This window comes from Podarcis pityusensis, assembly GCF_964106645.2.
Source record: "Podarcis pityusensis genome assembly, chromosome: 11".
NCBI classification, from domain to species: domain Eukaryota; kingdom Metazoa; phylum Chordata; class Lepidosauria; order Squamata; family Lacertidae; genus Podarcis; species Podarcis pityusensis.
The window spans coordinates 52,066,925-52,139,013 of record NC_138036.1 but is presented as its reverse complement, the minus strand read 5'-3'; the positions used below and the strand labels follow the sequence as shown (position 1 = coordinate 52,139,013).

The 72,089-nt window shown below is 43.5% G+C and overlaps 2 long non-coding RNA genes across 2 annotated transcripts; both read left to right on the top strand.

Moving 5' to 3' along the window:
* Nucleotides 1-35,026: 35,026 nt before the first annotated feature.
* LOC308458889 lies at nt 35,027-37,049 on the top strand. The gene is made up of 3 exons (XR_013977759.1): nt 35,027-35,118; nt 36,590-36,674; nt 36,760-37,049. It is a non-coding gene; the product is annotated as an uncharacterized lncRNA (long non-coding RNA).
* Nucleotides 37,050-53,620: 16,571 nt separating this feature from the next.
* Nucleotides 53,621-60,644, top strand: LOC308458403. The gene is made up of 3 exons (XR_013977366.1): nt 53,621-53,775; nt 59,110-59,221; nt 60,362-60,644. It is a non-coding gene; the product is annotated as an uncharacterized lncRNA (long non-coding RNA).
* Nucleotides 60,645-72,089: the final 11,445 nt, after the last annotated feature.

Here is a 72,089-nt window from a genome sequence, read left to right as displayed (position 1 = left end):
TGTGATCTAATGGAAATTTATCTCATAACCTTTCGAGCCTGAAAACTGCATTGTGTACATGGTGAGGGCTTGCATGTATGGGAGAGAGAAGAAAAGAACTGCATACAAAAGACAACCTTGGTTGGAATTATGTGCAGAAAACTTTCCGGATTATTATGGGAGTGCCAAGTTTCCCCACGTTAGGAAAACAATTTATTACACAAGCGCAAAGACAAAGCATGGATTATGTGCTCTAAAATATAAAATATGTGGCTCTGTGGCTTGATGAAATAATTGCTCCCATCAGAATTATATGAAGAGCTCCAGCATTTGTGATACTTTCCTCTCAGGCTTCTCTTTGAGCTGTTTTTAAAATGGGTTGTAATCGTTCATTGCTATAAAGCAAACCCCCGCCGCCCAGTCTAGGAGTCTGACCCTGCTTGTCTTTGCTGCAAGCAAAATTTTATTCTCCTGACCCGAGCCTCACTGTTTTAGGCAAGGAGCAATTGTGTGGGCTTGTACATGCAGCACTGGCATAAGAGAGATTTTAAACTCTCCCCTCAGCCCCTCACCCTGATGATGAGGCAAATTGTCCCTCTCCCAGTCATTGTTTGATGAACAGGAAAGAGGCACTCATCTCCCACCCTTGAGGGATGAGAGAGTTGTGTGTCCATATTTGCGAGGGTGTACATGTGAGACTCTGAGTTGGCTGCAACCACTTTCCAAGTACGTTTCCAAGCACAATTCAAAGTGATGGTGCTGACCTTTAAAGCCCTAAATGGCCTCGGCCCAGTAGATCTGAAAGAGCATCTGCACCCCCATCGTTCAGCCCGGAAATGAGATCCAGTGCCGAGAGTCTTCTGGTGGTTCCCTCACTGCGAGAAGTGAGGTTACAGGGAACCAGGCAGAGGGCCTTCTCGGTAGTGGCGCCCGGCCTGTGGAACACCCTCCCACCAGATGTCAAGGAAAGAAACAACTATCTGACTTTTAGAAGGCATCTGAAGGCAGCCCTGTTTAGGGAAGTCTTTAAAGACTGATGTTTTAATGTATTTTTAATATTTTGTTGGAAGCCGCCGAGAGTGGCTGGGGAAACCCAGCTGGACGGGCAGGGTATAAGTAATAAATTATTATTATTATTATTATTATTATTATTATTATTATTATTATTACAGTGGTACCTCTGGTTGCGAACAGGATTCGTTCTGAAGGCCTGCTCGCAACCTGAAAAGAACACAACCAGCATCTGCACGTCTGAGCATGCGCGGGTCACAATTCGCCACTTCTGCGCATGCGCATGACGTCTTTTTGTGCATCTGCACATGCATGAGTGGCGAAACCCAGAAGTAACCCTTTCCAGTACTTCTGGGTCGCTGCGGGACACAATTTGAAAATGCGCAACCTGAAGCAAACATAACATGAGGTATGACTGTAATTCAGTCACACCTAATGCTAGGATGTGGCCCCAGGGGGTTTGTGACTACAGAGTGAAGGCAGCCCTCAGGCCAAGCATAGTCTCTCCTGTGTCAAGAGTTCCACTAGCAAGATGGGGTTTTTGTGTGTTTATTTTTGTTTTCCACAGAGCTGAGAACAAAGCCTGAAAACCATCCCGGAATCTGTGTTCATTATCTGAGGCTCTTCTTTGTGTGCCTCCTCCACGTGAGGTCTAGAGAGTGGCCACATGAGAACAAGCATTCTCTGCAGTGGCTCCCTGTTTGCGGAATGCTCTTCCCAGGGAGGTTGTATGGGCAATCTATCCTGAAAATAAATTGTATTTCAAGGAGTTAGTGATCTGACATGGTTACCCTTCCTGCATCTATTCCTTACGTTCTTTGATGGCATGAAGAAGAGCCTTCTATGCCCTAATCAGTTGGAAGGAAGTGATAGCGCTGGGTACCTTCTTTGATGTTGCACATTGTTTTGAGAAAGTGAGGCACTGGAAGGGGGTGGCTAATGAATAATCTGCATGAAGCCAGTAATGAATGATCTGTACATAGCCCCACAGGCTAGCTAGCTATAAATCAGATGGTTTTGAAGGAGTTTTTGAGAAGCTTGTGCACTGACTGATCAGCTGCGTGGCCTTGCAAACTGAGGTTACCTGAGGAAGTCACTTCGCCGCTTCTTGAGGGCTTCCAAGTGGCAGACTGAAGTGCTTGCTTGGTATGTATATATTGCTTGCTGTTTAGAATAAAATCTCTAATCTTCTCACTCACTTGTATTTTGTATTACTTCTGAATCTCATTTTAAAAGATCGACCTTGCATTTGGCAAGACAGAGGTTCACCTGGCACCTTCATTATACAGTGGTACCTTGGGTTACATATGCTTCAGGTTACATACGCTTCAGGTTACAGACTTCGCTAACCCAGAAATAGTACCTCAGGTTAAGAACTTTGCTTCAGGATGAGAACAGAAATCGTGCTCCAGCAGCGCAGCAGCAGTAGGCCCCATTAGCTAAAGTGGTGCTTCAGGTTAAGAACAGTTTCAGGTTAAGAACGGACCTCTGGAACGAATTAAGTACTTAACCCGAGGTACCACTGTATATTTTTATATATTAGATATATTTTATATCTTTTTAACTGCAAGGCAAAAACATTCGTCTTCAACCTTTGGCTGATTAATATTCTAAAGGAAATGGGAAAGGGACCCCTGAATGTTCGGTCCAGTTGCGGACGACTCTGGGGTTGCAGCGCTCATCTCACTTTACTGGCTGAGGGAGCTGGCGTACAGTTTCCGGGTCATGTGGCCAGCATGACTAAGCCACTTCTGGCGAAGCAGAGCAGCACACAGAAACACTGTTTACCTTCCCGCCGGAGCGGTACCTATTTATCTACTTGCACTTTAAGATGCTTTCAAACTGCTAGGTTGGCAGGAGCAGGGACCGAGCAACGGGAGCTCACCCCATCACGGGGATTTGAACTGCGGACCTTCTGATCAGCAAGCCTTAGGCTCTGTGGTTTATTCTACAGCTTTATGAATGTGTCTGAGGAAGGAGGGTTATTGCTTTGTTGTTTTTGTTTCAATTATTTACTTGTGCTTTTATCTTGTATTTTATTCTGTGAACCTGAGATCTTGTGATGAAAGGCGGCATGTAAATTCAATCGATTAATAAATAAAATTTGGTTAAGGTGTGTTTATGGTAAGAAGGGCCAGGGTAGAGAAGCATCTCTGTGCTGCGCTCTCCAGATAGAATATGCTACTTTAGCTTCTGTGGTGCAAATTGCCATTTATCCTGCAGTAAAGGCTTCCTGTACTCTGCAATGAGCACAGTTAACTCCACACTTTAAAAAACAACACGTTTCTTGGCAAAGGATTTTTAAAGCATCAAAAAGACGCCTGCAAGGATTTTTTTTCTTAATATCTGAGATTCAGACTCTGCACAGCTAGTTTGTCTCTCCTTGTTGTTGTTTGCTTCGTCTCCCTCTTTTTGAAAGGGAAGTTCTGTTCTGAGCTGCCTGTTTTCTCCTCTCTCTCTTTTTTTGCAAAATACTTTGTGAATGAGGCCGTATCATGTTACAGGCCTGTTTTTAGTGCTTTGCTCGTGTGCCATGCAAATGGCTGGCACTGACCGTGGCAGCTATAATGTCTGCCCCCAGTTAATTAAGAGACCAGCAACTACACCCTGGCTTGGCCTGCCTAACAAGAAGAACTGCTGAGACAAAAAAGAAATAAGCCTGTTTCCTGGAACAGAACGGGTGGGATGGGTCCCTGCAAGTTACTGAACAAAGAAAGGTGGTGCCAATAATTCAGCAACATGCCAGGTTTTTTTCTTTGGCAATTCCCTTTCTGCAAATCTTACTGGTTTTGTATTAGTAATAGCAAACAGCCTCGGACAATTGAGATGCAAGTCTCAGACCAGTGGCCTAGCTGCACGCTTAGGTGCACCTATAAAGTAATGCAGTGAACAGACTGATCACTTGAGGGACGCGGGTGGCACTGTGGGTTAAACCACAGAGCCTAGGACTTGCCAATCAGAAGGTCAGCGGTTCAAATCCTGTGACAGGGTGAGCTCCCGTTGCTCGGTCCCTCCTCCTGCCAATCTAGCAGTTCGAAAGCATGTCAAAGTGCAAGTAGATAAATCGGTACCGCTCCGGCGGGAAGGTAAACGGTGTTTCCGTGTGCTGCTCTGGTTCACCAGAAGTGGCTTAGTCATGCTGGCCACATGACCCGGAAGCTGTACACCGGCTCCCTCGGCCAATAAAGCGAGATGAGCGCCGCAACCCCAGAGTCAGTCACGACTGGACCTAATGGTCAGGGGTCCCTTTACCTAAAGGTCCCTTTACCTTTAGACTGATCACGTTGACACTGAGATTCAATCCCACGGATGCAAATTAAATTCACTCTCGGATACACCTCTGCATGCATCTTCCAGTGCAGCATTGCCAGTTTGCGATGGTTTGCCTTTCAGATAGAGGTGCATTTGGGTGCCTTTCTAAATGTGGCACCTGCCTCCAAATTAGGTCAGAAATGGATTATCTAAAGTGTGAATATAAAGACTTAAAAATAAAAAACCAGTTATCGGGATGGAGGGAAATCATGAGCACGGTAGAGCAAAGAGTACTGTATATTTGTTTATCAATGTAAGGTTTGAAATTTTGTGTTCATAAAAAAATCAATAAAAATTATATATATATATATATATATATATATATATATATATTAGTGCAGGTAGTCATGAATGACATTTGAGGTCTAGGTACAGCCTTTCCCAGTTGATCTTCCTTCTCTTTTGAATTTGGAGTGGTTGCACAGCCCTAGTCTAGCATTTTTCTCAATATGTAAGTGATGCATACTTTGTGTATATTCTTCTTTAGCTATATGTTCTGCAAGTAAAAGCTTTTCAATATTTTAACGAATATTTGGACATTGCTTGAATTTCAAGAAAAGAATCTGTATTACACATGATTTGGCTTCCTAGCTGCAATTTAGCTACTCTGCCAACAAGCCCAAAGTTGGCTAGTGAGTGGTCCCACAATCTACTTTCTGACTGCTTCAATCAAATTCACTTAGGAACAAGAAATGTGCTTTTCGGGGGGGGGGGGGGGAATAGATACAGTGGTACCTCGGGTTACATACTCTTCAGGTTACATACGCTTCAGGTTACAGACTCTGCTAACCCAGAAATAGTGCTTCAGGTTAAGAACTTTGCTTCAGGGTGAGAATAGAAATCGTGCTCCAGCGGCGTGGCAGCAGCAGGAGGCCCCATTAGCTAAAGTGGTACCTCAGGTTAAGAACAGTTTCAGGTTAAGAATGGACCTCTGGAACGAATTAAGTACTTAACCCGAGGTACCACTGTATTTAAATTTATAAGGAACAATCAAGAAGATAATTGCCAGATAAAAGGCTTCATTTGGGTGGTCTGGTAATGCCATTCGCTGCTATCAGCATGGTTTTCATCTAGAGCATGCAGCTAACATTAAACAAGACAAGCCCATTTCTGCTCTTTGAGTTTACAACGCAGCTGGCTTTCTGGTTCGCATAGTTTTGCTACAATTAAGGATAGTTTCACTAAGGGTTAACTTGAAAGAACCTCTGCACATATGGCTTCAAAACAGCTGTCTTGGGGCACCTGGTCTACTGAATCTTTTGGAGAAATAGCCATCTGTTCATAATATATCCATGCTGGACAGTTATACACTTAACTAGATAATTCTGAAGTTGAGTGACATGGTTAAATGCCCTCTCCATGCCAGCCTTGGCTGAAACACACTTATGCAGTACATAACTCACCTATCCATGAGTCAGTACTACAAAAAAGCAGTATAAACACCAACAACTGGGAAACACGGGCCTGTGAGCGCTCCAGTACGATTGCCTTCCCTGAACATGGTTTTAGCAATGAGTCTATAAGTAACTGTGGAGGCCAATTCTGGATCCACACATCCTTCCACAGTGGGGACATAGGTTTCCGGGCGGGAGTTGATCACAGTGAGGGTTTGTCAAGCGTGCCCTCCTCTTAGCACGTTTCTCCCTTTTGTCCTGAGTTTGAGCGTCTGCAAAGTTCATGACACCTTTGGTCAAGGCTGTTCTCCAACTGGAATGCTCGCAAGCCAGTTGTCAGTGCTTATACTACATTTTTTAAGATTTGCCTTGAGAGTCTTTAAACTTGTTTTGTTGACCACCAGGATCATGCTTTCCATTTTTGAGTTTGGAATAGAGTAGTTGCTCTGGAAGACGATAATCAGGCATCCACACAACATGACCAGTCCAACGAAGCTGATATTGAAGAATCATTGATCTTCGACACTGGTGATCTTTGCTTCTTCCAGTACGCTGGCATTAGTTTGCCTGTCTTCCCAAGTGATGTGTAAAAAATTTCCGTAGACACCGTTGATGGAATCTTTCGAGGAGTTGGAGATGGCGTTTATAAATGGTCCACTTATAAGTTTATGGTAGAATCGTGATCAGCATTCTATAATTACTACCAAGTATTATAGAGTTAACTAAAGCACCCAGAAACCTGCTCACTGAAGTTGGAATGAATCCAGAGCAACCAAGGTAACACCCACATTTCTTCTGACAAATGCACAAGAACTCCAATTACCGTTTCATCTGAAAGTTTCATGGTTGTAACCCATCTGAAAGTCTGCCTAGCAAGAAGGTCTCTGGCTGACCCGCTGTAACCCTGTCTGTATTATGCAACAGAACAAGGCTGTAGCTTTAGGTGTTCTCACTGAAACATGTGCACAATGCAATATCTGCTAAAAGAGACTACCAGCATCTAATGAAATGTTCTGCTTCTACGTGCAGGACAAATGCATTACCGGTTCTGCGGGGACGTCCAAGAACATTTCCTTAAAATAGCACACCTAAATCTATACATGTTTGCTTGCCTTTCCTACTGGGGAGTTACACATATGTTTGCATGTGTAGTAGGATTATGGCCAAACTTGGGTGTGATTTTTATTTATCTGTTGGAGGGGAAGGTGGTTTCTCCTTTTCATTGAATTCCAGTAATGTGGCTGATTATCCGAACAGGTGTCTCTGAAGTCAGTAATGGGCTGAATGAGGACTAAAAAACCAGAGCTTAAGTCAGATAAAGGAGAATGGGTGGGAGAGAGCGTAAACGGGAATGTGGTTTCTTCTGCCGTAGACTGATAATCAGGTCTGCAGCTTGAAGATACTATTAGATCTGCCTCTGTAGGTCGATGAAAAGAAGCATCATTAATTAGCTGAGGCTGGATCATCAGTGTCAACACTTCCTAGAAAAAACCTGATGTGGTCACAGTTATCTGTGCTCTGCTAAGAAGCATGTTATATTATCTAGGCTGCTTATGAAGACTGCTTGGAAACTTCAGCTGCTCTGAATGCAGTCAGAAGGCTAATGACTAGAAAGGGGCATATCTCGCCAGTGCCTGGAGAACTTTACCTTTACTGGGCACAATTCAAAATACCATTTTGACCTTTAAATCCCTAAACTAGGATATCTGAAGGGACCATCTACTCCCATATGAAGCTTCCCAGATGCTAAAGAGCATTGACGTTACCAAGCAAGCAAGCATTGCAGAGGCAAGGGTGCCAACTGAGGAGCAGGGAATAGCCAGGGAGGGCTCAGTTACAATGGCTAGAGGGGTGGTGTGGGAGCTCTCCCACTGCCACCCCAACCACTGCCACCTGAGGCAGCTGGTCCACTCTGCCTAATGGTAGGGTTGATCCTGGTTGCAAGTCTTTCCCAGTCTTGCAGTGCTACTTGGATTCTTTTCTAACTGGAGATACTGGGGATTGAATCATACACCAGGCTTCCTCAACCTTGGCCCTCCTGATGTTTTTGGCCTACAACTCCCATGATCCATAGCTAGCAGGACCAGTGGTCAGGGATGATGGGAATTGTGGTCTCAAAACATCTGGAGGGCCAAGGTTGAGGAAGCCTGTCCTAGACCTTTTAAATGCAATGCACATAATGTTCTACCTCTGGGTTATACTTCCCAAAAGTCTCACAGAACGAGAATCAATCTATGCCTGCTACATACATATGATCTCTGTCATGATCCAGGCTTGCAGTGACTCATGAATCATTTGCCAACCTGTTTCCCAAGTTAGGCTGAACTGTGTCAGCACATTAGCAAATGATGTGTGTTTGTATCTGAAAGTACGGAGAAATAGTACAGCTTTCTTATTTTTAGTTGTCAAACTATGATTAAAATGAAAATAGAGATAAAGTCAGACAATCTGCCGTTTGAGATTCTGCATTTTTTACGGCCCTCGGGATCGTTTCGGTTTTGGATTATTTAAAGTGATAGGCTTGTTTGGAGTTACTTCACCGTTTCATCCATGCAAATACATAATTAGCTGTAATTAAACGTTACTTGAGTCACAGCTGTTCAAGGATGTCATGATGACATTCAAGTCTGATGGTCAGATCAGAGTAACAAAAGTGACTCTGCCCCTCTCTTTCCTTTGGCATTTATGTTCTGACACTGCTCCAGTCCCTTGCTTTTGTGCTACGTACCAACATTTATAATGACAGAAGAGCTTTTTAATTTAAACAAAGTTTTGCTCGCTGCAATTTTCTGATGCCATGATTGCAAAATGTGGGACAGTTGCACTGCCTTGTCAATGAGACAAAACCTAAAATAAACCTTTGGAATAATATCTTCTGGCATAGAAAACAAGAATGCAGTTTCATGATGTTCTTTCCGTGAATAAAATAAGGCAGGTATAGGGAACTTTGACTGCCCAGATATTGTTAAACTACAACTCCCACCCGTTCCAGAGAGCATGGCTAATGGCCAGGAATAATGGGCGTTGTAGTTTAGCAACAGCTGGAGAACCAAAGGTTCCTCACAGTTGGAATAGAGGGTTATACAAAATGGGTGTCCCTCTGCTGATGGAATATTCTTTTAATTCAGCAAAGGTCTTTATCAGTGGAACATGGAAGAGGTGGTTTTCAGCTGCTTCCCCTGCAACTGCAACATCTTAAACCCCTCAAAATCTGCTCTGGAGAACTGGGGAACCAGAGATGGTTTGGTGGCTGCAGGTGGAGCAGCTGGAAATGGGCAGCCTCTGTTGCATCAAATATCTTTCAACCAGCAGAGGGGCACCAGTTGGATATAACCCACTATCTATGATGCAAGTGTCCTCAGTACCCACATAGAACAACAGTCCCTGTGGTTCTTTGAAAAGCACTATGACAAGTCAACTTCAAACTTGCCCAATTTGAAATGGATTTAAATTTGTACACTTACTGTATATGACTTCTGGGATTTAAAAGGAACTGAAATGTAACTATCTCAAGTTGTCTCTCAGACAAATACTTGGATTAAAGCATGCATTTTGTGACTGATATTGCAACTTTATTCAAAATTTCTTGAATGTATATTCTCCTGAATGCATAGGGTTGTATCCAGGAAGACCATTCTGTTCATGCAAGGATTTCTACATGCACGGCGAATTTTTTTTTTTTGGGGGGGGGAACCCGGTACAGATTTTGGGGGTACAGAGGGGAGCAGAAATCCTGGTGCAAATGGAATGACTTTGTTGGATGCAAACCTATGTTGTTTACTTCTGATTAAAGACGCATATGGTTGTGTTGCGAAGCACATAAGGTCAACAGTTTTACTTCTCATAACTGTCAGGCCAAGGAAATAGGTTGCAAATCAATTATGGTAAGAGAGACAAAACGGAAACCGTGCAATGATAACCCTCAAACTCAAGTAAGCCGCAGAACTCTTGCAGTTACTGAAAGAATACCTGTTTAAACTATTGGGCAGGAGGCCTATGATAGCTGTTTGCTCCGTGGGAACTGGGCAGCTTGGTTAAGGACGCTTTGAAAGAAATCTCAGAAATACAAGGTGAAGCCCAGATGATGTACTTATAGCGCAACCAGTACGCAGAGGCTGCTCATTTCTGGTGCAGATTAGGCATGTTCTGTCAAAGAAGTCTTTCGTTTCGTGGGTGTCAATTTTTTCCAGCACTGAGTCCACAGGATCAATCACAATGGTCCCTATATAGCAGGATCACTGATACGTGGTTTTATCTGCAGTGTGAAGGGATGGGTATCATGGTCACCCCTTGAGTAATGCCTATGACATCAGCAGTGATGTGTGTCATAGCAGCCTTCCAATTTAAGTAAACAGGGGATTTTCACAAGAGTGAAAGCGACCAGTTTTCTGAGGAAGAATTCAGATATTCCTTTCATTTTCACCCTTCGGTTCCCCAGCGACACATTTTGGGGTTTGACTGGGAGAGTGTAGTAATATTTCTTACCAATTTGATGATTCGCAGCTGGAAATGTGAACTGGTGAGAAGCATTGTCCCTGAGGTGATGTGATCCCTTTTATTTTACATAAAGCAAGCCCTCAAAAGCAAAATGAACAGCAGGAATTGACCTGGGATTAGACGAGTGTGATAGTTAAGGGGATTAAAGTGTAATGTCGTTAATTATTTGAGGTGCTTCCGAATTAGAATTATTGCCAGCGCTGCATATCCTGGGTTAATTGGCTCACAAACAGGAAGCTACCACCTAATAAAGGAACATCTCAGTATTCTTCCCCATCTGCAATATACTCTTAAAGTGGATGACAGAGTTAGAGTTCAAGGGTCAATGTATTGACCCGACTTTGGAATGACTGTCAAAAAGCTATTAAATTACATACCTGCTAGTCCAGAGTGTTATACCAAGTCATTTGAGCTTCTCTGAATTATACCCTTTGCTGAAGATTGATTCATCTAAATTGCTGGGTCTGCTTGACTGACACTACAATGCAGGGTAGTGCAAGAATTCTCTGCTTCCAGTGATAGCCTTTGCCAACCTGATATTTTGGACTCCAGGTATTTTGGACTCCAGATATTTTGGACTACAACTTCCATTGGTCCTAGCCAGGTGTGCCAGGTTCTGCCCCACATTGTGGGTGCTGGCACGTGTGTATGACATCACATGGCATGCTGCGTCATGTTGTGTCACATGAATGATGTCATACGGTGCATCGCAGTGCACGCATGACATCACACAGTGCAACAGGCCTTTTGGAGGGTGCAAGGGGTCCTGTTGGGTCATGGCGTGCCGTGTGACATCATGTGTGCACCATGTTGGGTTGCCTGGCCGGGCACCCATGGCGAAAATTTTGTGGGTGCCTTGGCACCCAGCCCCCCTCCCCAAGATGGCGCCTATGGAGTACATGGAGGGCACCAGGTCAACAAAGTCTGCTCTGTAACTTTGGCAAGTGGTTTTCCTCCACATATCACAATGGACTTCAGCCCAGATAATACAATAATGCCTGCACAGACTGTTCAAATCCCATGAGATATGCTAATTGCAATCTCACTTTCAAAGATGTTTAGTCAATAAACTTGTCCGGCTGAGGTTTTAGAATTAGTCCAGTGAAGAATCACTTTGGCCTTCATTCTAGAAGAAAAGAAGTTTTCCCCTCCTATTATTTCTTCCCACCCTAAAATCCAGGAAAACAGAGTTCTTCTTCTTCATCATCATCATCATCATCATTATCTTTTTTATACAAAAAAACTTCTGCTCAATGCATGCACACTCTTCAAAGGATGTATAACCATCAACACTGATGGACTTGCACATAAGCAGATTCCTCACTGGGACTTCCAACCATTTTAATACAATTTCACAATGGACTTTTCTGCTACAAATCTTTCCTATTCACAGGTGCATGCTGTGCAGTTTTTGCTTTATTCTATGGGAGGGCAGTGCCTTAACAGGGTTCATCTATTCCAAAGTCCCATGCTGGAATTTCTTATCAAAAGTACTGCCACATCAGTGCAACCGAAGGAATATTGTGTGCTAGCTTATTGTAAATAATGTCTTAGGGCTGCAGAGGTTTGAGATAACGCGTGCTTCATGAGAAATAATGAAATCAAAAAAGGAGGGGGAAACCCAAACACAACCCTGTCAAGGGAAAGTGCTATAGCTATCTACTTACCGTATCTATACCAAGCACAACTAAATTCTCAGAACTTACTGTTATATGTGTGATGGGGATTCATCAGTGGACAGAGCTGAACTAAATGTGCCTCTAAAATATTTTCATCACTACAGGCGGCAGCAAAAATCAATGAAAACACTAACATCTCGTACCCTCCAACATTTCTCCCATGAAAATAGGGACGTCCCATTCCACAATGATAATTTTACTATTTATACATGACACATCTTACTGGGCTACCCCAGCCACTCTGGGCAGCTTCCAACATATATATACAAACAAAATAAAACATTAAATATATTTTTTAAAAAAACTTCCCTATACAGTATTGCCTTCAGACAGGTCAGGGATCAAATAATGCCATACCCTCCAATATTTCTCCAGTGAAAATAGGGACGTCCTGGGATCAAATCAGAAACCGGGATGGTTTCTCAAGATCAGGGATGCCCCTGGAAAATAGTGACACTTAGAAGAGGTGTCATCTTAGAAATAGAGTAAGGTAAAGGGACCCCTGACCATTAGGTCAAGTCATGACCGACTCTGGGGTTGCGGCGCTCATCTCGCTCTATGGGCCGAGAGAGCCGGCGTACAGCTTCCGGGTTATGTGTCCAGCATGACTAAGCCGCTTCTGGCGAACCAGAGCAGCACACGGAAACGCTGTTTACCTTCCCGCCGGAGCGGTACCTATTTATTTACTTGCACTTTGACATGCTTTCGAACTGCTAGGTTGGCAGGAACAGGGACTGAGCAATGGGAGCTCACCCTGTCGCGGGGATTCGAACCGCCGACCTTCTGATCGGCAAGTCCTAGGCTCTGTGGTTTAACCCACAGCACCACCCGTGTCCCCTAGAAATAGAGTAGCTGCTTCCTAAAATTGGGCCAATTGGTGGCAGCTGGCTGGCTGGAAAAGGAGTAAGAAAGGCACATGGTGGGGAAGGGGGCAATTGGGCCATTCCGTATTTTTTGTTTTTATATTGTGATTTTATGTTGTAACTGCCCTGAGACCTGGGGTTATAGTGTAGTATACAAATTTAATAAATAATCATAATACGTAATAGCCAACTAATTTTTACTCAGAGTAGACCCACTGAAATTAATGGACCTAAGTTATTCATGCCTATAATTTTGTGTGGATCTATTCTCAATAGTTCCAGCACTGGAATGCGACTCTTCCCCTTTTCAATGCCATAAAAGGCACATTGATAGCACTAGGGCACAAGAAAGCATCGTAACTGTTCGCAGTCCAATTGGCTCCTATGCACATTGGTTCCCACGCCTCAAACAAGTGGTGAAAGCATAACATTTGGGCAGTTGGGAACAATTTGTTATAGAACTTACACAGGAATTTCCATTCAAAGTCCTTGAAATGTACACCTCTTACGGGCTTCTGCAAATACCACCTCTGCCTTATCGCTTAGTTTTTGGTACACTGGCACAGATACACTCGGGGAAAACCTTGCAGCGGCCAGCAATAGATTGAACTGTTTTTTTGTTTTTTTAAATCATGCATACCCAACACACATGACACATTCCAACCGGTGCAGCTGGCAACTTTGCTATTTCAAGTGATACTTTACAGCACTCTTTTATACGGAGCAAATGAACTTGGGGCAAGTTTAACAAGTTTTGTGCAGCAAAATCCTATGCATGTTTACACAGATGGCTCCCGCATGTAAAAATTGTGGGCAACTCTTCTTCCCCCCCATACACTTCCATCTGAGGCCACCAGAACATCTTGAAGTCCCATAGTTCCAATGTGGATTCGCTTTGTTCTGTGAACAAATGTGCGGAAGCAAAAATCATCTGTGTTAACAGCTCACGGCTTTGGGTACAGAGTTTTTAATGGAGTTTAAAAAGCAACAAAAAGATGTGGATTTTAAAGGATTTCTCTTTTAAAAATCCCCACAGAAATACGCCAGGATAGACTTAACCCGCTTGCCATATAGCACACGGGAACAGAATGGATGCGGGTGGCGCTGTGGTCTAAATCACTGAGCTTCTTGGGCTTGCTGATCAGAAGGTCGGCGGTTTGAATCCCTGTGACAGATTGAGCTCCTGTTGCTCTGTCCCAGTTCCTGCCAACCTAGCAGTTTGAAGGCACTCCATTGCAAGTAGATAAATAGGTACCGCTGTGGCAGGAAGGTAAACGGTGTTTCCGTGCACTCTGGCTTCCGTCACGGTGTCCGATTGCGCCAGAAGCGGTTTAGTCCTGCTGGCCACATGACCCAGAAAGCTGTCTGTGGACAAACGCTGGCTCCCTCAGCGTGAAAGCGAGATGAGCGCCACAACCCGATAGTTGCCTTTGACTGGACTTAACTGTCAGGGGTCCTTTACCTTACCTAATCTTTACAGAATGGACCTTAAGAGCTCTATCCATCCCTACTTTGAAAGTTAGGGAAGTGCAACAAAGACATCCCTATATTTCACTAAAATATTCCCTCTCCCTTTATAACGTTCAAAAGCAATTTCCTTTTCTCATTACTTGATGAGGAACGGTCAGGGGAGAAATGTGGAAGAAATTCCTAGCACAGCACAAATTTAAATCCAGTGGCTAGTGAAATAAAAAATTTAAGGTCTTATATATATAATAAATGTTCATAAATGTACCAACCAAGCATATACATAGATATGTGGACCACATGTCTGGAGCAGCACAGGAAGACCGTCCTGAAACCATTTTGACTCCCAAACTGACCAAATGTTTTCTCTGCAAGGAGGGAGGGGGTGAGGGAACCTTCCCATTGTCTCAGGAATTGGGTAATCACCATCTCAAAGGAATGGTCAGACTACCAGGAAAGGCAATCAGATAAGGCATTATCAGATAACCTGGCAGACAGGAAAAACAACATTCAAATTTCTGTTGTAGACCACCTTTTCTGTGATGTAGGTATGATGTTTGTGGGGGGTGGTCTTGGGTTACACCCCTTCTGTGATGTATGTGTGATGTATGGAGGGGTGGTCTTGAGCTCCAGGGAAGGCAATTTAAAATGTCTATATAAGGGCAGGCACACCTTGGTTCTGGGTCCTCCTCCTTCTCCTGCATGTGAGGAGAGCACCCTGTTGCAAAGTTCAATAAAGATCAGGCTTACTAGCTGCTTTGCTTCTCAGTATTCTCTGGTTGGCCTCTGTTATTTTCTCCTACCGATGGAGAACCTACAACAGACTCTATAAGGGCTCTTATGTCCCCCATAAGGGAATAAGGGCAGATTTTGTTTATTACACCAAGCTCCACAGAAAAGAAATGGCCAGAACGTTGCTTGCTTTCCTCGCTGCAACAGCTTCTGGCTACCTCAGATTCAAGCTGCTTTTTCAGTTTCATAGCGTCTGGTAGGGATGGAGGAGAAATTTGATTCCATTTGCACTGAAAGACAAGCCTACCTAATCAGCACTTACCAAAGCAAATTGAGAACTAAAGCACAGCCATCCTCTGAAATGTGGATTTCTCCAGATTTTGCAGGGTAGTTCTCCAGCCAAGCCATGTGTACCAAAATGCGCACACTGGGTTCAAGTGTGCATAAAAATGCATATGTGTGTGGAAATGAAACAAAGTGCATGTATCTTGGGAAATTGCTCTGCAAAAAAATGTGTTAATTCATGGAAATAGCCTACACAAATGCATTATATTAGGCAAGTTTGGATAGAAATGCACATATTAAAATTCCACTAGAAGGCTGGTGAGGATTTAAAATAAACCAAACCAAACCAAACCAAACCAAACCACAACCTGATGTGGAAATGTGGAGATTGGAACAGAAGATTGAATTTAAGAATGTCCTTACTGTAATATTTCTGTGGTGCATAGACTGTAGGATATAGATAAGATAACCAGAAATTTCCCCATCATGAAATTGCTATTCCTGTAAGCTAGAGCGCTACTAGAAATTCTTTGGAGGAAAGGTGGGAAAGGGACAGAAACATAACAAACAAATAAACAATGGTCTGTTGAATCCCGCTATGTAATCATCCTCAGAGTGATTCATCTTATGATTCATCCCCAAAAGTACTATATTCCTGCAAAGCATTAATCTCGGCTAATTAATGTCACTCACGTCTATTTGCCATGTACATTTTGTACATCTTCGTTGGAGGTGAATTAGCATGCTTTAGCTGCAATGCTCCCTAGTGGGACTGACATGACAGGTAAGTTTGCAGAGATGCATCCCTAAACAGGGTCTGTAGCAAGACACGACACCATCCAAGGTCCTACAGTGGTAGGACTGGCGCTTTCTGCTTCTCCATCTTCCCTTCTGCCGTCTGAGAAAGGGGGTCTTTCTCAGAGCAAAGGATTCTGGATGAGGTAGCCCGGGATAATGCCTGCACTGCCATCACTTTTCCACAACTGCTAGCAATTATTTAAATTTAGTTAACAAAATAAGTTTCGGAATAGGACAGGCATGCTTGTATGAGATGGGCAAGCAATAGATGGGTAGGCAGGCTAGGAAATGGTACCCAAGAGGGCACAATTTTTCTACTCCCTGCTCCCTGAGGCAATTACCTCAATTTACCTAATGGAAGGGTTGGCCCTGGGGTTGAGCCAAAAGCTCCATTCAAGAAGTTCTTTGCTTTAAAGGATAGAGTGAAAATGTGAGTAAAATACGGTGCAAAAGTCCCTCAAACTTTCAGATGCTCTCTTACTCATGGAAGCAATTTGTTTTATTTATAAGCTCATTGTATGGGCAATTTATCCAGAAGATAAATTGTATTTCGGGGAGTTAGTGATCTGACATGGTTCTCCTTCCTGCCTCTGTTGCTTCCCCCTCCCTGTCTCTTGTTAGGTTCTTTGATGGCATGAAGAACAGCCTTTATGTTCTTTCCTAGTATGCCCCACGGAGGACCTTAAGGTCCACAAATGACAACATTTTGGAGGTCCCAAGTTGCAAGGTGGTTAGATTGGTCTCAACTAGGGCCAGGGCCTTTTCAGTCCTGGCCCCGACTTGGTGGAACGCTCTGTCACAAGAGACTAGGGACCTGCGGGACTTGACATCTTTCCTCAGGGCCTGCAAGACAGAGCTGTTCCACCTGGCCTTTGGTTTGGACTCAGTCTGACCCTTATGTTTCCCTCCCCTTATGGTTTTTATCTATGGGCTATTATTAAAATGAGGCTGCATTTTAAATTGTTTTTTTAACCTGTATTTTAAATTGTTTTTCCCCCTCCCCTATTATGTTTTTATTGCAATTTTACTGGTGTTAGCCGCCCTGAGCCCGGCTTTGGCCAGGGAGGGAGGGGTATAAATAAAAATTATTATTATTATTTAATATCCTAATCAATTGGGAGGAAGTGATAGTGCTGGGTACCTTTTTTGATGTTGGACATTGTTTTGAGAAAGTGAAGCATTGGGAGGGGTTGGCTAATAAATGATCTGCACGTAGCCAGTCGGGCAAGCCACACAGGCTAGCTAACTATAAATCGGATGGTTTTGAGCAGAGTTATTTTTTGGAGAAGCTCGTGCAGGGCCTGATCGGTTGTGGGGCCGCGCAAACTGAGGCTCCTTGGGGTAGTCACTTCGCCGCTTCTTGAGGGCTTCCAAGTGGCAGACTGAAGTGCTTGCTTAGTGTGCATATATTGCTTGCTGTTTAGAATAAAATCTCTAATCTTCTCACTTGTGTTTTGCATTACTTCTGAATCTCATTTTAAAAGGACCACCTTGCATTTGGCAAGAGACTCATTCTCACCACTGCCATCATAGAGACCTTCCCAGTGGCATCTTCCATCCCTCGAGTGGTACACCAACAACGCTGAGGCATGATGTTGCACCATTCCAAGTGGCTTCTGGAGCAAGGAGAAGTTGGCGGTCCATAAGCCACTCAACTAGAAGCCACCATCGCCCTCCCGAAGCCAGTTTAGAATGTGGCACAATGTTTTGGTTGATGCTGGTGAGGAAATTGTGTCCAGGAACCTCTGAGCTCCATGATGGAACAGAAGGAAGGAAGGAAGGAAGGAAGGAAGGAAGGAAGGAAGGAAGGAGAAACCCCTGCCATCACCACTGCATTGGGAAGAGAGGGTCCGAAAACTGGAGGGAGGGGGGATTTTTGCAGACTCTCAGAGCTGACAGTCACCCATTTCCACCAAATATGAATAAAGTGGCAAAAATGGAGGGTAGCATTTTGGCTCAGTGGTAATGGCCCACATTATGTTTCTCCCAGCTATGCTGAAAAGCTGCAAAGAGAAATTGGAGACAACGAACTGGCTATACTTGGTGCCTTTCTGATTTTTTTTGCAGGGGCATGGATATGTGTGTATCAATACATTTCCAAAAAGCATGATACCGATGGTGTCTGTATACTTGCCAACATCTGCGAAGCTAAGACACTGTAACAAATGCAATTATTTCATTACTTCAGCAAGAAAAACTCATTAGGGATAGATTTGGGAGTGCCGAAAATCGATGGCTTTGCCCATTAAGAGGGCCTCACGTCTTGTTGCGAAGCACAATGGTGACATGCCTAGCAGCTTTGAACCTGTTGCAGTCAAACAGGTGCAGAACCAGGTGAAGAGAGAAGGGAATACTTTGGAATTAAGCAGAAAAGGAGCAGCGATTCCCGTTCCAAATGTCTGAGCCCAAGTCCTAGGGGTGTATTAAAGCACACAACACACCCTCTGTTTCTTTACCATTGTCGTGCAACATGACCTTTAACAAACCTGTCCGCCTCACTCAGAGGCTTTGCCAAAGCTAATAGTCGTATAACATTTACTTCCTTTACCACCTTGCAGCATCACTTTCCCTGAGGCCCATGTAAACTCAAACAGAGCTTATATTTGAATGGAAGGGGAACTGGAGGCAGAGAAATGGGCTTCCCATGGAACTGCAGGCCGTGACAAGCTGCCTTGTTTTCTCATGATGAAATGTTCATATTCACATTTAAACACCCACCCACCCCCCTACTAGGGATGCTTCTGGGATTCGTTCTTTGCAAATTCTGACGCAAACCCCTTAATTAATGTGCAGATTGGATTGCACTCATTGTTTGGATTTCCCACTTCTCCAGATTATGCTCAGTACTCAGCTCAAAAAGGCACCAAAATGTGTATCAAATATGTGATTTAGGATACAATGCATTTATACATGCAAACCTGGGAAAAAAGTATTTTTAGAAATGCATATTTTTTGATAAAATAAAATACCAATTTATAGGTGTAACGTCAGTTTAAATATGCAATATTGCCCACCACTGGCCCACCCCACTGAGTCCTGGAAATCTGAAGTCCATTATGGGCAGAAAGGCTCCTTCCTTCCTGAGATGCAGGTTTTCCAATACAGTGGTACCTTGGTTCTCAAACTCAATCCGTTCCGGGAGTCCATTCGACTCCCGAAACCATTCGAAAACCAAGGCGCGGCCTCCAATTGGCTGCAGGAGCTTCCTGCACTCAATTGAAAGCTGCATCGGATGTTCGGCTGCTGAAAAACGTTTGCAAACCGGAACACTGACTTCTGGGTTTGCTGTGTTTGGGAGCCAAGCTGTTTGAGTACCAAGGCATCACTTTTTCTTTTTTATAACTGTAAGTCACATTCAGCCCTACCACCAGCCCACCCAGGAGCACCTTACCAATGGAAGCAAGGGATGTGCTGTCAGATCACACACACACACACATGTGGGGTAGAAGTGGGGAAGTGCCCAAACAATGCAGATATGTAATGTGAGATTTTATGCTGGATTCCCCCCTCCCATGGCTTTATCTGCAGATCAGGAATACTCAAATTAAATGGGGGGTGGGGGGAGTATTTGCTACCACTTGGATGAGGATAACATCATGTGAATGATGTGGGTGGTGCTGTGGTCTAAACCAGAGCCTCTTGGGCTTGCCGATCAGAAGGTTGGCAGTTCAAATCCCCGCAACGGGGTGAGCTCCCGTTGCTCTGTCTCAGCTTCTGCCAACCTAGCAGTTTGAAAGCACACCAGTTCAAGTAGATAAATAGGTACCGCTGTGGCTGAAAAGTAAACGGTGTTTCCATACGCTCTGGTTTCCGCCACGGTGTCCCGTTGTGCCAGAAGCGGTTTAGTTATGCTGGACACATGACCTGGAAAGCTGTCTGTGGACAAACGCTGGCTCCCTCGGCCTGAAAGCGAGATGAGTGCCACAACCCCATAGTCACCTTTGACTGGACTTAACCGTCCAGGGATCCTTTACCTTTACCTTTATGTCATGTGGACAATGTAAGAAACGTGCAAACATGGGATGCATTAAACTGCTGCGTACACAGAGCCCATGCCCATACTTTCTTGAGAATGCATTCAGATTTGTTAACTGGGTGTTTATACGACAATAAGCATTCACCCTGATTTCCTTGTGGCATGTTTATCCATCCTACTGTTAACCATTCAGCCATCCCACACTGGCCAGTGCGTTCCCCCATCTCTTTCCTAACTTGCAAAAGGTCTAATTGCTTTTTTAAAAAGCAGTTTAAAAATTTGCAGTGCTAGGCAGTGGATCACTTTCATCCTGCACAATCATGACAGCCTGGGAACACCCTGAAGCACATGTGATGAATGCTCTTCCGGGCAGTGTGCCCATTTCATTTGCAGAAACACTGATCCCTAGAGAGTGACTGTTCCCCTGGGCAGCTTCCTCAAATCATGCAGGTGAAACCTTTGCCTGTTAGCTTCCCATGCAAAGGAGCAAGGAATATGGGCAATGCCAAAGGTGATCAAGCCCCCTCCCCCCCAAAAAACGCAAGGAGCTCACCCCCTACTTGCCCCCAACATTGCTAGATTCCAGTTATTAACATATGCCAATTTTTCTTTCAGAGAACCTAACGTGTGGGGTACAACTCACCTCCCTAGAAATATACTTTGCCCCTTCTGTGCAACCACTGCAACCACTGGCTAAAAACCTGGGCTTCCCTTTCTTCCCACACCCGACCCTTTCCCAAGCTCCGTCTGACATCTGGATGATCTATTATTTCCTGGCTCCCTGGACCAAGCAAGCGAGTCAGCCCTCTCTGCCAGGTCAGCTAGCTAGCCAGCCTTTTTCTTGCTGATGATGGCGTTTATTCCTGCCACTTCCTGCCTTATATAGATAGACGTCACATTTCCACCCCGCGAGCTCGGGGTGGGGGGGAATGTCCCTTTGCTTTCCAGAGACCCGACGGTGCGCTCCTGCAACGCGCGCGCGGGGAAGCTTCGCCTCCGTCATTTCGAGCTCTGCTGCCCCGAGGTGCTTCATGGAAAGAAAGAGAGGGAGAGGAGGAGGGGAAGCCTGGGCTCTGCGGAGAAGCCAGCCGCCGGATTCCTGTCCTCCGGCTCCGCCCCGTCGTGTTTCCCCCGCCGCTAAGAGGCTTTCCAGGAAAGGCAGCAGCAGCAGCAGCGAGCAGAGGAAGCGCGCGTCTCTCCACCCACCGCTGCCCCGCGCGGTGCTTCCCGTAAGCGGACTCTTGCTACTCCTCGCTCCGCTCACGTCAACGCTGCTCGTGACCTCGGGGAAACGAAGCCGCTGTTGTCTTGCGAAAGTGAGGGAATCCGTCTAGGATGGATAGGGGTCAGCAGCCGAGCGTTTCGAGGGCGCCCTCCAAGGACCACGCAGGGGAGCTGGACGGGACGAAGCGTCATGAAAGCGGGTGGTGGGGCAATTTGCAGAGATAACATAACTTGGGGGTTGTCCACCCTCGAGGTTTTATTCCCATCAAAGGTGCCAACATGAATAAAACAATGCAGGGAGGGGGAGGTCAGGCAGGGGCACATTTATGTTGTGGGTCGGGACAGAACCCCAGTTAATTAAGTGTATATATATTATTATATATTATATATTATATATTATATATTATATATTATATATTATATATTTTATATTTTATATTTTATATATTATATATTATATATATTGTTTTACAATTTTGAATATTCATTTAAACAACGTTAAAATATCAAAGACTTCCCTTCTTCTCTTTCCATGGTTCATTTCACATAACATAAACCCCTGCTTATTTTACATGAACTAAGCCATTCAGTAATCCATTATTACATCCATTAAAACTTATTTACCCGGTTGAATTTGTCTTAATGCTGCCAATGTTTTCAATTAAGTATTTTTTATTGATTTACTTTACTACGCCCATTGGATCAGATAATAATAATAATAATAATAATAATAATAATAATAATAATACCCCTCCCATCTAGCTGTGTTTCCCCAGCCACTCTGGGTGGCTTACAGAACATATATAACAGTGAAACATCAAACATTAAAAAACCTCCCGATACAGGGCTGCTTTCAGTTGTTTTCAGATACTTATTCATTTCTTTAACATCAGATGGGAGGGCGTTCTGCAGAGCAGGTGCCACCACCGAGAAGGCCCTCTGCCTGGTTCCCTGTAACTTCACTTCTTTCAGTGAGGGAACTGTCAGAAGACCCTCGGAGCTGGACCTCAGTGTCCAGGCTGAACGGTGGGGGTGGAGACGCTCCTTCAGCTAAGCCCTGCCTCTCATAATTGCTCAGAAGACATGGTGCATGCACACCATTTGAATGGCAATGCCCTAGGGCGAAACTAGGCTTTCTTTCACCTGGGTCAAAGGTCACCCCCCACGCATAGTTGCGCGCACACACAGGTTGGGAGCCTTAATGGTAATCCCCCCTCCCTCCCGAGGCTTCACCCAGGGCAAAAAACCTGGATCGGCCATCCGTAGCTACAGCACTGGCAGCACCCATCAACTTGGGGGAGGGGGCTGGCCTCAAATATTTTATTGGGGGAGTTCCTAAAGGGGCATAATGTGGATATGTCAGTTATGTGTCTACTGTGATTCCTCTTTTGGATTAAATACAAGGGACGCTCAGGTTGCGAATGTGATCCATGCGGGAAGCACGTTCGCAACCCACAGCGTTCACAACCCACAGTGGTGCGTCTGCGCACGTGAGGGTCTGGATCCGGAGCTTCTGCGCATGCACAAAGTGCGATTTAGCGCTTCTGCACATGCACAAAGCATGATTTAGTGCTTCTGCGCATGCGCAAGTGCCCAAACCCGGAAGTAACCCGTCCCGGTACTTCCAGGTTCGGCGCGGTGCGCAACCTGAAATTGCGCATCCCGACGCGTCTGTAACCCGAGGTATGACTGTATATAGATTAAATCTGAGATGGGATTAGAAGGGATTGGTCAAGGGCAAGCGCCACATCATGCAGTGTTTTTCACATATTTCAAACTCAGAATGGATGCTGTACTTTTGAGTAGATAACCCTTGCCCCCCCCCCAATGAGTCAAGGCTGATTTCTAAAGAACGATACAAACATTAACAAAGAGAACTTTCGTATAGCTTCCCATTTCATTTAGTGGATTCCAGTGATTTGGCGTGGCTGTCAGTCAATGAACTGCTTGTAAAGATAACCTCCAGATACTCGTCTCACAGAATCACTTGGGTTTGTGGATAAAGTCCTTGGACAGTTTAGCGTCTATTACAGTGTTGATCTCATTGTCTTTGTATAGGTTAAATCCCCTTTCCTGAACTACTACTCCCTCTGTCAATATTGAAAGGGCAATTAATATGAGCATTAAAAACAAAAGCTGGCTTGGCACATCGTGCTTGACCTCAAGTTACACCATGGTTGGTCAGGCTTGGCCTACAATAATAAGACATCCTGGAACAGATTTTGCAAAACAATGTGGAAGAGAGAACAAGGCACGTCAGCCAGACCTCTGTTTGTTTGCACTGCGTGTATATCACTGACCTTGAGGCAAATGGCACAGAAAACGCTCACTTAACTTTCCTGTCTCATAGTAACAGAACGGCACTGCAGGTCAGCCCTATAGCTGGGCAAACCTTAGCTTCCTGGGGGCTGCTAAGAAATCAGAGAGTGCTTTCCTTTTTTAGCATGTTCATGCACCAGCTTGCCAGGGGCATGTGGGACAGAGAAAGGAGAATATGTGGTCCTTCTGGATTTCCCTACAGTAGTTGATCTCAGTTGGGAGAACAGCTGCAGAATCGTGAGAACATGACCTTCTGGTTCATACAAAAGGTCCATTCAAACAGTGGTCAAGAAGGTGGCCCTGGAAAACTCACACACAAGTTGTGATGGAGGACTGTGGTCCCTGTGGTCTCTGCTATTTGGTAATCAAATATTGTGGTTCCATTTTTAGCTGTTTGGGCCCTCTAGAGCTTGTGGATGGCCTGTAGTGCTGTGCAAAAATAAAAATAAAAGTACTCACCCTCCCCATTTTGTGGCATCAGATTGCCCTTAGCATCTGGACAGCAGCTAGAGCAGGCACAGAGGCTACCAGGTCGCTATAGTGAAATGTAATGGACTTCTATTTTAATAATAATAATAATAATAATAATAATAATAATAATAATAATATATTTATACCCCACCCATCTGGCTGGGTTTCCCCAGCCACTCTGGGCGGCTTCCAACAGAATATTAAAATACAATAATCTATTAAACATTAAAAGCTTCCCTAAACAGGGCTGCCTTCAGATGTCTTCTAAAAGTCTGGTAGTTGTTTTTCTCTTTGACATCTGGTGGGAGGGCATTCCACAGAGCGGGTGCCACTACGGAGAAGGCCCTCTGCCTGGTTTCCTGCAACCTGGCTTCTCGCAGCGAGGGAACCACCAGAAGGCCCTGGGCACTGGACCTCAGTGTCCGGGCAGAACGATGGGGGTGGAGACGCTCCTTCAACATTTCTTTCTAAATCGACACCTAGACATACAAATCACCATGTGCAAAACTTTATCCTATTTTGTCCTCTCTCTTTTTTGGGATGCATTTTCTCTGTTTTGGGGAGATGCTAAGAGGCCACCTGAGAAGTGATCCTTGATATGGGATGTATCTCAGCAGTTTTCGGAGCCACTGTGGGCCCTAGCTCCTAGTTTCTAGGAAACACTCACCTCCCAAAGGAGGCGTCAGCTGAGGGGCAAGTGCCTACCCTGTGATGTCTCATGAGAGTGGAAGGTGAGGTCCAAGTGAATGTCCTGCATATGTCACCAGACCCTCCAAGTGTCCTTATTTTCCAGGGATGTCCCTGATTTAGAGAAGCCGTCCCGATTTCTGATTTGATCCTAGAATGTTCCACTTTTCCTTAGGACGTCCCTATTTTCACTGGAGAAATGTTGGAGGGTATGGTAGGATGTGTCAGTTTGCATTTCTTAGTGCAGAAAGTATTGATCTGAAGTGTAGCGATCTTTCCTATTCTAATTAATTCAAGAGGATTCAGGAAGCTTCTCTGTGTGAAAGAAACAAGAATGATGTTTGGGTTATTCCTTCAGAGAAACTGAGTGCAGCTGACTTAAACTGTTCCTCTTATCTCTTCTGTCAAGGTCATGCTGACTATAAGAGGCCAGAAGGAGCCTGGTTTCACTTTCACTTTCTATCTCTTTTCCTTCTGGTGTTCTGTACATAGTATGCTTAGTGTTAAAGTTTTAGATTTATTATAAGTTATTGTAAGTTTAAGTTAAGTCTGCGGCAAGTGGGTTTCTTATGGACAGTGCCAATCCTGAATGTATTGGATTTGTGAACATTATGCTCATTTGCCTTCAGTAGCAGTAAAGCTCTGCTGGATGAAATACAATTGCCTCTGGCCTATTTTTTGGGAATCTTGTAATGTTTTTAAGTTTTTACTCTGCTAACAATACATTGGAGTTCTGCTCTGGATCAGTATTGAGTAGAATTCCTTGTCAGGGTGTCCTTATTTTCATTGGAGAAATGTTGGAGGGTGTGGAGTTATCTGACCCCTGAGCTGTCTAAAGGGAAGTTTTTTAATGTTTAATATTTTCTTATTTTATATATATGTATAAGAAATTGCATCAAGGATTATCTCTTTATTCTCCATGGGTGACCTGCAGCAGTGTGTTCTGGATGAAGTCAATTCCTGGTACGCCGGTGGGGAAATCCAAAAACATACAAGTGCCATTTGAATACAGTTTTAATGTGATTGGGATTCAACTCTTGACAGAGTATATAAATGCTGAAGATATATACTGTTTATACTGTTAGAGAAGTGCAGCTGGGATTGTGCCAATATTGATTTATATTTCAAAATCGATTTAAAAATATGTATTTGCTGCAGGTATAGCATAGAGCCAAGGCAATTTTGAAGATCCCAGATGGTGAGTCAAAAAACCCCCAATACCTTAGAATAATGATGTCCATCTAAACACCTAAAGTGCTTTTAAAAAGAAAGAGAGTTTATTGGTGTAACCAGCACTCCAGTACATAACCACACGGGGTTAAATAGCAATTTTGTTCTGGCAAGAGGTATTTTATTTTTCAGTAACTTCTGCCTTAAGAATCAACAGCCTTGGCTCCAGAAGAATTGACCCTAAGAAATGGAGGTACATTAATCCAACTGCAAACACCAAACCTTATGCGTTGTATTTCTCATTTTTAAAAAATGAAATGAAAGTCAGAGAACATGCAATACTTTAATTATTATTAACTGTGATCAAATGTAAGACATTAGTTCTGTTTTTTTTTTAGTCAAGCTTTCCAATATTAAATTGACAGTTATTCAGGGTAGTAGGCACACAAGCAAGACCACCAACTCAGAGAGGGCAAAAATTAGCCACTGGGCACTTGATAATTCACTCCAGTGTCTGCAAAGATCTAGCATGGCAAAAAATAGAATCTGAGAATCCACTGGCCAGTCCCAGCTTGCAATGTCTAAGGAATCTGAGAAACAAAGAAAAGAAATAGGAATTCAGGAAGCTGCAAGGAAAAAAACAACAGGAAATGTAAGACAAGATGGAGCTTTTTGAATGAATGAAAACTGAAATTGAATAGGGTCCATGCAGTGCATATGGCATGAATATAATGCCATTCATGCCCACTGGTACCATTTAGGTACTGGGGGGAGTGTATCTGGTGAACGCCAAAACAGAAGTGGAAGGGGACACAGGGCACACCCAAAAGCATTGCCATCCAAGGAGTCTGTAGGGTCATCCCCCTCCCCCAGCCAGAGGATATGGCACTGCCATCCTGTTAAGTATAATTGATTTAATTCGCACAGAAAAGAAAAGAAAAATGTATGTGTATTAATGAAGGTTTAAAATGGAAAATAGATAAATGTGTATTGCTAGTTTTGGGGTTTCCCCACAATTGTTTTCTAAAGGACTCTGAGCTCCTTAATGGGTTAATGAATAACCGTCAATCGTTTTTCTGTTACTCTAAACTGTTGTAACCTTAGATCAGGTGACATAGGTATTGAGCTGCAAATTCGCCATCTTGAAAGGGGGCGGTGATGGAGAAAAGGATGTAAATGAAGCTCTCCTGAAGGAGGAGTAAACAGCCTAAGGCCAATGGAGGTTGGACTGCAGGCAGTGGGGAGAGAGAGAGACCTTTGCTTATAGGTCTGTTTGGATTCATATTTTGTAAGATGCTGAGCTTGTGCTGGACAGTGCAATACATTGTATGGATATTTTGGTTGTATCTTTGGTCTCCCAGTAAAAGTTTGAATAATATTTTTATGGGCTTGGACAATGATTTCTTCCAAAAGGAGTCAATTCTTATGCTTCCAGTCACTTCAAACTGTGGAATATTAATATCTGCAACACATTCTCTGTCTTAGAAGTATCCATGGAGAACACATGGAATGCAACCAGAGACTGTCACAGCAAGAGACAAACACATAGCTTTCCAAACTTTTCATGTCGGTGATGCGCTTTCTTAGACATGCATCATTTTGTGACACAGTAACTCAATTTTACTAACAAACCGGAAGTTAATCTAACCCCTTTCCAGCCCCAAGAGGAGCGTGGGGAGCATTCACACGATACACCAACACACTGCTGGTGACACGCTAATGTGCCGTGACACGCAGTTTGGAAAGCTGTGGAGTAATGGGACACTTTAAGCAAATCAACACAACATATTCCACTACAGGCAGGGGTGCCAACTTGAATAAAAAATTGGGGAGACCCAGGTAAGCTCCGCCCTGCATAATTGGTCACATGATGTGGTTTGAATGGCAGTGCCCATCAGCTTTGGGGGGCAGCCCCCTCAAATATTTTATTCGGGGGGGGGCAAAGACTCCTTGGTCCCTAGGAGTTGGCTCCTAGGACTACAGGTGGGTGTCACAGGTAGGAATCAGCGATGTTGCTACTATACAGGGTTGAGGCGGAAGCAATATTGCGAACTGTGTTTGAACAATGCAGCAATAGAAGACCAAAATAAATGTTTTTAATGCTGATTTTCATGCCATAATGATCCTGAATTATGTACCAGGGTTCTGTGCCCCAAACAAAAACACCTTGTCTATTGGCTGTTCTTTCTCCTCCAGTCAGTTTTAGGCAAAGTTTGATGGAGTCACTTTACAGGATATAACTGTCTCTGCACTTCCTCTGGTCTTGCTATGCCATCAAGTTTGCTCCCAAAATACATCTGTTTAGTCAGCTAGGAAAAATTAAACTTGAACGTCTGGTTCAAGAGACTTATGAAAAACCAATTCAATATCGCATTACACAACCCATCCCGTGGAGTTATATGAATTTTAAGCAGCTTTTCAGAGAAAGTAGCACTAGATTTCCAAATGGTTGCTTATTTGGAGACATTTTTCACTGCAGCAATTTAGAAGAACTGTCATGAAGATGCTATTATGAAAATGCTTTTAAATATGCCTCTAGGATTCCATGATGCACACAGAGACCTGAACCCTCTAAGCTGTATTGGTCTAAGTGGAAGCAAAACGTTTTGGAAATTACTCTGTTTTGTGATGAGGAAGGGTCTCTTCCCTTCTTTGCACTTGATGACACACTGTGGTTAGTTGAGACGATACCTGAACCCTCTGCCCCATCCTAAGTGACTGTGGGAATGTTGGTGGTAATTGGAACAAATCCGTTTGAACTCAAGACCTCAAAAGAGCAAAGTAAAGAATAATGAAAACCTTTAACTGTGTAAGTAAAGCTTAGAAAAAGCTATCTAACAGACAGCCGGCTCACTGGTGGATTCCCCATGGAATTTATATTGTTTCACCTAAAAGTCAGTTGGGGAGTGTAAATTAGAGGCCTACATGGGGGGGGGGGGTGTCACTTTTGGGTGATTTGAGAGAAATCATTTCCACAATGAATCCATGACGCTGTATAAAATTAGACAGATTACATGGACTTTGTACTTAACAGTTAAAAATGTACTTTTTTATTGCTCTGTAATAAAACGGAAAGTGTCATGCTTTCTGTATACTGCTACATTCCACCAATAAAGGGACATCTAATTCATCAAATCCCCAGCCCATTTGCTGCTGTGGCTCCGTGAAGATAGGCAGGTCTGCGTCCCATGCCTTTTGTGGAGAGCAAGCATTTCCCAGGTAACATTGACTTGGAAGCTGGCCAGCCATGCCATTCCAGCGGCGGAAAAGATCCATAAATAATATCATTGCTATGCCATGCTTGTGAGTCATTCTGCCGACAGGGAATCTGCCCTCAGCTAGTGTCTAGCTACACTCCTAACGCCACAAAAAGTAGGCGAAAGGCCAAACGTCTTGCCAAATCAAAGCCACACTCACCGAAACTATGAAGGTTGTGGACCTTTGCAGCCTATAAATGAGGGTTGCTAGGCCCAACTAAAAAGAGCACCATTAGAATGAGAAAATGCTGCTCTTTTATGTAAGCTTCCCAATAGCTGGTGTGTAAGCTCCATGGGAACAACCGGTAACCTTTTCACCGAACATTCTGTGGTACATATTACCACACTTTGCACCTGATGTGCTGCCAAAGCTTATCTTCCACCTGATCCATCCAGCCAAGCCACTCCCTCGGACAGTTTGGTCCTCTAGGACCGCTTTGTCCTCTGAGGCGAAGACGTTCTGATTTGAGAACTCTTATCTCAGCTGATACCGACCGACAGAACTGATTTTAAATATTGGCATGGTGACGCTTCTGTTTCCACTGATTGTATATGTTAATGTACTTGAGTTCTCAACTGTATCTTCTTTCCAGTGAGACACATGTAGAGTATATTTTATTAAAAGCATCTAGCCCTCAGCTGCAGCTGCCTTTATGGCATCTGTGTACCCAAGAGGATTTGCCTTTCTAGTGACAGCCCCTTCTGCTGTATTAGATATCATGGAAGTTGGCTTGTTGTTTTCCTGAGTGGGAGAACAGAGCCTGTGGTGGGAAGGATGGCCTCAGAAGACCCAGAGAATGCTCTGAAGACCCTTGTTCTAGGTAACATGCCTGTAAATTGGGATGTTCTTTGCAATTCAATAAGGGTCTTTTAAATCCACAAAAGGCTAAGTCCAAAACATTTATTATTTATTCAATATTTCTGTGCCCCCTTTCAGTTTTCAAATTCCAACACGCTATACATATAGGCTAAGATAATTGAATGCCTCACCTCTTAGTATTGAATTCATTTGGGCTTACTTTCAAGTGAGTGGGGTTAGGATTGCAGCCTCAGTTATTAATATTAACAGTATTCATTTTTGACAGAACTTACTTTTCACAGTACTTCACAGGTAAGCTTAGGGGAAAGGCTAAGGGGTAAACCCTAAACAAATCCACAGTGGAATCCCTAAGATGGTTGGATAGCGTCTTATACTTCTCCTTCCAGCAAGTCCTGCAGCCAAGCTGGTGCCAAACGTATTGCTCTGCTTTTGTTTGGACCACATCAGTGAGGCCGAGGGGGGGGGGGTGTTATGTCATCTGGGCAGCCCAGGACCTCCATACAAGCTGCCCAGACTTGCACGTCAGAGAGGTCACTTTGGTGCTGCTTAGGCAGCAAAAGCGACATGGGATGCAGCAGTTATGAGTTACCAGTCTCTGCAGCCACAGCAGGCGCTGTGATTCTCCGTTGTTTGACTTGACCACCAGAGGCAGACACCATTCTCTCTCGAGACAGAAGCCAGCAACAAGGTTCTTCCATGTCTTTAAGAGCTGTGTGACAAGCAAGACTTGTCAGTAACACATATTCCAGCCTACAAGGGAAGGGAAAGCTTCACCTGTCGAATTTGTGCCTGATGTGCAGTTGTTAAAGGCACAATTAAAGACCTTGGCAAGCGTAAGTTCATGAAGTTGCTACCGTTTATGCAACCAGACATTAGGTATTTGCAAACAATTAACACCATACTCTATTAGTGTCTCTAGCAAAAAAAAAGGGGGGGGTCTATATATATATGAAATGAGTGAAACATTTGAAAACATGCCCCAGCATCTTCTCCTTAATAGCACTGTGTCCTGCTAAAATGAACTGGGCATGCTGAAGATGTCATTGTTGTATATCCCCCCCCCCTTCCTCTCAAACTTCAGGAATGTGGGAAGAGAAATGACATCCGCAGCTCAGAATGCAGAAATGTGCTGCTCTGGAGTACAGCTGTGTCATCAGAAGGCTGGAATGTACAGTATTGCTCAGCCCGTGAACATAGCTTTGGGCAGAGACATGTGTATAAGATCAACAGCACCTGCCTCCCAGTGGAACAGCTCAGCTGTTGTGATAGCTGATGATCTAAATTTAAGGTTCACACATGCTTGATTCTATTTAATACCCTGCAAATAACATTCAAAAGGGGAGGGGGGAGAGACCATGACCACAGTTCCGAACTGACAAATGTTAGCTTGCCTTTTCTCTTGATATTTGTGCCTGAGCACATATGTCTAGAGCGGCGCTGTTAACCAGTGAAGCTGTTCGTTTCAGCCTCTCTTGGGTGTGGTGTGCAATGTACCCTCACCCCAGAAGGAAGACAAGATAAATTGGTCACAACTTTATTGAAATGACAAAAGGATCTGCAACAGGGAACTAAGCACCTGCGGGTTAAATTTGGGTAGGGAGCAAGAGAATGTTAAAAACCTTGCTTTCAATGTTTGGGCAACACCAACCTGGCTTGAACCCAGACCCTATCTTGAGAGCAGGTGGCGGTTCTCCTTGGCACCCAAGCACAAAGGTGAACTGAGCGGGGACATGTCCCCATTGTCCAGCCTTCAGCAGGATTAGTCCCAAGTCCACCAAACCAAGCAAACACCTCACAAAACAAGGTGGCTGGTCATCCGGTCTTCCCCAAAGATGGCTCAGCTGTAAAGTGTGATTTCGTCGCAGGCGGCCCCTAATAATGATGATGATGATGATGATGATGATGATAATTTATTATTACTACATGGAACTGGCGGAAATGACTGGCAGAATCCGAGACCAGGGAGAAGAGTCGGTGGAAGAAGATTGGAAAAAATTCAAAGTATACTTACAAAAATATTGTAAAATTAATGAGTGTTAGAAGGATGTTGGAATGAAGTTATATGGTTTTAGTAGAAATGCAACAAAGAATTAAGTGAAAGCTGATTGATAACGGGTTAAAATGAAAAAATTTAAGGTTAGATCGTTAAGATAAATTATAGAAAAAAATTGAGGAAGATGGGAAGAATTTGCTGAAATAGTGACTCGAACTAGAATACAAAAAAAGGGAGGTGTGAGGAGGTCGATGAAACAAGTAAAGGAAAGGTAAAGACATGGAATATTGGATGTGTGTTTTAGTTTTTTTGTTTTTTCTTCTTCTTTGTTTCTTTTTGTTGTATTGTTGTATTGCTTTTCTATGTTTTTTCTTTCTTTCTTATAGTTGTCTTTTTTCTTTTTTCTGTAAATTTTAAACTTTTAATAAATATCATTTTTTTTAAAAAAGATAATTTATTATTTATACCCTGCCCATCTGGCTGGGCTTCCCCAGCCACTCTGGGTGGCTTCCAACAAAATATTAAAATACCATAATGCATCAAACATTAAAAGCTTCCCGCACCAGGGGTGCCTTCAGATGTCTTCTAAAAGTCTGGTAGTTGTTGTTCTCTTTGACATCTGGTGAGAGGGTGTTCCACAGGGCGGGCACCACTACCAAAAAGGCCCTCTGCCTGGTTCCCTGTAACTTGCCTTCTTGCAGTGAGGGAACTGCCAGAAGGCCCTCAGCGTTGGACCTCAGTGTCCGGGTAGAACGATGGGGGTGGAGATGCTCCTTCAGATGCCAAGGTGTGACAAAGTTGCAGCCAATGAAGCCAAATTAACCATACACGCCTGATCAGAATAGCAGAGTTGGCCCAAAAAAGACACCCCAAGGAGCCAGTCAGGGATGCCCCCCAAATTCAGTCAGTGAGGGTGATTGGCTAATCCTGCACTGAACAGAGAGGGGGTGGGCAGGTTGCTGCCTGATGCTAACATGGAGGGGGAGGCAAAGTTACTTGTTCTGGGGGACAGTTGCTCGCCTCCCATTGGCCACCTAAGGTGGTGCATTGAGCAGCCAAGCCCCAGCCCTACCATGCAGGGAAAGCCCCTCCACCTAAGTCTTCATCCTTGCAGAGGGCCTGGGGGGCAAACTCTCTCCCCTTGCAATAAGCTGCAGAGGAGCCTATTGTAATAAGTTATATGGGAATTGTACCTTTTCAAGGCAAGCCCAGGGAAACCACACAAACCACATGAGATGATTGCATGTTCCTTAGAATAACTGAGCCTTCTATTCTTCTCCTCCATTTCTCACTCCACTTCCATTCTAAGGTCTACCATAGTTGGTTGTCTTTTCAATAGAATGCCATGCCCATGCTAAGTGCAGAGAGGGCATAAAAATATTGCATTTGTTCCTTTGGAGATATCCAAGTATGAGAGACATATGCTAAATGTGGTTTATTAATCATGATGGGAATTGAGATACTGTGGCATACTTTCGACATGAACACAAGCCAAAAAGCCTTCTTCAAATTCCTTTCCTGCTCTGGCAGGGAACAGCAAACAAGCCACAGCAGATATTCAAGTGTATTAGTGTAGCAGAGGAGTTTAAAATGCTTTAAAGAGGCAGGGAGGTAAATAGTTTAAGAAATTAGCAGCAAAATCTGATGCAGGTTTCTTCAGTCCCCATGGGTTGTAGGCATGGTACTTAGAGTAGACCCATTTAAATTAATGCACATGACTAACTTATGTTTAGTAATTTTGATGAGTCTGCTCTGAGTAGGACCAGCGTTGGGTTCAACCCACTGTGTTTAATGGGGCTTACTCTGAGGTAAGTGTGTGTAGGAGAGTACTTCTGTGCATTCCCATGCAAACAGTGGTGCCTACTTTTGAGTAAACCTGCACAGGCAGGCTTGCATTGCCTAAGCTACTATCTGATGGACTCATTCCTTCCAAGTAAACGTGCATAGGATTGCATTGTAAGTAGAATAAACCAATAAATGCTGACACACGCCCACCACCACTGGAAATGTAATTCCACGCAAAGTGCCTCCAGTCTTAGTTTTAATCTGCAGTATGTTCATCTAAATTAGTCTTCATTTACAGCATGATAAGCTTTTCAAACAAGCAACAGTGTATTTCCCCATCTATTCTGACTGCCACTGTTCACTATATTTCTAAGGTAAACAAGGGGCATATGGGTGGCACTGTGGTCTAAACCACTGATCCTCTTGGACTTGCCAATCAGAAGGTCGACGGTTCGAATCCCCACGGCGGAGTGAGCTCCCGTTGCTCTGTCCCAGCTCCTGCCAACCTAGCAGTTCAGAAGCACGCCAGTGGGTTTGAGCCCCACATTTGGCAGAAGATTCCTGCATTGTAAGGGGTTGGGCTAAATGACCCTCATGGTCCCTCCCAAACATGATTCCCTGATTCTCTGATAGCATTAAACCAATATCCCCCCTCCCACGGGTTCCATCTATTCATGAATATCTACCTTCCACACATCATATTCACGAACATGCAAACACCATTCTGCCTCAACCACATTTGAAACCTCCCATTACTCACACAAACATATACAAGCCGACATCCAAAAACATGACATCCATTCACGTTAGTGTCCTGGCTTCAGTCCACAAATATCCACTGGCTTCTGTTGACTGACAGAGGTGAACTTCCATCAGCCGACATCCACAAACATCAGTCTGCTTTAGCCTTGTAGCCCCCACCAACTTCCAAATCCAAAAGCCACTGGCTTCCATCCACCAACATCTGCCAGCTTCTCTTAGACGTCCGCCAGCTTCCAACCACAAATACCAGCAGCCTTCAAGCAAGCAAACTTGCCTTATTATCGCTCCCTAGCATCCCACTGCCAGAGGATTGCCTCCTTCCATTCACCACTTTGCCTCCTCCAAGTGGAAGAAACCTGGGCAGTGCTGAATGTCACATCCATTGCCAGGTGTGTCCTGCTGGAAATAGAAAAGGGCTTTCCCCTTGGCCTGCCTTTATATCCACTCAGTTGCCAAGTGCTTTTGTGACATCACAAGAAACCCACAGCCAATGGCAATAGCTGGGGAGGCATCCTCTTCATTGCTTTGAGCCTCACAATGGTGGGTGGACCTATCAGTGATTGTGTGCTTGTTTATTCAGGAAGCGAGTGGCGCTGTGGTCTAAACCACCAAAGCTTTTGGGCTTCCCAATAAGAAGGTTGGTAGTTTGAATCCTTGCAACGGGGTGAGCTTCTGTTGCTCTGTCCCAGCTCCTGCCAACCTAGCAGCTCAAAAGCACACCAGTGCAAATAGATAAATAGGTACCGCTGCGGCGGGAAGGTAAACGGCGTTTCCGTGTGCTCTGGTTTCCATCTGAAGTGGTTTAGTCATGCTGGCCACATAACCCGAAAAGCTGTCTGTGGACAAACGCCGGCTCCCTAGGCCTGAAAGTGAGATGAGCGCCACATCCCATACTTTCCTTTGACTGGACTTAACCGTCCAGGGATCCTTTACCTTTGCCTTACCTGTAGCCAAATAACATCTGGTAGGGATATGGGTTGATCACCATGAAGAGTGGACAGGGAGTATTGAGACAACATGTCCTATCCATTTGGGTCCCTTCCCTTGTCCCAAATCAACTTTTCCAGTAAGGATTGTGCTTTCATTCAGTACAGCGGATGCTTTCATCTTCACCAATACTATGCCTCATCGGTGGGGAAGCACCTCTCCCCAAGAGGGGTCATCTTTTGCTGCCATTTTTGGATTCTGCTTTAACTAATCGCTCTTCCACCATCTTGGAATCTACTGAGTGGGTGGAATCCATTATTGTCTCATCTCCCTGCATTGTCTGGGCAGCTTCACTTATGCCCCCGCAAGCCCTCATTTTGGGTTTTTAAATTGTGATGGCATCATTAAAAACCCCTGAACCGTGTAGGGGGATCATTTCATGCGAAACGGTAGCGATGTAGAACGGGTTTCATGGCAAGGGGACAGTCTAGCCTGTAGACTGAATGGGGTGACTGTGCCCCTGAAGGACCAGGTGCGCAGCCTGGGAGTCATTCTGGACTCACAGCTGTCCATGGAGGCACAGGTCAATTCTGTGTCCAGGGCAGCTGTCTCCCAGCTCCATCTGGTATGCAGGCTGAGACCCTACCTGCCTGCAGACTGATCGCCAGAGTGGTACATGCTCTAGTTATCTCCCACTTGGACTACTGCAATGCACTCTATGTGGAGCTACCTTTGAAGGTGACCCGGAAACTACAACTAATCCAGAATGCGACAGCTAGACTGGTGGCTTGGAGCAGCTGCCAAGACCGCATAACACTGGTCTTGAAAGACCTACACTGGCTCCCAGTACGTTTCCGAGCACAATTCAAAGTGTTGGTGCTAACCTTTAAAGCCCCAAACGGCCTTGGTCCAGTATACCTGAAGGAGTGTCTCTACCCCCATCATTCTGCCCAGACACTGAGGTCCAGTGCCGAGGGCCTTCTGGCAGTTCCCTCACTGCGAGAAGCCAAGTTACAGGGAACCAGGCAAAGGGCCTTCTCGGAAGTGGCACCCGACCTGTGGAATGCCCTCCCACCAGATGTCAAAGAGAACAACAACTACCAGACTTTTAGAAGACATCTGAAGGCAGCCCTGTTTAGGGAAGCTTTTAATGTTTAATAGAATTTTTTGATGTTCTGTAGGAAGCCGTCCAGAGTGGCTAGATGATGATGATGATGACGATGATTAACTGCCATGTTTGAATTGGACTACCCCGAACTCTGCATGGTGAATAATCACTACTGAAGCATGTCACACTCCCTAGCACTCAAAGCATTGTTCCTCAAAATTGCCCTCTCTTTTTATTTTGCAGATCCACGTATTTGTGTACTCACAATTTCATTGGTGAATCCTTAAAAAAAGAGATGTAAACTAAGGCCTCGGCTAATTTATGCTCATCTCTAAAACATCCTAAGAACTCTGGGATGGTTTCACCCTGCTGGAGAGTGCACAAATAGCATTCACAGAAATACTGGAGTCTTTGCCAGCTATGCCCTAGTGCCCACAGGTGAGTATAAATGTCTGGCATTTCATATTTATGTATAACAGGACTATGTAGTTAGCTGAGATATTCTAGTCTCTGACCTTTCAATGCACATTCTATCCCCACCCCTCTCTGTCTGTCTGTCTGTCTAACTACAAACATACATACCACCTCGAGCTCTTTGGAGGGATATAAACCCAATGATAAGTAAATAAATGCATAAAATGGAACAGAATAAACTTTAAGAATCCATGGACTGAGCAAAGCAGGATCCTGGTCCGACTGCACTGGCTACCAATTAGTTTCCAGGCCCAGTTCAAAGTGCTGCTTTTGACCTATAAAGCCTTAAATGGCTCAGGACTGCAATACCTCAAGGACCGGCTCTTTCCATATGAACCTACTCAGACCCTGAGATCATCTTCTGAGGTCCTCCTTTGTGTGCCTCTCCCTGAGAGGTCCGGAGGGTGAAACACAAGAACAGGGCCTTCTGTGCAGTGGCTCCTCATCTGTTGAATGCTCTCCCCAGGAAAGTTCGCCTGGAGCCTTCATTATACACTTTTCGTTACCAGGCAAAAACATCCCTTTTCAACCAGGCCTTTGGCTGATCCAATTTACATCCTGTGCCCTTTTAAAATGTGGGGGTTTTTTTGGAGGGGGGGGATATTGGTCTGTTGTTTTATTGTCATTGGGGATCTTGTGGTTTGATATCTTGATTTTATTCTGTGAACCGCCCTGAGACCCTTGGGTATAGGGCAGTATAAGAAGAAGAAGAAGAAGAAGAAGAAGAAGAAGAAGAAGAAGAAGAAGAAGAAGAAGTACTCTGGAATGCTGCTGTAATTGCATAACACATACTGTTATTTATTGTTTACTGAAAGGTTTTTGAGATTTTTATAACCAAATAACCCTCCTTCTAATTAAACAGCTTTACTGTATTTATATGTAATAGTAATAATTTATTATTACGGTTAAAGACCACTTCAAGAAGCACAATTGAGACTGCTATCACAAGAGTGAAATGGACATTTAAAACAATATACAATAACAGCTTATAGATTAAATTAAAAATAGTTGTGTGTACACAAAAAGACCTTAGGTTAAGCTAACATGCAGATATATGTCCATATAGGGCCAACCCACATGTAAATGAACCACACATGTGATAACACTGAACGACAAGGCCACCTCCTGAACTGCAGTTCCATGAGACAAGCTCTGTCTGATGATACACAGCATTTATGTTCAAGTACCAAACATGCTTCTGGGAGTCACTCCATGTCTAAAAATGGCAACACAACACAGAGATGATAGAGCACCAGGACTAGGAAGGATGTCCATGTGAAATGTATATTTTGCCCTTTTCCGGCATACCTGGGCCTTCAGTAAGCTAAAGGCGTCCGTGGAATTCTAACAACTTGCAAAGAAAGTCTGGCTGTGTTTAAAGATACAGCTTCAGTTCAGTATGTGTTCATATAAGGAGAATCCGGTGCTTATGAGTCTAGGTGTTTGGCCAACCAATCACAGAATTATGGAATATTTTTGGCATAGTTCTCTGGATAATTACACTGGTGTTGGGAATCAAACCCTGAAGAAAGAGAAAGGAACATGTACCTGTTTTGCAACAGGCTGAATCTTGCTATTTCTCAGCACTTTGGTATTAAAAATAAACAAATACTGTGAAGAATGGCGCCAGGTTGCTTAGCTGAGGCACCAGAAAGCTATCTACCATATATCTACAGCATTGTAATGCCAGAGCCAGATTACATGATGTCTAATGTATTGGCTGAGATGCTTGCGGTGCTGAGCAAACGATTCTTGAAGCCAAACCTTTCTCTTGTCTACATTAATAATTCCCAAAGATCAAGTGCCAATTTGTGACTTGGTTGGGCTTGCTTCCAACATTTGAGTCTGGACAGGAAACATGTAGTATTTATTTTAGGTGTTGAGCAATACATCATGATATTGCCACATCGACAACAGCTTGAAATCGTGACAGAGCCGAGGGAATCGTACACTTAGGTCCCATCTGCACTATATGTTTAAAGTAGTATTATATCACTTCAAACAGTCATGGCTTCAAACAAGGAATCCTGGAAACTGTGGTTTGTAAAGGGTGCAGAAAGATGTTACTGTTCTCCCAAAGCTTCAGTTCCCAGAGTGGTTTATGAATCAATCCTTTTTCCCATGGAACTCCAGAAATGGTAGTTCTGTGAAGGAAATAAGTAACTACATGGCCTTTAGAAGATATCTGAAGGCAGCCCTGTATAGAGAAGTTTTAAAATGTTTCATTATGTTTTTATGCATGTTGGAAGCTGCCCAGAATGGCTGAGGCAACCTAATCAGAATGGCGGGATATAAAACAACAACAACAACAGAATAGGATGCCCCCATTTTCATTGGAGAAATGTTGGAGGGTGTGCAAGTCTTAAAAAGTCTCAGCACCCTTACAAGCTACAGTTCCCAGGGTTCTTTGAGGAAAACCAAAAACTGTTCAAAGTGGTATAATACTGCTTTATAGTGCAGATGGGGCCATAATCTACCAAATCCATAAAGTCACACCAGCCTCTTTCTTTGCCAGTATCAACCTATTTATAAGTATAAATTTCCATGCCAACGTATTCACAAATATAATCGTCATGCATTTTACATCATTCAGCTTTAACATAAAGTCTGCCTCCCCACCATAATATAAGCTTTTTCATCTGTGTTCCAGGCTCTACAGGTCTTAAGGCCCTCCTGTTATTATCGCATTTGCTGAGGGAGAAGGCTGGGTCATCTCCTACTGCTGTATACAACAGAGAGACTCTGTGGAATGTCTGTCCTTTATTTTATCCGTAGATTAGACTTGCTCTGATTTTCCATAAGGGACAAACTTCTCTACTTCTCTACTTCAGTGTAGAAGAGTTCTGTGCACATTGTTGGTGGGCAGAAATACCATGGTGTGCTGGTCCTGGGGGCTAACTGAGAGTCGAGGTCCGAGTCCAGTCCGAAGTTGATGGTGCAGTATGGAGGCTGTCCATCAGAGCTGTAGCTGGGTCCAAGGCAGGGAGTCAGGTGGGGTCAGGAACTCTGGCAGAAGAGCAGGACAGGGTGCAGGCAGGAACAGGCTAGCAACAACATTGCTCCCACAACCTGGGACTGGGGCTGGCTGGCTTTTATCTGGCCCGAGGCATAGGGCGGCCCCGGTCCACAGGTGACTTGCCTCTCCTGGCCTGGAGGTGAGCACTCCTCCTGCAGGAACTTAGTTACCTCTGCCTCTCTGCCCTGAGCCTCTGCAGCTCAGGAGAGGCTGGAGGGTTACCGGACCCAGAGGCAACCTCCTCTTCCCCTGATGGGGCTGAGAGTGGAGCACCTGCAGGCAATGGGTCCTCCATCACCTCAGGGGCCAGAGCAGACTCAGCTGGTGCCTGCACCTGAGGATCCAGCACAGGTGAGGACCCTTCAAGCTCAAGCCCCAGCCCCGGCTCAGATGGTTCTGGAGGCGGGGACTCCTGTGCAGGCTGGAATTCCTCAGGTTCAACCTCTGAGTCCGAATCCCAGGCCATCACATATGGACTGAACAAAGGTGGAGGGTGACCCATGTCCAAGCACATTCGCATATCCTCCAACATTTCTCCAATGAAAACAGGGATGTCCTAAGGAAAAGCGGGACATTCTGGGATCAAATAAAAAACAGGGACCATTTCTGTAAATCTGAGACTGGAAAATAGGGACACGTGGAGGGTTTGTATCTGGTGTTGTGTCACTCCACAACCACTGGTATGAAGGTAGTTTCACGCCATATGGCATGATATCGACCCAAAAGTCACAGCTCCGTAACGCAAAAGATAATGCAGTGTAAAAGGAACAGCAGAAACCAGGACAGATGTGCTAGCATTAAAACCAGGAAAACTAAAGCAATAATATCAATGTGTGAATGCACCCCTTGTCTGCTAAGTGCATCCTTAAACTATGCAATTTGCTCCTACAAGATGTTGTGATGGCAACTAACTTGAATGGATTTTAAATGAGTTTAGACATATTCATGGAGAATGAGGCTCTCAGTGCCTACCAGAGGTAAGGTAAAGGACCGCAGGATGATTAAGTCCAGTCAAAGGTGATTATGGGGTTGCGGTGCTCATCTTGTTTTCAGGCCAAGAGAGCCAGCCTTTGTCCAAGACAGCTTTCCAGGTCATGTGGCCAGCATTATTCAACCGCTTCTGGCACAACGGAATACTGTGACAGAAACCAGAGCGCACGGAAACACCATTTCCCTTCCCACCGCAGCTGTACCTATTTATCTACTTGCACTGGTGTGCTTTCAAACTGCTAGGTTGGCAGGAGCTGGGACACAGTAACAGAAGCTCACCCCGTTGCGGGGATTCGAACTGCCAACCTTCTGGTTGGCAAGCCCAAGAGGCTCAGTGGTTTAGACCACAGCGCCACCCATGTCCCCACCAGAGTACAAACTCTCCAATGTCAGAGGCAGCATGCCTCTGGATATCAGCTGTAGGGCATCCCAAGTGAGGAAAATGCTATTCCATAGATGTCCTTTGCAGGCTTCCCACTGGCATCTCCTTGGCAACTGTAAGAATGGGATGCTGGACTACTTTGAAGACTGAAATAAATCCATCTTTGAAAGTTGTGATAGACAAGCAAACTGTGTGCTCCTCAAGGGACAACTCACACAACCAAATATATGTGGGCCATTTAATGCCCCCAATGAACATTAGAAAAGATAGCAGGGAGGAGAATAGATGGTCACATAAAAATATGGCTGAAGCAATGAGAACTGGTGAATGTATTGGGTTGCAAATGAGACTTGTGGCGTAGACATGCCTTAATGATGTATACTATTGTAATACAAAGGTACATATCAGATTGGGGATTTGGGGAAGAAGGTGAAAGGCAGAAAAGAGTTATATATCATACTGTAACCAGACAATTTGGTTGTACATTTAAGGTTTAAGACTGTCAGTTTCCAAAAGTTATTTCAGTTTGTCTGCTGTTAAAAAAAGATGAAACCAGATTTAAGGCTACTGTTTTCTCCATTAAAGATTAAGATACTATAAGCTTGCAGTAAAAACAGTGGTCAGTAACCTGAGCAGAGTGCTAATGAGACTTTTTCAGCGTAAGGTTATGAAACTATTTCAGGCAGTAAAAAAAAGGACAATTGCTGTGATGTATAATGAGCTGTCCACATTTAAACCTCAAGCATATTCAGACAAGCTAAATTATACTGCAAAAGGAGGGGTATATAATGCCATAGGATTAACTTCCCACTCAGGAGACAGATGCAACAATACGGAGAAAGCTGAGAAATTATTTTCTTGTAATAGCAGAGCTATGAAAGACTCCAAGCATTCTCTTTTGGAGTGAAATTTATAACACGTATTTATTAGCTTGTTAGCTCAGAGGCCATGAGTGACAATAGACTAAAATAAGAAATGGCTATTATGAGAAGTGTCGTGGAATCTGCTCACAAAGAGGGGCTTCCCAACGCCCACATTACACTGGACTGAAGATGATTCCTCAGAGGTTTTTTCCCCATTGTTCTCCATGAGAAATGCCTATTTCTCCATGAGAGAGAGTTGCAAGGATTGCTGAGGAGGGGGTGTTCTCAAGGGCCACTGACCCTCAGTCTCCTGAGACGTGAGGTCCCCCCCTCCGTTTTCCCTATTCTCATATCAGTTGTAGAGTGTTTAGTTACATGGAGGAGCAGACCTGAGATTGCAGTATCACCACAGTCTAGATTACTTAACCCAATAAAGCTATTTTACTGATGAAATACAGAGAAATGAAAACAATGAGGAAATAGCAGGCAGTTTAAGGGCAGGGGCAAAGAATAAAGCTACGTTTAATGCTCTGGCTTTTGATGGTGCCTCCAGGCTGTCAGTAAAACATACATAAGGATGCTTAGTTTGGTCAGAATCGAGCGTACACCTCCAGAGTTAACACTAAATACATTTGTTGTTGTTGTTGTTTAGTCATTCAGTCCTGTCCGACCCTTCGTGACCCCATGAGCACGGCAGGCACTCCTGTCTTCCACTGTCTGCCACAGTTTGGTCAGACTCATGCTGGTAGCTTTGAGAACACTGTCCATCCATCTCATCCTCTGTCGTCCCCTTCTCCATCTTTCCCAGCATCAGGGTCTTTTCCAGGGAGTCTTCTCTTCTCATGAGGTGGCCAAAGTATGGGAGCCTCAGCTTCAGGATCTGTCCTTCCAGTGAGCACTCAGGGCTGATTTCCTTAAGAATGGAGAGGTTTGATCTTCTTGCAGTCCATGGGACTCTCAAGAGTCTCCTCCAGCACCATAATTCAAAAGCATCAATTCTTCGGCGATCAGCCTTCTTTATGGTCCAGCTCTCGCTTCTATACATCACTACTGGGAAATCCATAGCTTTAACTATACAGACCTTTGTCAACAAGGTGATGTCTCTGCTTTTTAAGATGCTGTCTAGGTTTGTCATTGCTTTTCTCCCAAGAAGCAGGCGCCTTTTAATTTCGTGACTGCTGTCACCATCTGCAGTGATCATGGAGCCCAAGAAATACATTACTTCTGGTAAATAAGCCACCATAGCCACTAGAGGGCCATTAATATTTGTGCCCCAGGCTGTTTAGACTCACAGGACTGCCATACATTTGAAATTTCCCGGACATAGCCTGGATGCGGTCCTCGTAAACTGTGTCTGGACAGAAGTCCCTGAAATGTATGGACGTGTGGCAACTCATGTCGGAAGTGTAGATTTTGGCTCAAAGCTTCTTCTTTTTTTAGATTTGGCATTATTTTCAGCTGTCCTACCTCACTAGTCAGGTAAAACTGTAGATGGTCACAGGATCGTGACAAAGAATCCCACCCTTACTTTGAAAAAGTAGGAGGTCAGGGGTGCTGCAGCCAGAATCTTCTATTATGCAAGTACAGCAGTACCTTGGTTCTCGAACGGAATCTGTTCAACTTCTGAAAACGTCCAAAAACCAAGGCAGGGCTTCCGATTGGCTGCAGGAGCTTCCTGCACTCAATTGGAAGCCATGTTGGATGTTTAGCTTTCCCTAAAAAAGTTCACAAACCAGAACACTTACTTGCGGGTTTTGGTCCATTTGGGAGCCAAAACATTCAAGTCACAAGGCGTTCGAGACCCAAGGTACAACTGTATATCCTTGCTGAGTGAATAGTTGATCCTGAGCACACCAGGTGCCCACACACAGCAATTATCCTCTCAGCAACGACATACTTTCATGGTGCTACCTGCAGCAGTTTCGTTGCTACCTCATAGGGGTGAAAGGTGAGGCAGGAATTCCCCTCCCCCCCTTTCATTGTCATAATGTAACTGGTGACAGTTTCACATGCTATACCATTTCACTAGCCACCACTGTTGTCTTAGCTTCAGAAATGTATATTCTTCAGGCAGGTCACTGGACCCCAATGGTAGCAATATTCAGCTTGGTGAAACTATAGCTGCCTTAAAAAGGTAAAGAGACCCCTGACCATTGGGTCCAGTCGTGGCCGACTCTGGGGTTGCGGCGCTCATCTCGCTTTATTGGCCGAGGGAGCCGGCGTACAGCTTCCGGGTCATGTGGCCAGCATGACTAAGCCACTTCTGGCAAACCAGAGCAGCGCACGGAAATGCTGTTTACCTTCCCGCCGGAGCGGTACCTATTTATCTACTTGCACTTTGACATGCTTTTGAACTGCTAGGTTGGCAGGAGCAGGGACCGAGCAACAGGAGCTCACCCCGTCGTGGGGATTCGAACCACCGACCTTCTGATCGGCAAGTCCTAGGCTCTGTGGTTTAACCCACAGCGCCACCCGCGTCCTTATATAGCTGCCTTAGGCCTTCACTAAAAATGGGTGTAGCGTCCTTTTAGTATTAATGTCTCTGACATCATTGGCTAGTGATCACCTGTGGCTCTTCCTATTCTACAGCCTTTAGTAGAGGTGGCCCATCCTGTTTTGCCACCTGAGGCAAAATGGGAATTGCTGCCCCTGGCCACTGGCCCCCAACACCTGAGGTACTTCCACTGCCTAAGGTGAGGGCTTCATCCCACCTTGGGACTCTGGCCTTTAGGCAACATTTTCCAGCTGGAGAACCACATTCCCTCATGGGGTACATTCCAGTGTCCGCACAGCAGCAGTGGGTGGGAACAGAGACAAAAGTGGGTGGGGGAACCAATGCCACTTTTACCTTCGTGAAGTAGGATTTTTACATTGGAATGGTCATGTTCTTTGGATGCCTGATTGTCGTCTTCCAAAGCAACTACTCTATTCCCAGCTTAAAAATGGAAAGTGTAATGCTGGTGGTCAACAAGACAGGTTTAAAGACTCTCAAGGCAAATCTTAAAAAATGTAGTATAAACACTGACAACTGGCCTGCGAGTGCTCCGACTGGAGAACAGCCTTCATCAAAGGTGTCATGGACTTTGCAGATGCTCAAACTCAGGACAAAAGGGAGAAATGTGCCAAGAGGAAGGCACGCTTGGCAAACCCTCACCATGATCAACTCCCACCCAGAAACCTATGTCCCCACTGTGGAAGGACGTGTGGATTCAGAATTGGCCTCCACAGTCACTTACGGACTCACTGTTAAGACCGTGTTCATAGAAGACAATCTTACATACATAGAAGACAATCAATGAGTGGTCACCAAAGAAGAAGGAGATTAAGTCAAACACACCTGTCCACACCGAGGCAAGAAAGAGGTACTATTACATTTCAAGGACACATTCCAATCAGGCAGCGGAGGAGGAGCAGAGGAGTACTCTAGGGAGAATCACTAGGGGTAGATACAGAGGCTTAGAGGACCTTATTTGACTCCTCAGCCTGAGGTTCTCCACTCCTGTTTTATTTTAATAATAATAATAATAAAATTCTCCACTTTGTGGCACAGCGATTTCAGAGTGGGCTACAGCTACAGTCACTTACAGCATGGCAGGTAATCCACAACCAGCCAAATAAAGCACCCACAATGACATGCTTAGATGACTCTTAGCCTGGAAAACATTGGCCACTTAGGACCATTCTGCACAGTTGCTCTGACCACCTGGTGGTGGTGATTTGGCTATTATTACCAGACTCGAATAATTTACGAAGACTAAAGTCTTGTACTCGCTTGGAAAGAGGTTGCGATCACATATGCTTAGGCATGAGATTGTAATACTCATAACCCCTGCTTCCTTTGATAAACTTCCATTAGCTCTCCTGTCCCTGTTTTCCATCTCTCCTTACAGACCTATTGAGGATTATGAAGGAAGATTGTGGAAGAAAACAAAGGAGATTGTAGCATGTAGGCTGTGCAGCATTTAAACAGAGAATGCCCTTTTTCACTCAGAAGAAAATCTTTCTTATCTTCATGTGCAGTCAAGGGTTCATTACAGGTTAAGGAAGGTTAAGACTGTATAAATATCAATTGCTGCAATGAGGAAGATTATGTTTATGTGGTACTGCTGCATTCACCAGGCATTTATGTTATGTTTCTACCTTGTTGGGTTATTCGGGACACATTGTTTAACTTCAGTGACGCTGAACATAACCTGATGTGCCCTCTTAAACTGCACTTGGAAGAAGGTCGCTCCATTGTGACCTGTTCAAAGAGCAACAGACTTTGAAATTCATTCATATCCTGTGTTTATATGCTCTGGTTCTGCCACAAGTAGCTTTTGTATTATTTACTATAGCATTCCTCTGGAACAGTGATGGGAAGTGTATGGATCTCCAAATGTTTTCTGATTGCTACTCATATCTCTCCTGACCACTGGCCATGTTGTTGGGGCTGATGGGAGTCACAGTTAAACAAAATATGGAGGGGCACAGGTTAGCTGAGGTGAAGTCTCCTCTGCTGAGCTTTAGGTACAAACATGTATTTTTTTTTTTTGAATTTTGTATCCTGAACTTTCCATGAACGAATTGTTGTAGACTCTTTACCTTCACCTCCTGTGAACTAGTGATCATTTTCATTTGATGGAGTGGTGACAAAGGCCAAAGGAAAGTGTTTTCCTGACAGATGCGTCATGAGTTCTCAACTGACCTTGGATTGGGATTCCTGCCTCAGGCAACGTCTGTCATTTGGTCCACCCAATAAGCACACAATGTTATTATTTGTCTTCTAGGGGCTGTGTCCCTGCTTGCATCACTTACCAACCCTGTCTAGCTTATGCTCCTCAGCCCTTCATGGTTCCCACATCTGCTTTCCCATCCTAAAACTCCTTTCTATACCCTCAATAACTCAGGTGGTTTGAGTGTAGTGCTGATGATGCCAAGGTTGCAGGTTCGATCCCCGGATGGGACAGCTGCATATTCCTGCATTGCAAGGGGGTTAGACTAGATGATCCTCAGGGTCCCTTCCAACTCTACAATTCTATGATTTTTTACACCTTGCCAAGCTCTCTGCCTCTCTTTGAATCTTGCCAATAAACCACCCCTCTCCCTTTGCACCTCACAAACCCCGCCTCCCCCAGCCCTCATGCTTCTAGTAGTGTGGACCAGCAAACCTCTTTATTCCCCTCCACCTCACTCACAGCAGCAAGAGCTATTATCTATGACAGCTAAATGGAAATTCCATTTTCAGAGGCACTATTGCTCTCTGCTACACACTTGAGATAAAGAACAGACCAAGACTGACAAGGTCTTCCAGCCTTGCTTGTCAGATATTGGTTTGCTAATGCTGGAAGCAGCGATAATATTCTCAATGCAATTTTGGCATGATCCGAAAGAGCTCTTTTGTTTGTAAGAACCCTGTTCCCATTCATCCTGACAAAAGCAACGAGGAACACGCCATTTCCATCTTAAAGAAACTGAACCGTACTGAAAGATGGCCGCTTGCCCAAGACAGCTTAATGAGCGTGTGCCATAATGGCCGTCTCAAACAGAGGGTTTCCTGTGTCCACATCACCAGCCAATAGATCACATGACTCCGACAGATGAATGCTCGCTTCTTATTCTCAGGTTCAACATAACATTTCCGATGGACTTCCCTCTCCTATGTTCAAAGTGGGACATCATAATCTCACCAGAAGCTCTCCTTTTCGTTGGGGATAATGCAGAAGGAAATTCCCAGGTTTCAAAAAAGGTTATTTATGTATGCCACTACTGTGGTCCATGTTTTGTTAGCCACAAAATGGAAAACAAGAGAGGTCCCAACTAAAGAAGAATGGCAACTTAAGCTGATGGATTTGTGGACTTAACATATAGAACAAGACGAACATACATTTAGAGAAGATTGGAAAATGTTTATTGAATATAGGGGAGGAGGAACTGTATACACCTGAAAACATTAGCAACATTAAGAAAAATTCAACAGTATAAATAAGTTCTGATGGATGTAATAATGGAATACTGAATGGTTTAGTTTATGTAAAATATGAAGGGATTTGTGACTTGCAAAATGAACCATGGAAAGAGAAGAAGGGAAATCATTGATATTTTAAGGATGTTTAAATGAGTATTCTAAATTGTAAAACAGAAAATTTAATAAAAATTATATATAAAAAAGGAAGAAAGTGGGACATCATAATCTCACCACTTTTCTTCATGCGTGTTGTATTCCTATTGTCATGCTCAGCTTGGTACATGCATGAAACAGAAGAGATGATGGTCCAAAAGACCGTGGGAGAGAGAATGCTGGTGGATCGGTCGTGGAAAAAGAAGATCAACCACAATTCTGGGAGTTCTGGATGCATATGCCAGAAATAATATCCAAGGGAAAGTAATGATATCACACACTGTTTCTGCTTTCGATCTCTCTGGGGATTGCATCTGCAGAAGGTAACAACCAGTGGTTCATTGCATTCCAGTAAGACCGTACATGCACAGGCCATATGCTATCTAATGCATCTTGCTGAAAGATTAGAACCTAAATGCTTATACGTCAATGCATATTGATTGATGTAAAGTAGTATGATGGGTGCAACCTTGATTTGCTTTGCAGTTAAGCAGTAAAATTCATCAAAGCGTGAATTCTGCTGTGATACAGCTTCTTCTGTTTGCATAAGGAAAATGGCTCAAGCAGCAGAGAGGCATCTAAAAATACACACAATACTCCAGAAATAATCAGGAAATAGAGAAAGCAGAAGCAGGTCTGATATGGCCAGCCAAGACACGGCAAACCTAAGATATTTACATGATTGAGTGAAATATACTGATGGAACTTTATACAGCCGATAGTTGTTATACTACCTGGAGTCTTCATGCATCTCTAGTGGGTTGTAGGCTGATTCCAAGTGAGTCCTTGAACAAACATGCTGCAGTGGATTGCTCCTGTTCAGGGTGCCAGCCAGCCAGCTGTGCGATGCTTTCCTTATGTACACAAGAATGCACAATCAGATCACATGGTCACTGTTGCTGTACAGGATTCATGTACCCCAAGCCAAGTAGATGGTGAAAAGAGCAGGACAACAGAAGAATCATAGATCTGTCGTTCCACGGGCTCTGCCGACATGCGAACTGCTCAGGTTCCATGCTGCTGAACTTCATTGTGTTGCTCAACTGAATGCACCGAAGTGACTCGGACAAAAGCAGATGAGGTCTGCATAACTTTGCATGAGCTGAGCTGCACACAGAGGCAGCCGTGTGGCAGAGAATCGGTACAATCCCAAGTGCTCAGGACATATTCGTTCCAATCACAATTCAGCTCAAGGGGCCTCTAGACAAATGTAGCGGCTGGTAGCCTTAGATGCTGATGATAGATGTCCCCATCAATATGAAAATATGCATCCATTTCATTAGGGCCCAGATGTGCATGTAGAACATGGCCTGAACAGAGGAGATTGTACGTTTAGTACAGTGGTGCCCCGCAAGACGAATGCCTCGCAAGACGGAAAACCCGCTAGACGAAAGAGTTTTCCGTTTTGGAGGTGCTTCGCAAAACGAATTTCCTATGTGCTTGCTTCGCAAGACGAAAATGTCTTGCGAGTTCCTGCGGGGTTTTTTTCCTTCCCCCCCCCCTTTTCCCCAAGCCGCTAAACCGCTTATCAGCTGATCGGCTAAGCCGCTTAACAGCTGATCGCTAAGCCGCTTATCAGCTGATCGTTAAGCCGCTTATCAGCTGATCGCTAAGCCGCTTATCAGCTGATCCGCTAAGCCCGCTATGCCGCTAATACTGTAGCGCTAATCCGCTAAACCGCTAATGGGCTTGCTTCGCAAGACGAAAAAACCCGCAAGACGAAGAGACTCGCGGAACGGATTCTTTTCGTCTTGCGAGGCACCACTGTATAACGTTTTTCCAGAAATATATATATATATTTAACTGAATTTGGTGGGGTGTGATTTATTGTTGTACATATTGTCCCTCCATGAGAATGAATTCTTGAAATGTTAGCCCCAGGAACTGCAAGGAATCCTTGGGAAGACAGGCCTCACAGTCTTCATTTGAGAGGTGGAGAAGGATGACTGAATTAATGCTGTAACTTCACCAAAAGTTATTTCCAACCTGTGGATAATCCAGCAGAAGTGAGAGCTTTAAGACCGTTCTGAATTTCCCAAATAGCAAACTATGACTAAACTGCCAGGCCATTGTTCTTTTTCCTCCGGAGATGTAAAACAAACCATAGCAACCACTCATGCTATATAAACAGTTATGATAAACCTGCATTTTCCTCACTGAACGTGGCACAAGGATTATGACAGCTGAACGCCTTCTTGATGCAGAGCTGCTTAAAAAGCAAGGTTCTTTACATCACAGGAGAACGTAAATGAAAGAAGCAGCTTCATCTTCTCATCCCCTCCCCTTCCCCTGCTTCTGTTTGACTTTTCCGATTCAGCAGTGAATGCTGAAAAGTCTCTGGGAAGGGAACTTCAGAAGAGATCCCAAGATGAAACTACTAAATTAGAACATATCAAGAAGTTTGATTCTATTCCTCTGGGTCTGGATCACCGCAATATTTTCCTGTCCCACTTAGAGATGCAAAGGCTTGGAGGGGAAAGTGGGGGAAATTGTGAGGAAATCCCCAATTTTTCTGTTCCCCCATATACAGAATGAGTCCTTTAAAAGAGGCCCCATGGACACAGGGTACACATGTTTCATGGGGCCGCTTTTAAAAGACTCATGTTTAATAAAACGTTAAGCATTTTTTTAAAAAATAAAATTTCCCAAGCACGACTGCCTTCCAATGTCTTCTAAAGGTTGTAAGGTAATAAGGTGAAGGACCCCTGGAGAGTTTTGTTTTTTTTAAAAAAAATATTTATTAAAATTTCAGAAGAAAAAGATTACATTAATAAGAAAAATAACAATGAAGAAAGAAAAATACAAAGTACAAAAAAGAAAAAACATTTAAAAACAATTCCATCTTTTCATCGCTTCTCTTACATTTACTTGTTTCCCGGACCTCCTCATACCTCCCTCTTTTGTATTCCAATTCAATTTGTTAGTCCATCAATTCCTTTCCCTCCTTTTTAATCCTGATCTTTACTCTTGATATATTATAACATTAAATTTTTACGTATTAAAAACCAATTTTTCCATATTCTTTTATACCAGTACAGCTAGAAACCACTTAACTTGAATCCAACATCATTCTAACATTCATTAATTTTGCAATATTTCTGTAAATAGTCTTTAAATTTCTTCCAATCTTCTTCCACCGACTCTTCTCCCTGGTCTCGGATTCTGCCAGTCATTTCCGCCAATTCCATGTAGTCCATCAATTTCATCTGCCATTCCTCCAGTGTGGGTAAGTCTTGTGTCTTCCAGTGCTTTGCAATAAGTATTCTTGCTGCTGTTGTAGCATACATAAAGAAAGTTCTGTCCTTCTTTAACACCGATTGGCCGACTATGCCCAGGAGAAAGGCCTCTGGTTTCTTCAAGAAGGTATATTTAAATACCTTTTTAAATTCATTATAAATCATCTCCCAGAAAACCTTAATCCTTGGGCACGTCCACCAAAGGTGAAAGAATGTACCTTCAGTTTCTTTACATTTCCAACATTTGTTATCGGGCAAATGATAAATTTTTGCAAGCTTGACTGGGGTTATGTACCACCTGTATATCATTTTCATAATATTCTCTCTTAAGGCATTACATGCCATAAACTTCATACCTGTGGTCCACAACTGTTCCCAGTCAGCCATCATTATGTTATATCCAACGTCTTGTGCCCATTTAATCATAGTAGATTTCACCGTTTCATCCTGAGTATTCCATTTCAACAGCAAGTTATACATCTTTGACAAAATCTTAGTTTTGGGTTCTAACAATTCTGTTTCTAATTTTGATTTTTCCACCTGGAAGCCGATTTTCTTGTCCAAATTGTATGCCTCCATTATCTGATAATAATGAAGCCAGTCTCGCACTTTGTTTTTAAATTTTTCAAAACTCTGCAGTTTCAATCTATCTCCATCTTGTTCTAAAATTTCCCAATATTTCGGCCATTTGACCTCCATATTGAGCTTTTTCAGAGCTTTCGCTTCCATCGGTGACAGCCACCTTGGGGTTTTATTTTCCAATAAATCCTTATATCTTATCCAGACATTAAACAATGCTTTCCTGACAATATGGTTTTTTAATGCTTTATGTGCTTTGACCTTATTGTACCACAGATATGCATGCCATCCAAATACATTGTTAAAACCTTCTAGATCCAAAATGTCAGTGTTTTCAAGAAGCAGCCATTCTTTCAACCAGCAAAAAGCTGCTGATTCATAATAAAGTTTGAGGTCTGGCAGGGCAAATCCACCTCTTTCCTTTGCATCTGTTAGTATTTTAAATTTTATTCTGGGCTTCTTGCCCTGCCAGACAAATCTAGAAATATCTCTCTGCCACCTCTTGAAACAGTCCATTTTGTCCACAATTTGCAATGTTTGAAACAAAAACAACATTCTAGGCAATACATTCATTTTTACCGCAGCAATACGGCCCAGAAGTGAAAGCTTCAAATTTGACCAAATTTCTAAATCTTTTTTCACTGCAGCCCAACATTTTTCATAATTATCTTTAAATAAATTCCCATTTTTTGCTGTCATGTTAATCCCCAGGTATTTAACTTTCTTAACCACTGTTAAACCTGTCTCATTCTGAAACCTCTCTCTCTCCATTGGTGTTAAATTTTTCTCTAAAACCTTAGTTTTTAACTTATTCAATTTAAACCCTGCAACTTGACCAAATTCTTGAATCAGTTCTAGAACCCTTTTGGTACTAGATACTGGCTCCTGTAACGTCAGTACTAAGTCATCTGCAAATGCTCTCAATTTGTACTGTTTGGCTCCGACCGACCCCTGGAGAGTTAAGTCCAGTCAAAGGCAACAATGGGGTTGTGGTGTTCATCTCACTTTTCAGGCAGAGGGAGCCAGCGTTTGTCCACAGACAGCTTTCCGGGTCATGTGGCCAGCATGACTTAACCGCTTCTGGTGCAACAGAACACCGTGACAGAAACCAGAGTGCACGGAAATTGCGTTTACCTTCCTGCCACGGCAGTTCCTATTTATCTACTTGCACTGGTGTGCTTTCGACCTGCTAGGTGGGCAGAAGCTGGGACAGAGCAACGGGAGCTCACCCCGTCGCGGGGATTCAAACTGCTGACCTTCTGATTGGCAAGCCCAAGAGGCTTGGTGGTTTAGACCACAGCACCATCCGTGGCCCGAATAAACAAGCACACAATCACTGATAGGTACACCTGCCATTGTGAGGCTCAAAGTGATGAAGATGATGCCTCCTCAGCTCTTGCCATTGGCTGTGGGTTTCTTGTGATGTCACAAAAGCACTTGGCAACTGAGTGGATATAAAGGCAGGCCAAGGGGAAAGCCCTTTTTTATTTATAGCAGGACACACCTGGCAATGGATGTGACATTCAGCACTGCCCAGGTTTCTTCCACTTGGAGGAGGCAAACTGGTGAATGGAAGGAGGCAATCCTCTGGCAGTGGGATGCTAGGGAGCGATAATAAGGCAAGTTTGCTTGCTTGAAGGCCGCTGGTATCCGCGATTAGAAGCTGGCGGACGTGCCACCCGTGTCCCTTTTAAAAGTTGTACTGTTACTTAGCTCCTTGGCTGAGGGGGGGGGGTTCACATAACTCCATACCCTCCAACATTTTTCCAATGAAAATAGGGTTTCCCTACCATACCCTCCAACATTTCCCTGATGAAATTAGTGACGTCCTGAGGAAAAAATGGGACATTCCAGGATCAAATCAGAAACAGGGATGGCTTCTGTAAATCTGGGACTATCCCTGGAAAATGGGGACACTTGGAGGGTCTGTTGTAGGAGTGTGGCATGCGAGAGCAAACAATTTGCAGGAGCAAATGATTAGTCGTAGGCTGAGGGGGGAATAAAAAATAGCTACAGATTTATTGGTTATACTTCACAGGCCTGTCATAAGGGCAGCCTGATTGATGCCTGGTGAGAACAACCATCTCAGTCTGAGTGAGCAAGTAAGTTTGTAGATGATTCATAAACAAACAAAAACAAACAAGGGGACAATAAAATACAACTCATATTTTAGCCAAATATATGTACATACACACATCCACATGCCAGCAGCCAGCACAGTAGACCAGCTTTCTCCAGTGTGGTGCTTTCCAGATGTTTTGGACTACATTTCCCATCAGCCCTTAGCCAATTGTAAGGGATTATGGGAGTTGTAGTTAAAACTTGTTGGGGAAGCTGTGTCCAGTGACTTGAATCAACAGCACAACATCACCTCCAATGTAACATTGCCAATATCTGGTCAGGCCAATCACTTGGTAGAGTCACTGGAAGCCTCCTGACAGGAAGTAGACAAAGTCCCTTCCTGTCTGACATTTAAGCTACTTTAAGAGCCTGAATGTAGTCTCCTTGGGGTTGCTGAAGTACAAGCTAGCAAATGTGACAATTGTTGCAGGATTGAACTCAAAAGCAGCCTCCTCTGTTCTCCACTCAAATTCATGTAGACTTTTTCATTACATAATTTCCCAGACTTTCTTTTCCGCCCACTAGAGTTGCTTTTGGGTCTTTGAACTCCCTTGCCTCCTTATTTAACAGATACAAGAAGTGATATTATTCACATGAAGTACCTCAGCTCTCATCATAATTTGGATAATTATGATAATCTGTTTCCCCGCTTTCCCCTTGAAAAACAAAACATTGTCTTTTAGCCCCAAATGTCCCCAGTCTCATGTACCTCTTCAATGAATGTGCAGCAAATATTCACAATCTTTGACATACATGCTTTAATGCTGCCAGATAACAAATTTTCTTCCTCCTTCCTCTCACTCAGTATCCTGTAATGATATCTTGGTAGGTGGAACCCGCTGAACCAGCCATGAACAAGTCAGGAACCAACAAGAGGCATCCAGGGGGACTTCCGGGTTGGCGCCACCAGCAATGGCAGAATTCCTCTGATCGGGAGTAATTTGCCTCGTGGAAATTCGGGTCTGGCCGCCACGGCGAAGGCGGAGACCCACTAAAAATCACAGGCGGGTGAAGCCTGTGAACGTGGGATTCGGCGGGCACCTTTTGCGCCTCCCCTACTCGCGGGGAAACCCAGTTTCGGGGATCCGGAGCGACGGGGGGTGAGCGGCGCGGTGCTTCGGATTGACTGCTTTTTTCCACGGAGTGAAGCCGCATAGCTGTTGCCGGAGAGCGCTGACTTTTTCCTGTGGACAATTTGATCTTAAAGCAACTACCCGTGAGTAGAGTGAAGAATTGGATTTTTAAATGTCTTAAGATAAGATAAGATAAGATAAGATAAATTTATTGTCATTGTCCGTATATACACAGTATACACAACAACGAAAATCAAACACCCACCCAAAGACCGGGTTCACATACACATTTGCACGTATCTCCAACACTCTCATCCTATTCAGACATAATCTATAAAAACATATCATACTCCAGAATGTAACATAACCTATTAAAGGCATAACATAACCTAAAAACCTGTCTCATTCCTTCCTACTCCCTGCTTGCTATTTCTTGCAACTGGCCCTGAGATCATTATTTAGTGCAATCAGAGCTCTTGGATAGAAACTATTCAGAAGGCGTGTGGTTCGTGTTTTCATTGTCCTATATCTTCTGCCCGAAGGCAACAGTTCAAAGAAGTTGTGAGCAGGATGGGTGGGATCTCTCAGGATATTGTGTGACTTCTTCAAAGTGCGAGACGTGAAGATCTCATCCAGGGTTGGTAGTTGGAGCCCAATAACATTCTGGGCAATTTTAATTATTCTCTGTAAAGCTTTTTTATCCGTTTCAGAGCTGCTCCCATACCACGATAATATACTATAGGTTAAGACACTCTCGATGGTACTGTGATAATAGGACAGAAGTAGGTGCTGAGATAGGTTCAGTCCCCTGAGCATTCTCAGGAAATACAACCTCCCCTGCACCTTCCTCACAACCATATTAATATTTGCAGTCCATGAGAGGTCCTCAGAGATGTAAATGCCCAGATATTTAAAACTACCAACCCTTAATTTGGCACCGAAACGGGGAGGCTCAAAACAGGAAGTCCACCTCCCCTTTTTGTAAAAAAGACTGAGGCAAAGAGGTTGCTAGCTAAAGTCTTGGAAAGCCTATTGTAAAGGACTAAATTCTCATCAGTAAAAAATATTAAACCCCCCTTGGAAGCAGGAGAAGAGGGGGGAGGCTTTGGATTGTGTATCCCTGCAGGAGTGAGTGAAGGAAGTTAAAATACCACCGTTCCGAACCTGGAAACAGGCTGCTAGTAAGACCGACGTGTCTTGGAAGGTTCATTGACAGCGAATAGAACGTTCAGTGACAGCTAGCATAAGAGAGATACATTGTTTCCATTGTCTTCGTCTGCACTTATAAAGGAGTAAGGAAAACTGAAACAACTTTATTGAACTTTATTAAAAAAGGAGGAAAGTAACTGAAAATTGAAACTAACTTTGGATTATTGAAACTCTGTTTAAAAGAGGACATACTGACCTATACAAATACAACTCGCTTTCCCCTAGTGGAAGCTTTTGAAATTGGTTACTTTATGAAAATGATCTATAGGTGGTACATGACCCCAGTCAAGCTAGCAAAAATTTATCATTTGCCTGATAATAAGTGTTGGAAGTGTAAAGAAACTGAAGGTACTTTCTATCACCTTTGGTGGACGTGCCCGAAGATTAAGGCTTTCTGGGAAATGATATATAACGAAATGAAAAAGGTACTTAAATGTACTTTCCCGAAGAAACCAGAAGCCTTTCTCTTGGGCATTGTCGGCCAACTGGTGTCAAAGAAAGATAGAATCTTTTTTATGTATGCTACGACAGCAGCAAGAATACTCATCGCAAAGTATTGGAAGACACAAGACCTACCCACTCTGGAAGAATGGCAGATGAAAGTGATGGACTATATGACACTGGCTGAGATGACTGGCAGAATCCGCGATCAGGGGAAGGAGACGGCGGAAGAAGAATGGAAGAAATTTAAAATCTATCTTAAGGACTATTATAAACTTGATGAATGTTAGAATGTCGAGGTTTTGAGAAAGAAAGGGTTACAGCGATATAAGATTAGACTGAAGGAAAGATTAAGAAGACATATGTTTGACAGAACTATTTAGAAGTTGCTGGAAAATTTTGGACATTGGGATGCAGAAAGGGGAGGTATGGGGGAGTCCGAGAAAGAAGGTTTATGAAAAAAAAGGTCATGAAACTATACGTGTTTGTATGTCTTTTTATATGTTTGTATTGTTTTAAAAATTTTGTAAAACCAATAAAAATTTATATATATAAAAAAAAAAAAAAGAAAGAAATTGGTTACTTTATAGGAGCTGGGCTAGGGGAATTTCCAGGTGCAAGATAAAAAAGTGTGAGACTTTGGAATTGACCTTGAATCTCTTAAGTGTTATGGCAAACGGAAAGGAAAAAACAGACGGGATGTCGACAGAGGAGGCCTTAGTGGCTGCATTATTGAAAATAAACGATTCGCTGGAACAACTCCACAAGAAAACAGATGCGATAAATGTGAAATTGGATGTTGCAAATATTGAAATTGATTCAACTGTAGAAATTTTAAATAACTTGGGACAAAAGGTGAATACCAATTCAGAAACCACCCAGAAACTGACACAGGAATCTACTTCGATATGGCAAACTGCAGATGAAGTCAGGGGAAAAACCCTTGCTGCTGAATCTAAAGCAATACAACAGGAGAGGAGAGTCCCATCCATACAAAGACAACTTGACGAGCATAAGTTGACATTCGTTATGATTCAACTTAAAGAAGAACAGATGAATTTGAGGACCAGAGCCCTATCTGAATTGGAAAAGGAAAGCTTGACAGAGTTTCAGGAGGCGATACTAACATTGGTTGAGAAAGAAAGGTATTTGGGGGTTAGTATGACTGCCAAAAATGTGAATCTGCTTAAGGATAACTGTGAAGGATGTTGGATTGAAGAGAAGGGGGATTTGGAAATATGGACAAATCAGAAGTTGTTACTGTTGGGCCAAGTTATTGTGGTGGGGATGAGGGCTGCTGTTTTGCTGGGGATGTTGCTTTTGTTTCAAACATTGCAAGCTTTGGATGGGATGGAGGGTCTCAGGAGGTGGCAGAGGGATGCTCCCAGAGTTGTTTGGCAGGGCAGGAAGCCTCGAGTAAAATTTAAGATATTGATGGATGCCAAAGAAGGAGGGGGACCTGCCCTGCCAGACCTTTAAACTTTGCTGTGAACCATCTGCTTTTTGCTGGTTGAGAGAATGGTTGCCTTTTGAAAACACTGAAGCGTTGGACAATGGCAGATGAAGTTGATGGACTATATGGAATTGGCGGAAATGACTGGCAAGATCCGAGACCAGGGTGAAGAGTCGGTGGAAGAAGATTGGAAAAAGTTTAAAGACTATTTATAGAAATATTGTAAAATTAAGGAATGTTAGAAAAATGTTGGAATGAATATATATGGCTTTAGCAGAAATGTCATAAGGAATTAAGTATAAATAGATCAATAGAAAATTAAAGGAAAAGTATGGCAAGAATGTGTTAAGATAATTATAGAACAGAAAACAGAGTAAGATGGAAAGGAATTGCTGAAACAAATAATAGAAGTGGAATACAAAAAGGTAGGTGGGAGGAGGTCGCTGGAAATAAGTGAATGAAATATAAGATATTGAAAATGTTTGAGGTGTTTTTAAATTGTTTTTGCTTGTTTTTGTTTGTTTTGTTAGTCCATGTAGCGTTTTTGTATTGTATTTGCATTGTTTTTTCTTTTTTTTCTTTTCTCTTTTTTTGTTTGTAATGTTGTGTTGGAAATGTTGAAAAAGGAATAAATATCATTTTTAAAAAACAAAAAGAGGCATCCAGAGTGGACCTGTTTCGTTAACTGGAGAAGAAATGGCTTTGCAGATGTCACCGAAGCTGGATACGGGTTAAGGAAAACTATCACTGTCTTCTTCTAATTAGCAGGTGAGGAACTTTTTATTCTTTCATTGGTAGCTAACCATTTCCTTGAAGGACATATTGCATTAGTGTGAAATCCAAATAAAGAACCAAAGTACTGTTCAGTTAAAATAGATAAGCCATCCTTCCATCCTGCAAAAGCATATTGTGACTTGAGTGTGATCCAGTATTTTGGGTTAGAGAAGGCATAGGCTTGGACTGGGCAATGGCCTTGCATGGGGGTTGGCGGTGCCACACGGGCAAGGTGCAAAAATGTTAGGGGGTGCAAAATTTCAACACCCGGTGCTGCCTCAATACAACTGTCCACTTTTGTTGCTGGGCTCTGTTGAAAATGGCTTCTCTACGCAAACCAGGAAGTGATCTCTCCAGACAACAGAATGATTCTTCTTTTCTTATCTCTGTGGCTGCCCACAAGCTGCCCCCAAACCGAGCCGCCCGCTTGGTGAGTCCCCTGCATGCTGTGCTAAACCAGCGCGGCACAGGGACTCACTGAGCGGCGCCGGAAATCGCATCTGCGCATGTCCAGACACCCAAAATCACTTCTGCACAGGCGTGATTTCCAGTGTCTGGGCATGTGCAGAAGCCATTTCCGGCATCGCGCTGCACCAGTCCAGCCCACGGACGATCTCCAAGGGAGTGATCCAGACCATGGCCGCTAAACCTTGCCGACCCCTGATCTAGAAGGCCACATAAACCTGATTGCAGCCAGTTCTAGCAAGCAATCCAAGGAAAAGTCTTGGCTGTGTTGCAGCAGACAGTTAAAGTGGAATAAATCCACAGTTAATTAGAAAGACTGCCCCCTTGCTTAATCAATCTGAGCAAAGCTGAAATAATAAACAAACACCCTGTTCTTAGCACATTTATTTTGAAGTTAACTCCCATTGATTTCAGTGCATCAAACTTCCAGGTTTGTGTGCTTAAGACTGCAGCTTAAGTACGAATTGTTCAAGGGTAATGACTTCCTTTTGGTTTAAAACTTTTTGCTGTTAATCTTTGGGTATTATTGTTGCTGTCAGAACTGATAGTTCTCTTTTTCCAGCTGTAACTTTACAATTTGATTAGGAACAAGAGGCAGTGTTGTCATATTGATTTGCTTATAGCAATAACAGCTTCTCCTCAGAAGTTTTTTCTCTCTCTTCATCACAGGGTGTTCTGTGTCTTCACAAGGTCGCTGTACAGAAGCATCTCCACAGTTAAGCTGCAATTGCCAACATAAACAGCAGAACTGCCGGATTCAGATGGAATATTCTAGAATTATAATCAGTATTTTGTACTCCAGAATATTAACATCCACATTACGTTACAGAAACTTCAGGCTCTTTTGAGCAACAAAAGATAAGCTTGCATTTTGTAAGTGATATTCATACATCGCATTGCATGTTTGGTTGGGTGTAGACTTTACTGAAAGAAAGGCAATGACGAATGGAAATCTTTCTTCTTTGTTTTAGCTACTTATTCTTGGTACAGTACTCTCACTCTTTAGCAAAGTTCTCGGTTCTTGACGGTATGTCTGTATTCTCCATGTATGTCTCATTCATGCTGGAGTCTCGGTTCCTGAGAGTCTGGTTTTCATTATTTACAAAAGAAAGCTTTAGGTTTCATGGCTGTGTCTACCAGTTTTACAACATGCATGCATTCCAGAGGAGTAGATGAGTCAGGCTGCTGTTGCAAAGCTAACAAACACCAACTGAATTAAGCTTTGGTTGCATTGATTCTCATGTATGGTACCAGCTACTGGGAGGAGTAGGTAAGACAAGAAACGGGCACAATGTATGCCACCAAAAGCATAAGGTTAAAAAAAAAAAGGTTAAGGACCCCTGGACGGTTAAGTCCAGTCAAAGGCAACTATGGGGCTGTGGTGCTCATCTCGTTTTCAGGCCAAGGGAGCCGGCATTTGTCCACAGACAGCTTTCCAGGTCATGCGGCCAGCAGGACTAAACAACAGAACAGCATGACAGAAACAAGAGTGCACAGAAACGCCGTTTACCTTCCCACTGCAGTGGTACCTCTTTATCTACTTGCACTGGCGTGCTTTCAAACTGCTAGGTTGGCAGGAGCTGGGACAGAGCAATGGGAGCTCACTCCATCCTGGGGATTTGAACCGCCGACCTTCTGATTGGCAAGCCCAAGAGGTTCAGTGGTTTAGACCACAGTGCCAGCCGCGTTGTGGTCTAAAGCAGTGGTGTCCAAACTTTTTTCAAAGAGGGCCAGATTTGATGAAGGGAAGGGCTGTGAGGGTCGGCCAAAGGGCCGACCAAAGTTGTTGACCTTTTTTTAGGATTGAGGCTGTTGAGGGTTTTTTGGAATTTTACCCCAGGCAATAAACTGCCACAGGGGCTGGATTGAACCGACTGGTGGGCCGGATTACGCCCCCGAAACGGACTTTGGACATGCCTGGTCTAAAGCATACCCTCCAAGTGGGCCTATTTTCCAGGGATAGTCCTGGGATTATGAAAGCTATCCCAGTTTCTCCATGGCCTCCTCCCTTGGTCAGCTTGTAGCCCGTAGTGGTGTGGTTTGGTTCATTTTCCTTGCAGACTGGATTTGCTTTTTCTATTTCTTATGGGTTCAGCCCTTCTCTGCTTACAAGGGCTGACCTATTCATGGCAACAGAAGCTGCATATTGATGTGCACATTCTTTGCATATGTAGATCTGCTCCTTCCATCTAAATGAACGAAGCCACTGCAATGGAGGGGGGAATTTCATGTGTGCATTGGAGCACACAGAGAGCTGTAGATCAGGATGCATTTATATTGTTCTTATAAGCCAATGTGATTTAACCTGATTTAACCCCCGGAATTGCAGCGTTTCCTTGGTTCTGAATATCTGTATCTGTTTATCTGCTTCCTTTGTGCACAGTACAACTTGATCCTGCAAGTTCATGCTAATTTCTAGTGCATTTATCAAAAATCCAAAATATAGTATAACCTAGTTGTCAGGAAGGCAGGTGTCGCCGTAAAAGTTCTCCAGAACAGATATATATATATAAAAGTAGCTCTTCATCAAGGCTTGCAATCTCTTCATTCTTCCCAGGTTGTAAGGAAGAGGAAGTAGTGGAGAATGGAAGCAATAATGAAAATAAGTTTTAACAACATGGGCTAAATTGAAGCCTAGCATTTATTCAATTACAATGAGAGAGGGAAGGCGGGAGAAATGATTGCCGGAAAGTGTAATGTACTTTGCCAGCCCTTGCACAGTAGTGACTAAGTTTGTCATGATTGAGCATTCTGGCTCATGTATGAATGGCAAATTGAATTCACGCTGCTGTCATAATCATTCCTTTAGAGCTTCACAGGAAGGCAGGAGAGGGGAGTGATTCATTCAGAGACAGTACTGTATTCTGGGGGCTGTACAGGTAATTACGCTGAACACAGAGACAGAATTTCTGAACTGCATTAAAAACCAATAACACAAAGACAACCCATAAAGAAAAAGAAGAAAAGAGTGAGGCTTTGTACTGATCTGTTTGCAATAAGGGACTGAACACAGTGTTCTCAGGAACAATGGAACTTAATAGGTTTAGGGCACAGCGATGAAGCATCTTGGTGCATCTGTGCATATATTAGACATGAAGTTCAATGCTTTCTGGACAGGCTGGTAAAACCAACTGAGCCTTTGATCAGATTCAGTTTAATCCTTGGATTGTTTAAGGTATTCCTATGTGAATTTTGTTTGGAGGGAAGGAAGAGGAGGAATTGAATTTCATCATTCACAATTTAGCTCACATTTGCTTTCAGGGTTACAGATGGTCTGTAGGGGCCACTCCTACTTGTTGCATTTCTAATGGATTCATTAGGGAATTGTGTTATCAAGAACGAACAGGAAAAGAGCCCGAGCATTTAAACCAATTCCTGTACTTTATAAGGGCCTTCTCGGTAGTGGCGCCCGCCCTGTGCTACGCCCTCCCATCAGATGTCAAGGAAATAAGCAACTATCCTATCTTTAAAAGACATCTGAAGGCAGCCCTGTTTAGGGAAGGTTTTAATGTTTGATGCTGTATTGTTTTTAATACTCGATTGGGAGCTGCCCAGAGTGGCTGGGGAAACTCAGCCAGATGGGCGGGGTATAAATAATAAATTATTATTATTATTATTATTATTATTAATCAGTGTGATTATTACACAAGCTGTTTAAAAGGCATCAAGGTTTATGGCATCTGTAAGGCAAGCAGTTGCCATGTAAATTACCTACGTGCTCCTTTTAGTCTTGGCTGCGATGCAGTAAGAGCTCAGGTCTGTAAGAGCACTTCCATTTCACTGTACATGGATTATATGAAGCGCAGGTGAGATAATCGAGCATGTGCTTAGTGAACAACAACTTGAAACATCTGCCTTATTAACAATGTGAAAGACCATCTCTTTTCCCTCCCCCAATTGTTCATCAACATCCAGTTACCGCTGCTTCCTCTGTTCCTGAAAGTAGGCTAGTCACTGAGACTATCAGTATAAATAATGTTACTCATCGAAGAGAGCATCTCACATCACTATGCAGAATAATCTGTCAGGCGTTGTTGCTGTGTGTTTACTATGGGCCTCAACCCAGAGCGGATGTTTCATTGAATGAATGACTGTGATAAGGATGGATTTAAATGTTAGCTTAGCACAATAGGATAGTTTCAACAAGCACCTACACATTCTCCTCCGTTCAAACAAGCAAAAGGCACCATCAAAAGAACACATTTCAGAAGAAGAAGAAGAAGAAGAAGAAGAAGAAGAAGAAGAAGAAGAGCAAAACCCGTCAGGAAGAAGGAAAGCAGGGCCAGTTAGAGGTTCAGCTTGGGGAGAAGGGGTGACATGGAGAGAGCCCAAGGATCAGGTAGAGGGGGCTTAAGGGCAGGATTTGGCATTGGGTCTGATGATGATGATGATGATTTATTTATACCCTGCCCATCTGGCTGGGTTTCCCCAGCCACTCTGAGTGGCTCCCAATTGAGTATTAAAAACATGATAAAACATCAAACATTAAAAACTTCCCTAAACAAGACTGCCTTCAGGTGTCTTCTAAAAGTCAGATAGTTGTTTATTTCCTTGACATCTGATGGGAGGGCGTTCCACAGGGCGGGCGCCACCACTGAGAAGGCCCTCTGCTTGGTTCCCTGTAACCTCACTTCTCGCTGTGAGAGAACTGCCAGAAGGCCCTCGGAGCTGGACCTCAGTGTCCAGGCTGAACGATGGGGGTGGAGACGCTCCTTCAGGTATACTGGGCCGAGGCCATTTAGGGCTTTAAAGGTCAGCACCAACACTTTGAATTGTGCTCGGAAACATGCTGGTTCCACATCCCTGCACGAAGAGCTATTGACTGAGATCATTCCCAAGAAGAGCGTTGGAGTGCTCCTCCAATTCTAAGTACTATTATTCTGGGCTTTACAAAGACAAGCAAATCACCAAATTAGCATGGCATTTCCTCTTGGTGCATACAAAAATAACATGCAACAATACAGTCATTTCAAGAGGTTGAAATTCATGCAGGTTGGTTCTACAGCTCGTAAGGTACAGTACAAGATGGTGCTGCTGTTTGGAGACTCTCCTAGCCTGCAGAGTTCATTGATTTCATGCCTTCTCCACTGCAAACTAGACATACGATGCTGAAGTCCCAAATCCACTGGGCAACTTTCCTAGCAGGTGAGTGTTGAGGGCCTGGAAAGGGCAGAGTGAAAATAACGAAAAGTCGACAGACTTGTCTTACTGTGAATCATTGCACCTTTGCAGTTTTTCTTGTCTGACTGGACACAGGACGGAAATGAAAGATAAGAAAGCAGCTTACATATAAGCTATCCCTTCCCATCCTAGTTTCAGAAGCCCGAAATGTTCTAAGCAAGTGTCACAAAGGCATCAAAGCTTTCAATGCTCCCTGAAATGAAGGTACGTGTTTGACCTGTGGGTGTGCCTGTCTGGCTTGTGGGTATGTAGTTCTCGGTGGTTTACCAAGTAATGACATTTCTTATGATTTTGCTTTCAATGAAATCCAGGAAAGCAAGACACTACCAGAGTGCTGAGATATTTCTAAGCTAGGGACAATGAATCAGTCAAATTCATTTTCTCTCATTTTCTCATTTTTTCCCCATCTGAAGTTCATTTCTCCACATTTTCCTCATCAGATTTGCTTAAAAGAAAAAAAAAACCCTCATTGAAATTCACCAGCATTTTTGCAATAATTTCTCCTAATATGCATGGTTTCATATGCAATTTTGTCCAATGGACACATTTTTTTTTGCAGAAACAATTTCACCAAATATAGTTCACATTTGAATGTTACTTTCCAACAATGTATGCATTTCTATGAACACTTTACTCCAATAGATTCATTTCTATGCACGTTACTTTGCTGGAGAAGGGCACTGCAAAAAATGCAAAATTCATGCGTGAATCTTCACGCTCTCTGTAGAATATGTGAATTAGGTAAGTTCGCCTTTAAATGTGAACTGAATCAAATTTCTCTCCCACCTCTATTCTAAGTCAGTGATTCTTGGTTATCGAGGTCATTATTTTCTGAGCTATTTGCCCCATTTATTGCTTTGTCTAAGGACTTGGTGCTGTTATCTCGCCTGATATTGTGATCCCTCAGGCAGGTGTGACAAATGGATGGCTCTGTCTTCTAACTCCTCCCCCTCAAGGCGTGATGGTACTTAAATAGGTCAGTGCTGGTGGGACATGGAGAGACTATCTCAGCTAAAACAGCCTGGAGCCGAATGGCTGGCCGGCTATTCTGCTTTCCCTTTCCTCCCCTCAGAGCAAGATGTCTCTTAAGAATTTGAGAAATAACTGGGGGAGGGAGACTTGATCAATGTCCCTGGATTTGCAGCCTGCCTGTAACTGCAGAAATAGGAATGGTACAGGCCCCTGGCAGAACTGGTAGGCTTCATGTGGCTGGGTAGGCTGCATGGGCCTAGCCATAAATAAAAAATACTTAACAATGGGCCATGCTTACTGAGTGTGTACAGAAAAATTGCATTGGGAAAAGGAGGGGTTTGAGAAGGAGGTGCTGAAAAAGGTTTTCAGCAAATCTAAAAAAACCACACCACACCCTTGCATAATAATAATAATAATAATAATATATTTATACCCCGCCCATCTGGCTGGGTTTCCCCAGCCACTCTGGGCGGCTTCCAACAGAATATTAAAATACAATAATCTATTAAACATTAAAAGCTTCCCTAAACAGGGCTGCCTTCAGATGTCTTCTAAAAGTCTGGTAGTTGTTTTTCTCTGGTGGGAGGGCGTTCCACAGAGCAGGTGCCACTACCAAGAAGGCCCTCTGCCTGGTTCCCTGTAACTTGGCATCTTGCAGTGAGGGAACCGCCAGAAGGCCGTCAGCACTGGACCTCAGTGTTTGGGCAGAATGATGTGGGTGGAGACGCTCCTTCAGGTATGCTTCAATTTAGAAAAATAAAATAAAAAGGCATGTTCTTTGAAATTTTGCAAAATACACCCATGAAAGGTACTCCCTGATACTAATTTGTTTATATAACTTCCTGGTTTTCAAAGGACTGAAGATTTTGACAGATTTTTCAGAGCACTTGAGGTCAAATGAAAGTAATTTAAAACAAGTGCTGTTGGGACATTTCATTCTGAATCTGCTAAACCGAGCCAGACGGGGATGATGACAGGTGGGTGTCTTGCCCACCTCCATCATAAATCCTGGCCACACTCACAGTGGGCTGCAAGTTTTGGTGGCTTGATCTGCTAGTGTACAATGTGATTGTACAAGGTGAAAGCCTGTCCTAGTTTTGAATACTTTACTGTTTTGAGATATCTTGATTACGAATTAGCTGTGATGACCATATGAACTTTCTGAACAGTGGAATTATTATTTTGTCTACTTAATGATATATTTTGGATCTGCCATTTCTATTGGCAGAGCAGTTTTTTCTGGTTTTCTTTATTTCTCTGACACACACCCCGATCAAACTTGCAGTAATTTGGAAATCATAGCTGATTGTCAGAACGGACTCCCCAACCCCTAGAATTGCAGAGCTCATAATAACAGCGAATTTAAAAAGTAACAAGTACATACTCCAGCCACAAACTTCACTCAAGCATGGCTAAAAGTATGTTTCCTCCAAATCTTAGAAATAATTGATTTGAATCCTATAGCTCATCAAACCAAAACCAGCATGGCTGTAAACAGTCATATCAACGATAGCAAAGCAAACCCTGATGTTAGATAACTCCAATATAAGGATTGTATAAAGAGGAAATAATGCATTCTAAGAGAGTCCTTCTGACTTAGTGAGTCAAATAAAAGTTTTAAATTCCATTAGAAGGAGCAAATCCTGCAATAGCAAACTCAATGCATTAGTAAACTCAATGCATTCAGAGAGATGCCAAGGTTGGCAGAAGTACAAAAATCTTTAAGGTGAAAACCCTAAGGAGGCAAACCCCCCAAATATTTTGATGAGGATGGAAGATGCTTTGTGGGCTTGGAATAGTGACTGGCTGTTGGAAGGGAAAACCAAAGCATGGGGAAAGTAATGGAGTATCCTAGGAAAGGGAATGCAGTGGATGTAGCCTACCTTGATTTCAGCAAGGCATTTGACAAGGTGCCCCATGATTTTCTTGTAAAGAAGCTGGTAAAATGCGGTCTTGTCTATGCTACCACTCAGTGGATTTGTAACTGGCTGACTGACCGAACCCAAAGGGTGCTCATCAATGGTTCCTCTTCATCCTGGAGAAAGGTGACTAGTGGGGTGCCACAGGGTTCTGTCTTGGGCCCGGTCTTATTCAACATCTTTATCAACAACTTGGATGATGGACTCAAGGGCATCCTGATCAAATTTGCAGATGACACCAAACTGGGAGGGGTGGCTAACACCCCAGAGGACAGGATCACACTTCAAAACAACCTTGACAGATTAGAGAACTGGGCAAAAACAAACAAGATGAATTTTAACAGGGAGAAATGTAAAGTATTGCACTTGGGCAAAAAAAATGAGAGGCACAAATACAAGATGGGTGACACCTGGCTTGAGAGCAGTACATGTGAAAAGGATCTAGGAGTCTTGGTTGACCACAAACTTGACATGAGCCAACAGTGTGACGCGGCAGCTAAAAAAGCCAATGCAATTCTGGGCTGCATCAATAGGAGTATAGCATCTAGATCAAGGGAAGTAATAGTGCCACTGTATTCTGCTCTGGTCAGACCTCACCTGGAGTACTGTGTCCAGTTCTGGGCACCACAGTTCAAGAAGGACACTGACAAACTGGAACGTGTCCAGAGAAGGGCAACCAAAATGGTCAAAGGCCTGGAAATGATGCCTTATGAGGAATGGCTAAGGGAGCTGGGCATGTTTAGCCTGGAGAAGAGGAGGTTAAGGGGTGATACAATAGCCATGTTCAAATATATAAAAGGATGTCACATAGAGGAGGGAGAAAGGTTGTTTTCTGCTGCTCCAGAGAAGCGGACACGGAGCAATGGATGCAAACTACAAGAAAGAAGATTCCACCTAAACATTAGGAAGAACTTCCTGACAGTAAGAGCTGTTCGACAGTGGAATTTGCTGCCAAGGAGTGTGGTGGAGTCTCCTTCTTTGGAGGTCTTTAAGCAGAGGCTTGACAACCATATGTCAGGAGTGCTCTGATGGTGTTTCCTGCTTGGCAGGGGGTTGGACTCGATGGCCCTTGTGGTCTCTTCCAACTCTATGATTCTATGATTCTATGATTCTAGGGCATGGCTGCCTTACTGGGGACCCTTAATAGGAACACTCCAAACTCCCCATTTTGTTGCAGGTCCCACTCCTGCTGTCTAACATCAAATGTCCACCCGATATTAAATACTGCTAAATATATGGTGACACATTACTCGTTAGCAGACGTCAAAGTGACGTTGAATGCTGGACACTGAATTTAAGCAAACAGTCATCCCGTAATCTGCAGGGGGTGATTCTAAGGGGGATTTATCGTGGAAAAATTTGTTTCAACCCTTGTCCAGATGTCATCAGCTCTCCGAAGTGAACTCATTAAAGATATATAGCTGGTTCTGAAAGAAAAGCTTACGATTAGAAAAAAAGGTCACTGCTTGAAAGCTTACTATGAAAGAATGCCTTCATTTCTTCAACAGCCAGGAGATGTATCATGTAGTTATGCTATTCAGACAACAGGCCCTGTCATGGGCTATTAATATTACACCGTCCTGCTAGAAATCACAGTTGATGAAAATTTTGCTGCGTCGTGCGCACTATTAAAAATAACCTGACACATCTCAGCATTGTCTTTTTTAAGAAATCCGGGTTGCTTGCCAAAGTCATGCACAAAAGGAGAAACCTAGATAGCATGCCAAAGAACAGAAGCACAGCTGAAATACTCTTTAAAATGTGCATGGGGGCGGGGAGAGCCCATAAGTACACAACACTTTGTTGAAAGGGCTCAACAAGATGCACAGAAAGTCTTTGTCATATCCTCCCTGCCTGCAGAAGGCAAGCATCTCAGGGAGAAAGGGACTAGTCCAATCCTCTTGTGCAAGGAATCCATTTTTGTGTGCCGGCTTTTACATGTGGAAGAATCCAGAGCATGAGGTCCCCATCACAGTCCCAAGTGGTACGGTCCAAGGAGGACAGCATCCAAACAGCTGATCCTAAAATAACATCACCCCTACCTCCAAGTAGTGCTCTCTTAACTCAAGCCTTTTGGAATGTTAAGCAGTTGGCTTGAAGAGTTTTGAAGTACATTACGAGTCCAAACCTTTTCTGGAGATTAAATACTCTCCAGACTCTTACATTAGGTCAGATTGCAAGCTTACCTAAGTGGCTAATGTTCTGAAGCTGAAAATTAGTTCTTCATTTATGCTGTTGGAGGATATCTATCTGATCTTTCAAGTACCATAATGTAACAGAGAGGGAGGGAGATAAATATTAATTTATACATTAATATTGAATGCAACAAGTTGAAAGATATGGTCTCATATACCTGTTAAGAAAGATACATGTTTGTTTTTTATTATTACCATCCTCATAGCAGAAATTTGATAGGTATCAGATCACCAACAAACACCAAAGAACACATTGCATATCCAATGTTTTGTGCTGTTTCATATAATATGTATTTATTGTGCCCTAGTATTGAATAACATCTCTTACCAAAATCAGATCATGTCCTACTGAGAAATGGAGATACAAATCTGTTTCTTGGGAGGAAAATACAACAGACAGTATAATATGTAACGGTGGTAAGGATTTTCAGTTCAGAGGATGTCATTTGGAATCAGAGCCTGAAGGAAAATAATGTTAAATCTTGGAGATGAATATTCTAATCATGCTGGTCAAATTACATGGGAACGTACTGCAAGAATTGACAGATAAACATTGGCTGCAAACACACCCATACATTTAAAGCATACTTAAAGCACCCATCCCTATTATTATTATTATTATTATTATTATTATTATTATTATTAATGCCCTCCAAATGCCTTCCCTTTGAAGCGGGGACCCCTCAAAAAATCACAGGCGGAGGAAGCCTGTGACCATGGGACTCGGCGGGCACCTTTTGCGCCCCCCCCAATCCGTAAAGGAACCCAACTACGGGCTCCGGAGCGAAGAGGGGCTAGTGGCGCGGTGCTGAGAGTCAACTGCTTCTTCCGTGGAGCGAAGCCGCACAGCCGTTGCCGAAGAGCTGTGCGGGACAATTTGGTTACAAATTCCTGGGACAATTTGGTTACAAAAACAACTACCCGTGGCAGATCAAATTTGGACAATTGGACTTTAAACAACGATCTGTGAGTAGAAGGGAAAATTGGATTAGGAAATTCTTCTTAATTTGGCACTGAAGCGGGAAGGTCTAAACAGGAAGTCAGCCCTCCGTTTCTTGTAGATAGATTAAAGCAAAGACACGGCAAACTAGAGTTCAGAAAATCGTTTGTAAAGGATCAACTTCCATCATTTAAAACTACTGAACCCTCTTCGGAAGCAGGAGAAGAGGGGGGATTTTTTCCGGATGGTTTAAACTTGCAGGAGAGAGTGTAAAGAAAAGTAATTTTCCACCGTCTTGAACCTGGGAGCGGGATGTCAGGACAGACGTTTTCGGGAAGTTCATTGACTATAGACAAATGTTTTTGACAGATAGTTAAAAGAAGAGAAACATAGTGACTCCATTGTTCTCTTTCGCATTTTAAAGGAACAAATACTGACAAAATATCTGGAAAAGGAAACTTTGTTGTTAGATCTGTTGTTAAAAAAAAAAAGAAAAGAAAAGAGATTGATACAAATAGAAGTTCTTCCCCTAGAGGGAGCTTGTGAAACTGTTATTAAACTTGAACTGGGGAGCTTCGCAGCTGTAAACAGATTAAGATCGTGGGAACAGACTTCTGACCTTGCATAACAATGTATTCAGAGGCTCTGGTGCGTGCTTTCTGTAAGACAAGTGCTTTATTGGAACAGTTACATGAGAAGACGGATTTGATGACTGTTGCGATTAGAAATTTTGGACAGGTAGTGGGTATCTATATAGAACCCACCCAGGAAACAACTCAGGAGTGTGCTCTGACAGATCAGATGAGGGAGGAGATTGTTGTTGGACCTCCGGCGGCAGAGATGGAGGGAGCTGTGGCCCAGCAGGAACATGAGTTGTTGGATTTGACAAATGAACTTGGAAAAAGCCAGATTTGGAGAGATAGAGTTTTGTTGGGCTTGGAGATGGGGGGCTGGATAGACCCCCCCTATGCAGGGATGTTTTGACTTTTCAAGTCTGGCAATGGGCCGTGAGGAGTTTCGGGTTGTGGGGGTCCTCAACTTTGGAGGGACTTTGAAACATGCTTTTAAATACCATATGGAGTTCAGTGTGGATTATGGAAAAGGGGCTGATCTGTCGAGAAGGGACAAAAATACTGTCAAGTTGGAGTTTCCACGAGTGAAAAGATCAGGAGACAAAGTAAAGTACAGGT